General features: G+C 43.0%; 1 protein-coding gene and 1 long non-coding RNA gene across 3 annotated transcripts; both read right to left on the bottom strand.

Annotated features, from left to right (window-relative positions):
* Positions 1–8,097: 8,097 nt before the first annotated feature.
* LOC142922482 (uncharacterized) lies at positions 8,098–10,197 on the bottom strand. The gene is made up of 4 exons (XR_012940072.1): positions 10,143–10,197; positions 9,768–9,836; positions 8,674–8,774; positions 8,098–8,543 (listed from the first exon to the last, which is right to left on the bottom strand). It is a non-coding gene; the product is annotated as an uncharacterized LOC142922482 (long non-coding RNA).
* A 22,372-nt stretch (positions 10,198–32,569) lies between these two features.
* Positions 32,570–69,153, bottom strand: LOC142905302 (uncharacterized). 2 transcript variants are annotated; one of them, XM_076063290.1, is made up of 14 exons: positions 68,781–69,153; positions 66,468–66,508; positions 64,521–64,695; positions 60,900–61,116; positions 55,794–56,025; positions 51,890–51,978; positions 51,068–51,133; positions 44,987–45,332; positions 42,397–42,447; positions 38,934–39,084; positions 38,639–38,760; positions 35,545–38,075; positions 34,933–35,046; positions 32,570–34,065 (listed from the first exon to the last, which is right to left on the bottom strand). In XM_076063290.1, the coding sequence occupies exons 3-14, from the start codon at positions 64,682–64,684 to the stop codon at positions 33,352–33,354; spliced, it is 4,797 nt and encodes a 1,598-aa protein (XP_075919405.1). In that variant the 5' UTR covers positions 64,685–64,695; positions 66,468–66,508; positions 68,781–69,153; the 3' UTR covers positions 32,570–33,351. The 2 variants fall into 2 exon arrangements, with proteins under 2 accessions (XP_075919405.1, XP_075919406.1); XM_076063291.1 differs by lacking the exon at positions 66,468–66,508.
* Between the last annotated feature and the right edge of the window lie 2,936 nt (positions 69,154–72,089).

The raw sequence follows: 72,089 nt of genomic DNA, 5'->3' as shown, positions 1-72,089 counted from the left end.
ATTTTCATGGAGAAATTTGAGACTGACGCCATCCAGACTGCCACTCTGCGCCCAACCTTATGGAAGAGGTACGTGGATGACACTTTTGTCATCTGGCCACATAGCCGGCCTGCTCTAGACCAATTCTTCGACCACATCAATTCCATACACCCAGCCATCAGATTTACCATGGAAGTCGAAATAGATGGCAAGATACCTTTTTTGGATGTCCTAATTAAAAAGAGACCTGATGGTTCAATGAGCCACTCTGTCTACAGGAAAGCTACCCATACGGATGCTTATCTGAAACCGGATTCCCACCACCATCCATCACAGAAGAATTCTCTCATCAAGACTCTGTATCATAGAGCCCAATGCATATCCGACCAGGAACACATAAGCAGTGAACTCAAGCACGTACACCAAGCTCTTAGGGCTAATGGTTACTCCGACTATACAATCCGCAAAGCTATCACTCAAACCATGAAGAAGAACCCTCTTGAGGAGCCTTTCAAAACCATCACTTTACCCTACATTGCTGGGATCACAAAAAAGATCTCCAAAATCTTGAATAAACACAAGATCCAGGTCCGTTTCAACACATTACATAAAATCCGTGATCTGGTTCCGTCTGTAAAAGATGTGATTCCGGACATACAATACCCTGGTGTCTACAAACTAAGTTGCCTCTGTGGTAGTAGTTACATTGGAGAAACCAAACGCCATATCTCGGACCGCATTCGTGAACATAAAGCAGACCTTAAACACGGTAGGACCAACACCTCGGCCGTAGCAGATCATTGTTCTAATTCAGTAGGCTCACATGCCATTGACTTTTCCAAGACGGAGGTTCTTTGTAAGCCATCTGGCTTCCATGAGAGATTCGTTCATGAGGCTATCCACATATACAAGCACAGAGACAATTTCAACCGAGAAGATGGATTCTATCTTAGCAATCATTGGAAAGATTTGATAAATCATTTCAGTTCTTGATTGATTGTTCACGCTTGCAGTGGCTTTCAGACAGCATACATAAAAACAAATTTCGTCTCCCCCCTCCTCTTTTCAAAAAAAATAGATGGACTAGTCCTGGGCAAACTGCCAATCGTTGCACGTGACGCAAACGTTATTTTTTCATATATATATATATATATATAAATAAATAAATATGCCGTTTTCAAAATACATTTATGCAAACCGACACACCTGATGATGACCGTTTGAGTTATGGTCGAAACGTCGTGAGAATTTTTTTATTGTTTTATATATATTTTGTTATTTTGTTGTTTCTCTTCAACGTGACTTTACCGAAAAAACTAAGAATATGAATTACTGCAGTCACGAAAGCTTTAAATCAAAATTTAATCGCCTCTACGGGGAGGGTTTTCACATAACTTTAAGATCCTTCAACAAACTCCGGGATAAGAAAGCTCAGCTGATCGAGTCTCTCACCTTCCTGAAGAGATGCCGCGACTCTGGGGTAATACCAATCGCATTTACACTCACCTCTGCTACTGTAACTTCTTCTAATGCGAATCGAATTCTTTTCAAAACTAGCTTAGCTCTTATCTCAGAAAAAATCAGACTTATACGCACAGAACTAGATCAGTTAGACAAGACACTCTACAAATCACACTTATCATTGACGGCAATAATGTCCACATCGGATTGGGAACATGTAGACAATATGACTGCCTCTTCAGCTGCTACTATGTCGACCAAATGTAAGGAAAACCTGATTTCCAAATTTAACCTCCTCTTCAACAAAAGACCGGACCCACACACCAAAAAGTTAGACGTTAATAAAGTCGTAATTAATCGCAGTAACAGTTCTATTTCCGATGGTCTGAAATCCGTTTTAGCTAAAGGTCTAAACTTTGCAGTCACACCTAAACACATACCAGTTAATGATATAATTGCCCAAGTAGACGTTGCTCTCAGGGGCCTGGGTCACATCGCTGCAGACGTAGCAAGATCTGAAATCGCTGCAACCCTCAAAAACGCTAAGATGCCAGCTAGCAACCTCAGCAAAGATGAGCGTTTTGAATTATATAAATTAAAAAAGAGGAATGATATTGTAGTTCTCTCAGCTGACAAAGGCAATGCTACTGTCATCATGGATAAAATAGAATACAACAACAAAATTAAAGAATTACTCGACGATGGTAGTTATACAAAAATAAAAAGAGATCCCACCAACAGCCTCGTCACACAAACCAACAAAATAATTTCTGATTCAACCGCATTAATTGATCAATCTAAACAGTTTTCGTTGAAACCTTCTGCTGCCAGGCCACCAAGATTATACGGCTTACCAAAAATACATAAAGTTGATACACCTCTTCGTCCCATAGTCTCTACTATCAGCTCCCCCACCTACAAACTAGCTCGTTTTTTGTCTGAAATCCTGCGTCCTTTCACTGGAAAGACCACCTCTGCGGTACAAAATTCTACTCACCTGGTATCAACAATCAAGGGTATTTCCCTGTCCCCAGACGACCTGCTTGTCAGTTTTGATGTAGTTTCCTTATTCACCAAGGTTCCTGTACCTGACACCATTGCAATCATTGAAGACTTGGTTCATCAAGGACTAAACACTGAGGTACCCCCCCTGGTGAGACACTGTTTAACCAATACATACTTCACTTGGAATGGAACTTTCTACAAACAAACTGAGGGCACCCCAATGGGCTCCCCCCTTTCTCCAGTTATAGCTAACATTTTCATGGAGAAATTTGAGACTGACGCCATCCAGACTGCCACTCTGCGCCCAACCTTATGGAAGAGGTACGTGGATGACACTTTTGTCATCTGGCCACATGGCCGGCCTGCTCTAGACCAATTCTTCGACCACATCAATTCCATACACCCAGCCATCAGATTTACCATGGAAGTCGAAATAGATGGCAAGATACCTTTTTTGGATGTCCTAATTAAAAAGAGACCTGATGGTTCAATGAGCCACTCTGTCTACAGGAAAGCTACCCATACGGATGCTTATCTGAAACCGGATTCCCACCACCATCCATCACAGAAGAATTCTCTCATCAAGACTCTGTATCATAGAGCCCAATGCATATCCGACCAGGAACACATAAGCAGTGAACTCAAGCACGTACACCAAGCTCTTAGGGCTAATGGTTACTCCGACTATACAATCCGCAAAGCTATCACTCAAACCATGAAGAAGAACCCTCTTGAGGAGCCTTTCAAAACCATCACTTTACCCTACATTGCTGGGATCACAAAAAAGATCTCCAAAATCTTGAATAAACACAAGATCCAGGTCCGTTTCAACACATTACATAAAATCCGTGATCTGGTTCCGTCTGTAAAAGATGTGATTCCGGACATACAATACCCTGGTGTCTACAAACTAAGTTGCCTCTGTGGTAGTAGTTACATTGGAGAAACCAAACGCCATATCTCGGACCGCATTCGTGAACATAAAGCAGACCTTAAACACGGTAGGACCAACACCTCGGCCGTAGCAGATCATTGTTCTAATTCAGTAGGCTCACATGCCATTGACTTTTTCAAGACGGAGGTTCTCTGTAAGCCATCTGGCTTCCATGAGAGATTCGTTCATGAGGCTATCCACATATACAAGCACAGAGACAATTTCAACCGAGAAGATGGATTCTATCTTAGCAATCATTGGAAAGATTTGATAAATCATTTCAGTTCTTGATTGATTGTTCACGCTTACAGTGGCTTTCAGACAGCATACATAAAAACAAATTTCGTCTCCCCCCTCCTCTTTTCAAAAAATAGATGGACTAGTCCTGGGCAAACTGCCAATCGTTGCGCGTGACGCAAACGTTATTTTTATATATATATAAATAAATAAATATGCCGTTTTCAAAATACATTTATGCAAACCGACACACCTGATGATGACCGTTTGAGTTATGGTCGAAACGTCGTGAGAATTTTTTTATTGTTTTATATATATTTTGTTATTTTGTTGTTTCTCTTCAATGTGACTTTACCGAAAAAACTAAGAATATGAATAAATTATGTTAACGAGCCCGGGCCATATGTCGAGGGATGAGGGCTTGGGTGCTGAACCCGTCGCAATCAACTCGCGACGGCTTTCACGAACTCATTATGTTAATGACCCGCCAGTCACTGGGCGTAGCTTTGCCCAAATAAGGATTGTACCGGAACAGATATCGGCAGTGACCAAGCAGAGATGACGTCACGCTCAAGGGTGCGGTGGCCGAGGGTGGGAATACATTGGTGACATGACGTCACTAGCGAGGCACACCTCCCCCTGGCGTTTCACACCGATGAAGTAATGCTGAGTGGTGACGTCACAGAGCGGAGTTGGAGTTTAAGTTGATTTAGATTCATTTTACATTGCTCCATCTCTTGAACAGAGACCCCTTGCGTGCGTGAGCTCAGCAACTACAACATGGACATTTCTGTGTGTACACACTGTTTCTGTGTGTACACACTGTTTCTGTGTGTACACTGTGTATACACTGTGTGTGTGTACACTGTGTATACACACTGTGTATACACTGTGTGTGTACACTGTGTGTATACACTGTGTGTACACTGTGTGTGTGTACACTGTGTGTACACTGTGTGTGTACACTGTGTGCCTGTATCTCTGTGTGTGCCTGAGTCTCTGTGTGTGTGCCTGTGTGACACCTGATGATGATTGCTTGTGTTGCAGTCGAAATGTCGTGAGAATGTAATTGTTTTATATTTTTGTTATTTTATTGTTTCCCTTCTACGTGACTTTACCGAAAGAACAAGAATAAATATCAGCTCTATGTTTTCAAGTCAATACAGTTTGGGTAGTGAATAAATTATAGTCTAAATAAGCTACACATGACGAATTATAGGCAATTATAGTTATAATCAAAGACATTTTTAAACAATCACGTGGTCCCTGTAGTCGCCGTTTGAGACAAAATCTGCTTGAAAACAGTTTATCAACATATATGAATACATTGATTCGAATAAGCAGTGTTAATTTCCTATTTATGGCATGCCAGTTATGTGCCAGTTTTCGATATCAACATCACCTTATAAAAGAATAACATTTAAAAAATAAGCGCACAACCTTATCCGTGATGAACGCTGCACTTTGTCGTTTTCATGCAGGGGGCGCTGTAAACCTACACGCACCCCCTGCATGCGAACGACGGACGCGCAGGGACAGACGCTCGATTACGTTGGAATCGATCTGCAGACGGCCAGCAGCTCCGTGTCGCCTCATCTCGATCCCGCGATCCCCTACCAGGTGAAAGTCCGCATCGAACTGAACCCCCGGCAAGGCCGTCTACTTAACGACGAGAGAAAATTCACACAAAATGTCCTTCTCAACGAAGTCTTCCAGATGTAAAATGAACTTTTAATGAAGAAATAATGTAAATCAAAACACAACACAATTCAAAGATGTTTCATTTTAAAACTTCAAAACGGAGCATGGGGTACTTGCGTGAATGCGTCCTTCGTGTGCAAATGTAGTGACTTTCCTGGCCTGAAGGCCGTCAATGTATTGGACCCTTATTGGTGCACAGCGTCTCAACAAGAGCAGTGGGGTTTGCTTCAACCGATAGGTACGAACATCCAGACGTGAATCAGCAAGGAGCATTTCTAGTCCCAGTTAGACAAAATCTACGTCAACACGTAAGACAAAACTACAATTCGTGTTGTAGAGAATGTACCTCCTCCTATACGTGTAACTTTTAAGTGGTATGCCTTGTAACTGATGAATGATCCGAGCGTGCTCACTATTTCAAAGATGATGAGTTGCTCCAGAGGCAGACGCTTCGGGAAACACAAAAATACCCTTTGACCTGTATCACAAGAACAACGGGTCTCACCTGAGTTCTCTGTACAGGTTACTTCCAAAACACACACACTTTGTCCTAACATCACTTAATCAATGTGTGACCCTCAGACAAAATATTACATGTATGCGCACAATAAGACAAGTATTCATTCTAACTTATTGACGGGCATATTAACATTGAATTACTGCAGCGAAATTGACTGCATCACGTTACATCGTATTAACAAGAAGTTATTTTACAAATACACACCGTCTGCTTAACAGTGTATGTACAACGTACTATTGTTGCGTCATTCAAAACGAGTAGGCCGTTGCATGCTGGCGTCTGGGTCAAAATGTATCAAATTCTAAACATTACGCTACAAATAATAGATCACGGCACTTCGATGGCAACACAAGCAATCGTCATCAGGTGGGACAAGCACAGCAGCAAGAAGAAGAAACTGCTGGAGTAGACGCCTACTACTTCAGCAGTTTCTCTTGCTGTGGTTGTCCCACCTGATGACGATTGCTTGTGTTGTGATCTAAACGCCGTGACCTGTTATGTTTCTACCCACGTGGTGACTTTACCGAAAGAACTCAAGAGTGTGGAATCCTGCAGTCACGAAAGCTTCGAATCAAGATTGCCTACAAACTACATAACTGAGATGACGCATCAATCATCACCCCCTACTGACAGGCTCTTGTCCACATGCAGGCTGGTGCAGGGCCACCACCTTGTGCCACACAGGGGCAGCTGCTACTTGGGGATGCTCTTCGAGTGTTTCAGACGTGGTACGACACAAAACTCCGAGTTGCCGAGGCGATAAAGCAAGCACCATGTAAAAGCAATTATCATAACATAGTGAATGCTTGGGGGCTTGTCTCTCGCTCCTGGTTAGAGATCTACCCAACCCAAAGGTCCACAAACACTGGCCACCCTTACTCTGCAGGTTGAACCTAGGAGCTGAGTGTTCAACTTCACGTTCTTGTCATTAAAGGCCTATGACAAAGGTGCATCTATTGGAGCGACATCATCTCAAGCTTACACATCTACCGGGTCTCCAATTGACTTTGTATTGTCTCGGAGGAAGTCCACCCACACCTCCACTTCCACAAACTGCTGGGAGTTGCCTCGCTCTGCCTCACAGTCAGAATTCTCCTCCTGCTTTACGTTGCCTCCATCGATGTGAAGGTCCCATTTTGGAGTTGAATCTTCATCTTCACATTTCACCTTCACTTCTTCCCTCTTCACTATCGCTTCTTCGCTCTTCACCATCACTTCTTCCCTCTTCACCATCACTTCTTCACATTTCACCATCACCTCTTCACATTTCACCTCGATACCTTTAAAAGTGTCCAAGCTGGGATTTTCTTCCGGTTCGTGTTTCATGAGGGATGGGCTCATTGCGGCACTTTGACTTTCACAAGCTGATTTCAGACTCTGACTCCGCTCCTTGTGGATCTTCTGATGCTTTTGTGTTCTCTGGTGTACTTGAAGATTTGATGACTGTGAAAATGCCTTCCCACACGCACTGCACCTGAAGGGTTTCTCTCCCGTGTGTGTTCTCTGGTGTTTTTTAAGAGTAGATGAATCTGAAAATGTCTTCCCACACACACTGCACCTGAAGGGTTTCTCTCCCGTGTGTGTTCTCTGGTGTATTTTAAGAGTAAATGACTGTACAAATGCCTTCCCACATACAGTGCACTTGAAAGGTTTCTCTCCTGTGTGTGTTCTCTGGTGTGTTTTAAGAGCAGATGAATCTGAAAATGTCTTCCCACACACACTGCACTTGAAGGGTTTCTCTCCCGTGTGTGTTCTCTGGTGATTTTAAGAGCAGATGACTGTGCAAATGCCTTCCCACACACAGTGCACTTGAAGGGTTTCTCTCCCGTGTGTGTTCTATGGTGTTTTTTAAGAGTAGATGAAACTGAAAATGCCTTTCCACACACAGTACACTTGAAGGGTTTCTCTCCCGTGTGTGTTCTCTGGTGTCTTTGAAGATGAGATGAATCTGAAAATGCCTTTCCACACACACTGCACTTGAAGGGTTTGTCTCCTGTGTGTGTTCTCTGGTGTGTTTTAAGAGTAGATGAATCTGAAAATGTCTTCCCACACACACTGCACCTGAAGGGTTTCTCTCCCGTGTGTGTTCTCTGGTGTGTTTTAAGAGTAGATGAATCTGAAAATGTCTTCCCACACACACTGCACCTGAAGGGTTTCTCTCCCGTGTGTTCTCTGGTGTGTTTTAAGAGTAGATAAATCTGAAAATGTCTTCCCACACACACTGCACCTGAAGGGTTTCTCTCCCGTGTGTGTTCTCTGGTGTGTTTTAAGAGTAGATGAATCTGAAAATGTCTTCCCACACACACTGCACCTGAAGGGTTTCTCTCCCGTGTGTGTTCTCTGGTGTTTTAAGAGTAGATGAATCTGAAAATGTCTTCCCACACACAGTGCATTTAAAGGGTTTCTCTCCCGTGTGTGTTCTCTGGTGTCTTTGAAGATGAGATGAATCTGAAAATGCCTTCCCACACACACTGCACTTGAAGGGTTTCTCTCCCGTGTGTGTTCTCTGGTGTGTTTTAAGAGCAAATGAACCTGAAAATGTCTTCCCACACACAGTGCACTTGAAGGGTTTCTCTCCTGTGCGAGTTCTCTGGTGCTGTGTCAAATTTCCAGGCTGATCCATGCTGTATGCACGCTGGTCGCATTGTTGACTTGTCGTACAGAGCTGCTGTGCTGACTGCCTTTGCTCCATTAGACCAGTCTCAGCTGCAGACAGAAAATAAGAATATCCACACCATCTACACGTCAGTATCGAGCCATGGAGGAATGAATATATACAGTCACACGTGACTTACACGTCTATATTCATTCATGTATTCACGACTAGCTGTACTACCTGGCTTCGCCCGGGACTTGGATCCACCACGTCCGGCCGCCTTTGTCTCCCCAGTGGCGATGTTCACACCACAGCAGTTACTCGTTTGAGGCTGAGTCGACCTAGGGGAGGCCCAGGACCGGTTCAAACAATTATCACCGGTGGTGGCCGTGAGCGGGAATCGAACTCGGGTCGCCGGGTTCGTAGCGCAGCGTAGCGCTAACCGCTACACTACAATGCGTTACGCTTCCACACACACACAGACACAAAGACACACATAGACACACACAGACACACACACAGACACACACAGACACACACACAGACACACACACAGACACACACAGACACACACACAGACACACACAGACACACAAACACACACACAGACACACACAGACAACGCTAACCGCTACACTACAGTGAGTTACGCTTCCACATGCGAGGGTCACGTGACAGATTTGACGTCACAGCTCACTTGCCGTGCAAAAAACTCTATACATTATTGAGCTCCCCTCTACCCCCCAAAAATAAACTAAAAGTGTATTTGTATAATGTTTGTATGGTGTACAGTCTGGAAAGTACCCACATGGCAAATTTCCAGTTTGTTGCATGTCGGGAAGTACGCTAAACATTTTGAACAGACAACACACACAATCACAACTTTGCCTTTCATATATATTTGGAGATGCAGTGAAAAACTTTCCCAAATTCATCACGCGGTTTCAGTTTTTTGATTTTCAGTTTGATTTATTTTGGTTATAGTCCCGTGAGCCATTCGGCTCTTGAATCGGGTGCAACCACAACAAGCAACAAAACAAAAACACGACCAAGAAAATCATCTTACAGTGACTATGTGTGACTGTGCAAACAGCCTGTCATGGCATGCAATGAGAAGGCAAATGTCATAAATATTCCTGTAAGCCCTCGCATCTTCAACATTAATGTTGCCATAGAAACGTTGTGGGGTTTTTTGCTTCATTGTAAAAAAATATATCTGTTATTTTAATTTTATTTTCTATCTACGTGACTTTACCGAAAGAACCAAGAATATTAATTCCTGCAGTCACCAAAGTTTTAAGTCAAAACATTCACACACGTTGACAAAGCCTCACCTTGTGTTGTTGTGGGCAGGTCGCTTCTGATAACAAGAGCGGTATAGCAGCCCAAGCGGGCTTGGCCTGCTAACAAAAGAAAATAAAAACTGCGTGAATATTTACAATAAAACAAAGTTACAAAGTGGCGAGCCGGGTGAAGACAAATTAAACTTAAGCGAGATAATTAAAGTGAATGCAATCAGGCGAGGGCAGGAGGCAAGGCCCCGCGTGGCTAGGCCCCGCGTTGTAAAGTTCCAACCTGGACATCGATTCCCATGCTCGCTGCTACTCAACTGACATCCCTACGAGAGAGAGGCTCTACCTTGGTAAACAACAACAATCACCACCACAACCACCACAACAACAACCACAATCGCAATGAGAATTTCTCACCTCGGATTTCAGTGCTGTTACCTCCAGACGTCACGCAGCAGCAGGTGACATGACGTCACATCCGGGGAACGATACACGCTCCTCCCACAATGAGCGGCTCCGTAACTAAATAGAGAATAAATATATTATGTTAATGTACTCGTCCCATGTGTCGTGGGCAATGAACTCGCCGGCTTTAACGAATAAATTATGTTAATGAGTTGCCGTCACTGGGCGTAGCTTTGCCCAAATAAGGATTGGCACTGGAACTCAATCGGCAGTGACCCAAGCGGAGGTGACGTCACGCTCAAGAGCGCGGTGGAATACCATGGTGACATGACGTCACTAGCGAGGTACACCTCACCCTGGCGTTTCACGCCGATGAAGTAATGCTGAGTGGTGACGTCACAGAGCGGGATTGGAGTTTAAGTTGATTTAGATTCATTTTCATTGCTCCCTCCCTTGGGTGCGTGGGCTCAGCTACAACAACAACGTGGACATTATTGTGTATACACTGTGTGTGTACGTACACTGTGTGTGTGTACACTTTGTGTGTACAGTGTGTGTGTGTACACTGTGTGTGGGTGTACACTGTGTGTGTGTACAGTATGTGTGTACACTGTGTGTGTGTACACTGTGTGTGTGTACACTGTGTGTGTACACTGTGTGTGTACAATATGTGTGTGTGTACACTGTGTGTGTACACTGTGTGTGTGTGTACACTGTGTGTGTGTGTGTGTACACTGTGTGTGTACAGTGTGTGTGTGTACACTGTGTGTGTGTGGACAGTGTGTGTGTGGACTGTGTGTGTGTACACTGTGTGTGTGTGTGTACACTGTGTGTGTGTGTGTACACTGTGTGTACACTGTGTGTGTACACTGTGTGTGTGTACACTGTGTGTGTGTGTACACTGTGTGTATGTACACAATATGTGTGTGTACACTGTGTGTGTACACTGTGTGTGTACACTGTGTGTACACTGTGTGTGTGTACACTGTGTGTACACTGTGTGTACACTGTATGTGTGTGTACACTGTGTGTGTGTACACTGTGTGTACACTGTATGTGTGTGTACACTGTGTGTGTGTGTACACTGTGTGTGTGTACACAGTGTGTGTACACTGTGTGTGTGTACACTGTGTGTGTGTGTACACTGTGTGTGTGTACACAATGTGTGTGTGTACACTGTGTGTGTGTGTACACTGTGTGTGTGTGTGTACACTGTGTGTGTATACACTGTGTGTGTACGCAATGTGTCTGTGTGTACACTGTGTGTGTACGCAATGTGTCTGTGTGTACACTGTGTGTGTACACTGTGTGTGTGTACACTGTGTGTGCACAGTGTGTACACTGTGTGTGTGTACACTGTGTGTGTACACAATGTGTGTGTGTGTACATAATGTGTGTGTGTGTACACAATGTGTGTGTACACTGTTTGTGTGTGTACACAATGCGTGTGTGTAGACTCTGTGTGTGTACACTGTGTGTGTGTTTACACTGTGTGTTTTCTCTGTGTGTTTACACTGTGTGTGTACACTCTGTGTGTTTACACTGTGTGTGTGTACACTCTGTGTGTGGTTATACTGTGTTTACACTGTGTGTGTACACTGTGTGTACAGTGTGTGTACACTGTCTGTGTACACTGTTGTATATATAGGTGTTATGAAAATTGATGAAAATAATGAAAATTAAATGAAATTAAAAATTTGCATAATTTATCCGAATTTATGTTAATTGATGTAATTATGCATATAAATTATGCTGATTCGAGAGATAATCGTATTAATTTATGTGAGTGGGCGTGGTTATGATAATGAAGGGCGTTATGGATTATCAGGTCGAGCCTCGGTGACTAGGATTGTGTTATGAATTGGAATAACGCAAATAATCGTATGCAGTGACGCAGGCATTGTGAGCGTGAATGAGAGAGAGTCGATTCGACTCTGCTCTTTAATTCCGTATTATCGATAAGGATACGATTACTCTTGATTGAACATTATGAATTACGTGTGTTATGGATTATGTGGTGATAGTGTGCTTATGATACGTCCCCAGGATTCAGATCTCATACGCAGAACAATATTACGCAGAATTTCAGGAAGAATCACACACAAACCTGCTTTAATCAATTTTATTTTCTAGCTAACTTTAATTTTTGGATAATATGAAAACTCAATCTCGGGATTTTGGAATTTCAACACAGTGTTAACATGATACCATCACAATTGCATTGTTTCACCTCGATAGCTGCACCTGTGGTTAATTCCCGACGCGTAACGCAATCGATCGGTTGTTGAGAGAGAGATTAAAAACATGCGAACTATTCTATCAAACCTTAACTTTATAATATGCAAACTCGTATACTTGAATTGTTACATAACACGGCACTCGGTCTTTGATTCGTATCCAATCCTTAACACATTCTGATATGCGAAGTTATTATGCTTGAAATCGTCAGCACAGTACCACGTCGATGTTCGTTCATTGATTCATAACGATTATGAAATTAAAGCGTTCGACTGAAATACTTCTAATTGCCTTATCAATACCACTCAATGGCCGCAATGCTTCGTTACTTGAATTGTCACACAACACAGTATTCGGTCATTGATCATGCGCGGCCCTTAATGCAATTATTGTCACGTTGTTAACAATAGGATGACTGATTATTATGCAACGCTACTCGTTGAAAGGGCACTCCAACCAGTATTATTCTTGAAGGCACAAATAGACATTTTTTTTCTTCTAGATTTTAAGCTTTCGTGACTGCAAGGATTCATACTTTTTGGTTTTGTTCGGTAAAGTCACGTAGGTGAAAAATAAAGAAAAATAAACGAGAAAGTCGACAGGTGGTTTGGAGGTGTAATGCTGCGTCAAATGACTGAGCCCAGCACCTCCGATCCTGGATTCAAACCCAGGCGAGCGTGCAAAATTAAACCAGATTCTCAAGTGTAGCCAAGTTGAAGATCTTAGCCAAATCACCAACAAGAGCTCAAACAAAGTCTTGTAAAACATTTATTTCTGCATTTACATATATGGTAGTTTACCTTTGAGCGATCAAAATACATTGCTGAATTATTGAAATGTGAAGAACTGTTTAACACGTCGGCTTTCGCAACCAATATCATCCTTATTCTTGGTTTTATTGTTTCGCTTCTACGTGGTGGTGACTTTACCAAAAGAGCCAAGAATATGAATCCCTGCAGTCATGAAAGCTTTAAATCAAAATATCATCCTCGTAGGTTTTATTGGGTTAGATCGCGTGAACACGTAATTGTGTCGTGAAACCTGCCACAATCCGACACAGCCAATTTGTAAGGTTCGTCACAAACGGAACATGCCAAGTCGTACTCAGATTGTTAATGTTGTGGCTTCGCTCCCCAACACACCGGCGTGAGCTGTACTAGTGACGAATTGGAGTCTTCTGTTTACGTGACAAACCTTACTAGTTGGCTGCGCCGGGTGGTGGCAGATTTAACGGCACAACATTTATATATAACCTACAAAAATAACCCCCTGTGTTATGGTGAAGAACTGTCTATTGGGTAAGAATGGCTCTTTCAAGCAACTCCAGAAGTGGCTGTGCAAGTGTAGTGGCCTTATTGACGACGGATACATTCTTCGGAGGCAACACGTATTTATTACAGACACTTCACTCTGCAGTGGCTAATCTGATACTTGAAGAGGTAACGGCCTCTTCACCCGTACTCTATAGAGGGAAACGTTCCCCGAGCTTTAGCCCACGCCAGCTCCCTGGTTCCCTCTATCCTGGTCCTCTCCCGGGAGGCTGTCTGACCTGGCCCAGCTTCGGCGCAGGTCCCGATCACCAGCCACACGAGTCCGGCCCTCGGAAGGACATCGGCCCTTGTGGCTCTGGTGTCACACCCTGGCTTGCTTTGCCCGGCCCTCAGAAGGGCAGCGGGCCAAAGGAGTTCCAGGGTCTGGCTAGTCGATCTTCGTTCTTCACTGGCTCTTCATCTTGCTTGAGTCGAACTAAACCTCAGCTCCCCGGGTCCCACCTTTTATACTGTCCCTCACTGAGGGGCGGGGCTGGGAGTGATCACAGCATCCCCCAGTCCCCCAGGGTGGTGGCCGTAGCGGACGTGTTTGTGGCCACCGTTACACAACCGCGTGTCACCCTCCCGTAACACCTCTACACGTGTTTGTGGCCACCGTTACACAACCGCGTGTCACCCTCCCGTAACACCTCTACACGTGTTTGTGGCCACCATTACACAACCGCGTGTCACCCTCCCGTAACGCCTCTACACGTGTTTGTGGCCACCGTTACACAACCGCGTGTCACCCTCCCGTAACACCTCTACAAGTGTTTGTGTGGCCACCGTTACACAACCGCGTGTCACCCTCCCGTAACACCTCTACACGTACAACACTCTTCATGTGCAAGGCAAGGTGGTCTGACCCGGAGAAAGACCTGCAAAGATCACAAGCTCGCATTACAATTGTGGACTGTGGGGATGAGAATGTGTTTTTCTGTCTCCACCACCATAACCACAACCTTAGTAACGTGTGAACAACAGATCAATGTTGGTGAACCGATATACATGGGTTATCTCCACTGTAATGAAGGTGAGCGGTGCTGTTCAACAAAGCTGTAAATATATTTGTACAGCCACTATAATGCAGTCTTTTTTTGGAAAGACTGGTTCCCATTAAGTGAAAAATGGATCTCCCCTTCTCACGCATCAAATTAGAGCAGAAATGTAAATATATATACACACACAGCAGATTGAGCAGTTGCTAACATTCATCATCCATATTTCATTAGAATATTTACCCAGGAAAGCACCACCGAGACTGAAGACTACGTGCATAGATCAAAATGAACGCTCTTACAGACACCACAGTGCTGCCCTGCAAGTCGGGCGTGCAGAGTTTTACGATCTCTGCGTGATCCATAAACTCAAAGAGTTGCTGTGTAAGAGGAGTGTGGCACCGTACTCCGCTGATGAAAAAAGAGCTCCATCCTCTGCTTTCACAGATACCATTAAAACATTAACCTTGTTTATATAAAGTGTTTTAGAAATGCTTGACAAGTTTCTTCACTTGCTGGGAAGACTGTTATAAAGTTCACAGACCTTCAATAATGCACACCATAAATTTCATCAATGTGGTATACTTTCATAAAACGTATATTTGAGCTTATTTCCATTCACATTAATGAATGGCATCTCGGCTTAAATAAAATGAACGTTATGCACACTTGAAGGTCAGAAGCTGTATTCCTGTATAGTCATCTGTTTGAATGCAAAATGCAACCTATATGTTAACCTTATCCAGAAACACAAAGCAAAGTGTCACCATTGTCAAATATACATTTGACGGCTCTTATCTGAGCTCGAGGGTGGAAGTTACACATTTATTGGCAGGCACCGGTCTCTGCATAGGATGACTATTCTAGTCTTTTTAGGATGTATAGCAAGGTTGGCTACGTACTGTGCGAAAGGAGTTCAACATACACACATGAGGATTACAATAATCATGAGAATAACGCGAATGATTTTTATCCAGAATAGCCTTCTTGAGTCAAGATGATATTCGTGTCGAGAATACTGCCATTGGGATGCTGTGATGACGTTGATAGGCGCCTGCAAACGTGGGAGGAGGAGCGCCCGGAGAAGATTCCTGACCTTCACGCTTCAAGGTCGCCCCTTCTTCATATTTCACCGTCACTCGTGGCCACGTAGCGAAGCGTTTTTATGGATTTTGTTGTTGTTGTTCTGTCTCTCACTGTTCAAATAAACGTATCATTAAAATTATAGACTGATCATTTCTTTGTCATGGGGCTAACGTACAAAACCAGCAGGGGATCAAATACTTTTTTCCCTCACTGTAGACTCAACACTACCATAGACACAACACTACCATAGACTCAACACTACCATAGACTCAACACTACCATAGACTCAACACTACCACAGACTCAACACTACCATAGACTCAACACTACCACCCATAGACTCAACGCTACCACCCACAGACTCAACACTACCATAGACACAACACTACCATAGACTCAACACTACCACCCATAGACTCAACACTACCACCCATAGACTCAACACTACCATAGACACAACACTACCATAGACACAACACTACCACCCATAGACTCAACACTACCATAGACTCAACACTACCATAGACACAACACTACCATAGACACAACACTACCACCCATAGACTCAACTCTACCATAGACTCAACACTACTATAGACTCAACACTACCATAGACTCAACACTACCACCCATAGACTCAACACTACTATAGACACAACACTATTATAGACTCAATACTGCACATACAATCAGCACTGCCCATAGACTCAGCACTACCCATGGACTCAACACTACCACCCATAGACTCAACACTACTATAGACTCAACACTGCCCATACACGCAGCACTGCCCATAGACTCAACACTGCCCATAGACTCAACACTACCCATAGACTCAACACTACCCATAGACTCAGCACTGCACCATAGACTCAGCACTACCCATAGACTCAACACTTCCATAGACTCAACACTGCCATAGACTCAACACTGCCCATAGACTTATGGACCACAACGCCTTTGTCACCAGACTTATGGACCACAACGCCTCTGTGTCACCAGACTTATGGACCACAACGCCTCTGTCACCAGACTTATGGACCACAACGCCTGTGTCACCAGACTTATGGACCACAATGCCTCTGTCACCAGACTTATGGACCACAACGCCTCTGTGTCACCAGACTTATGGACCACAACGCCTCTGTGTCACCAGACTTATGGACCACAACGCCTGTACGTGTACAAATATTTTTTTACCAATTCCACTTAACGTATAAATAAAAAAGACTGCTTACAAATATCAGCTCTATGTTTTCAAGTAAATACAGTTTGGGTAGTGAATAAATTATAGTCTAAATAAGCTAAACATGACGAATTGTAGGCAATTATAGTTATAATCAAAGACATTCTTAAACAATCACGTGGTCCCTGTAGTCGCCATTAGAGACAATCTGCTTGAAAACAGTTTATCAACATATATGAATACATTGATTCGAATAAGCAGAGTTAATTTCCTATTTATGGCATGCCAGTTATGTGTCAGTTTTCGATATCAACATCACCTGACACGTGGAGCGATTTCATTGTTTCTGCTCCCCACTGGGCATCCTCTCGGATGACCCCCTCGCCGCCCATCGGCATCACTCGCGCCCTCCACCGTCACCCTCAACTCCACCCGCGGTGGTTTCAACAGCCTGGTTGGCCACTGGAATGGTATCCCGGACAGTGCCGGATTAAGCTCGTGCGGGTCCTGTGGCATGTATTATAAAGGTGCCCAAAATAAAATTAAAAAACACAATTATTAAAACGCAAAGTTTACACATCTACCGGGTCTGGTAGGACCCTCCAGCGCTGTCCTACCAGACAGTCTCGCCCCCTTCACCTGATGAAGGCCGCTTGTGTTGTGGCCGAAACGTCGTGAGAATATTATTGTGTTATTTTATTTTATCAATTTATTATTTTATTCTCATTCTACGTGACTTTACCGAAAGAACCAAAGAAGATTAAAACGCAAAGTTTACACATCTACCGGGTCTCCATTTGACTTTGTATTGTCTAGGAAGTCCACCCACACCTCCACTTCCACAAACTGCTGGGAGTTGCCTCGCTCTGCCTCAGTCAGAATTCTCCTCCTGCTTCACGTTGCCTCCATCGATGTGAAGGTCCCATTTTGGAGTTGAATCTTCATCTTCACATTTCACCTTCACTTCTTCCCTCTTCACCATCACTTCTTCACATTTCACCTTCACTTCTTCACATTTCACCATCACCTCTTCATATTTCACCTCGATACCTTTAAAAGTGTCCAAGCTGGGATTTTCCTCCGGTTCGTGTTTCATGAGGGATGGGCTCATTGCGGCACTTTGACTTTCACAAGCTGATTTCAGACTGCACTCCTTGTGGATCTTCTGATGCTTGTGTGTTCTCTGGTGTACTTGAAGATTTGATGAATTTGCAAATGCCTTCCCACACACACTGCACTTGAAGGGTTTCTCTCCCATGTGTGTCCTCTGGTGTATTACAAGAGCAGATGACTGTGCAAACGCCTTTCCACACACACTGCACTTGAAGGGTTTCTCTCCCGTGTGTGTTCTCTGGTGTATTACAAGAGTACATGAATGTGCAAACGCCCTCCCACACACACTGCACTTGAAGGGTTTCTCTCCCGTGTGTGTTCTGTGGTGTGCTACAAGATTTGATGAACGTGCAAACGCTTTCCCACACACACTGCACCTGAAGGGTTTATCTCCCGTGTGTGTTCTCTGGTGTTCTACAAGATTAGATGAACGTGCAAACGCCTTCGCGCACACACTGCACCTGAAGGGTTTCTCTCCTGTGTGTGTCCTCTGGTGTATTACAAGAGTAGATGACTGTGCAAACGCCTTTCCACACACACTGCACTTGAAGGGTTTCTCTCCCGTGTGTGTTCTCTGGTGTACTTCAAGATTTGATGAACGTGCAAACGCCTTCCCACACACACTGCACCTGAAGGGTTTATCTCCCGTGTGTGTCCTCTGGTGTGCTACAAGAGTAGATGGATGTGCAAACGCCTTCCCACACACACTGCACTTGAAGGGTTTCTCTCCCGTGTGTGTTCTCTGGTGTGCTACAAGAGTAGATGAATGTGCAAACGCCTTCCCACACACACTGCACCTGAAGGGTTTCTCTCCCGTGTGAGTTCTCTCGTGCCGTGTCAAATTTCCAGTCCGATCCGTGCTGTATGCACACCGGTCGCATGGTTGACTTGTCCTACCGAGCTGCGCTGAGTGCATTTGCTCCATCAGACCAATTCTGCGGAGGAAGCGTCAGAGGAAGTGTCAGCTGCAGACAGAAAAAAATAATATCCACACCATCTACACGTCAGTATCGATGCACAGAGGAAAGCATATATACACAGTAACACGTGACTTACACGTCTATACTTATTCATATATTCATGATATAGTGGAAAAGTGTCCCAAATTCATCACACGGGCTGTTATGGCACACACTGAGAGGGCAAATGGTCATAAACATGCCTGGAAGCCCTCGAATCTTCAAAATGAATGTTCACCCAAAACTCCGAGCACACAATTTCGGCTGTCTGGCTACAAAAGAAATATTTATGAGAGCTAAATTCAGCTGACATAGCAAAGGGTGTTGAAAACAATACCATTTGTGTTATGCATAAATTAATGTTCAATCGCAACTTAGAGGTGTGAATCCAGGCTCAGATGTCCTTAAATGCTGGGATGAACAGTTCAAACTTCAGCTGAATGTGTGTGCTGTGTTCACCTCCTGTTTCCATTCTTATAAAGCGTTCCAGAGGAAAACAAAAGTAAACTACTGTTATGATATAACCTCCGTGTTCAACAGAGTTAATAGACGTTACTGCAAACACAAACTGTACACTGTCACTGGGTAAACAGGCGGTGGCGTGTCTAGAATCATGCCTGGCCACCTTCATCTGCTTGGCATGAATGCTTCCTCACTCCACCAAGTAATTGAGGATCAACGAACATAGCCGAGGCTAACTGGAGTTTGCGTGTCTCTCTGCGTGGTGAGATGTTAACTACCTCACCTGGTATACAGGAAGTCGTGGGTTCGATCCCGACCGTGACGCCTGCTGTATATTTGGAGTTTGCGCGTCACTCCGTTTAGCGTCTTTGACCGATAGACATTGACACACGTATTCTTGTTGATTTCGGTAAAGTTACGTAGATAGAAAATAACAATAACAGATAATACAATTACATTAAATAGACTACTTCTTCTTTGGTTCTTTCGGTAAAGTCACGTAGAATGAGAATAAAATAATAAATTGATAAAATAAAATAACACAATCATATTCTCACGACGTTTCGGCCACAACACAAGCGGCCTTCATCGTTGTGGCCGAAACGTCGTGAGAATATTATTGTGTTATTCTATTTTATCAATTTATTATTTTATTCTCATTCTACATGACTTTACCGAAAGAACCAAAGAAGATGAATCCTTGCAGTCACAAAAGCTTTAAATCGAAAATTAAAGACTACTTGTGTTGCGATCAAAACGACGTGAGTTGTTTTGCTCTATTTACAATTTATTTTTATTTATTTTCATTGTTATTTTTATTTAACTTTCTATCTGCGTGACTTTACCGAAAGAACCAAGAATATTAATTCCTGCAGTCACCAAAGTTTTAAGTCAAAACATTCACACACGTTGACAAAGCCTCACCTTGTGATGTTGTGGGCAGGTCGCTTCTGATAACAAGAGCGGTATAGCAGCTCAAGCGGGCTTGGCCTGCTAACAAAAGAAAATGAAAACTGTGTGAATATTTACAATAAAACAAAGTTACAAAGTGGCGAGCCGGGTGAAGACAAATTAAACTTAAGTGAGATAATTAAAGTGAACGCAATCAGGCGAGGGCAGGAGGCAAGGCCCCGCGTGGCTAGGCCCCGCGTTGTAAAGTTCCAACCTGGACATCGATTCCCATGCTCGCTGCTACTCAATTGACATCCCTACGAGAGAGAGGCTCTACCTTGGTAAACAACAACAACCACCACCACAACGACCACCACCACCACAACGATGAGAATTTCTCACCTCGGATTTCAGTGCAAGCGCGCACACGGCAGCTTCCTGTTGCCTCGCGACAGCAGGAAGTAGTATGACGTCACTTCCCTCCCACCAGCGGCTCACTAACTGAATAAATTATGTTAATGAGACCGGCCCATATGTCGAGGGGTAGGGGCTGGGCGCTGAACCCGTCGCAATAAACTCGCGACGGCTTTAACGGATACATTATGTTAATGAGCCACCAGTCACTGGGCGTAGCTTTGCCCAAATAAGGATTGCCACTGGACCGATATCGGCAGTGACACAAGCGGAGGTCACGTCACGCTCAAGAGCGCTGTGGACGGGGGAGGGGTGAATACCTTGGTGACATGATGTCACTAGCGAGGTACACCTCACCCTGGCGTTTCACGCCGATGAGGTATTGCAGAGTGGTGACGTCATAGAGTTGGAGTTTAAGTTGATTTAGATTCATTTTTCATTGCTCCCTCCCTTGGGTGTGTGAGCCCAGCTAAAACAACGTGGACATTATTGTGTATACACTGTGTGTGTACACTGTGCGTGTACACTGTGTATACACTGTGTGTGTACACTGTGTGTATACACTGTGTGTGTGTACACTATGTCTGTATACACTGTGTGTATACTGTGTGTGTGTACACTGTGTATACACTGTGTGTCACTGTGTGTCGCTCTGTGTCACTGTGTGTCACTGTGTGTGTGTCACTGTGTGTGTGTACACTGTGTGTGTGTACACTGTGTACACTGTGTGTACATTGTGTGTACACTGTATAAAATGTGTGTATACACTGTGTGTACATTGTGTGGGTGTACATTGTGTGTGTACACTGTGTGTGTGTACACTGTGTGTGTGTACTGTGTGTGTGTACACTGTGTGTACACTGTGTGTGTGTACACTGTGTGTGTACACTGTGTGTGTATACTGTGTGTGTGTACACTGTGTATGTACACTGTGTATGTACACTATGTGTGTATACACTGTGTGTGTGTACACTGTGTGTGTACACTGTGTGTGTGTACACTGTGTGTGTGTGTACACTGTTTGCGTCCGCATTGAACCGAACCCCCGGCAAGGCCATCTACTTAACGTTGAGAGAAAATTCACACGAAATCTCCTTTTCAATGAAGTCTTCCAGATGTAAATTGATACAAGCTTTTAATGAGTAAATAAAATAATCTAATTCAAAACACAACACAAGTCAAAGATGTTTCATTTTAAAACTTCAAAACGGAGCATGGGGTACTTGCGTGAATGCGTCCTTCGTGTGCAAATGTTGTGACTTTCCTGGCCTGAAGGCCGTCAATGTGTTGGACCATTAAATGGTGCACAGTGTCTCAACAACAGCAGTGGGGTTTGCTTCAACCGATGGTTACGAACATCCAGACGTGAATCAGCAAGGAGCATTTCTAGTCCCAGTTAGACAAAATCTACGTCAACACGTAAGGCAAATTCATAATAAAGGTTTTTGGGTTAGATCGCGTTTATTTATAAATGTGTCGTAACCCTCCACCACCCGACACGGCCAATCAGCAAAAAAAGTGTCACGTTGACAAAAGACAAATAATTCACTCTTCAACACACCGGTGGGCTAAAGTAGTGAATTATTTGTCTTTTGTCAACGTGACACTTTTTTGGCTGATTGGCCGTGTCGGGTGGTGGAGGGTTACGACACATTTATAAATAAACGCGATCTAACCCAAAAACCTTTATTATGAATAATATTGGTCGCGAAAGCCTACGTGTTAAACGTAAGACAAAACTACAATTCGTGTTGTAGAGAATGTACCTCCTCCTATACGTGTCACTTTTAAGTGGTACGCCTTGTAACTGATGAATGATCCGAGCGTGCTCCCTATTTCAAAGATGATGAGTTGCTCCAGAGGGAGACGCTTCGTGAAACACAAAAGTACCCTTTGACCTGCATCACAAGAATAACGGGTCTCACCCGAGTTCTCTGTACAGGTTACTTCCAAACGCACACACACACTTTGTCCTAACATCACTTATTCAATGTTTGTTCCTCATACAAAATGTTACACGTACGCACACAATCAGACAAGTATTCATTCTAAATCATTGACGGGCATATTAACATTGAATTACTGCAGCGAAATTGACTGCATCACGTTACATCGTATTAACAAGAAGTTATTTAACAAACACGCACCGTCTGCTTAACAGTGTATGTACAACGTACTATTGTTGCGTCATTCAAAACGAGTAGGCCGTTGCATGCTGGCGTCTGGGTCAAAATGTAGCAAATTTAAAACATTACGCTACAAATAGATCACGGCGTTTCGATGGCAACACAAGCAATCGTCATCAGGTGGGACAAGCACAGCAGCTAGAAGAAGAAACTACTGGAGTAGGCGCCTACTACTTCAGCAGTTTCTCTTGCTGTGGTTGTCCCACCTGATGACGATTGTTCCTGCTGTGATCTAAACGCCGTGATCTGTTATGTTTCTACCCACGTGGTGACTTTACCGAAAGAACTCAAGAGTGTGGATTCCTGCAGTCACGAAAGCTTCGAATCAAGTTTGCCTACAAACTACACAACTGAGATGACGCATCAATCATCTCCCCCTACTGACAGGCTCTTGTCCACATGCAAGCTGGTGCAGGGCCACCACCTGGTGCCACACAGGGGCAGCTGCTACTTAGGGATGCTCTTCGAGTGTTTCAGACGAGGTACGACACAAAACTCCGAGTTGCTGAGGCGGTTAAGCAAGCACCGTGTAAATGCAATTATTATAACATAGTGAATGCTTGGGGGCTTATTGTCTCTCGCTCCTGGTTAAAGTTCTACCCAACCCACAGGTCCACAAAGACTGGCCGCTCTTACCCTGCAGGTTGAACCAAGGAACTGAGTGTCCAACTTCACGTTCTTGTCATTAAATGCCTGTGACAAAGATGCATCTATTGTAGCGACATCATCTCTGGCTTACACATCTACCGGGTCTCCACTTGACTTTGTATTATCTAGGAGCAAGTCCACCCACACCTCCACTTCCACAAACTGCTGGGAGTTGCCTCGCTCTGCCTCAGTCAGAATTCACCTTCTGCTTCACGTTGCCTCCATCGATATGAAGGTCCCATTTTGGAGTTGAATCTTCATTTTAACATTTTACCTTCACTTCTTCGCTATTCACCATCACTTCTTCACATTTCACCATCACCTCTTCATATTTCACCTCGGTTCCTTTACAGTGTCAAAGCTGGGAATTTCTTCTGGTTCGTGTTTCATGAGGGATGGGCTCATTGCAGCACTTTGACTTTCACAAGCTGATTTCAGACTCCGACTCCTTGAGGATCTTCTGATGCTTCTGTGTTCTCTGGTGTACTTGAAGATTTTATGAATGTGCAAATGTCTTCCCGCACACACTGCACTTGAAGGGTTTCTCTCCCGTGTGTGTTCTCTGGTGTGTTTTAAGAGCAGACGACCATGAAAATGCCGTCCCACACACACTGCACTTGAAGGGTTTCTCTCCCGTGTGTGTTCTCTGGTGCGTTTTAATATTAGATGAATCTGGAAATGCCTTCCCACACACACTGCACATGAAGGGTTTCTCTCCCGTGTGTGTTCTCTGGTGTTTTTTTATATTAGATGAATCTGGAAATGCCTTCCCACACACACTGCACATGAAGGGTTTCTCTCCTGTGTGTGTTCTCTGGTGGGTCTCAAGAACTGATGGCCATGCAAATGCCTTGTCACACACAGTGCACTTGAAGGGTTTCTCTCCTGTGCGAGTTCTCTGGTGCTGTGTCAAATTTCCAGTCCGATCCGTGCTGTATGCACGCTGGTCGCATTGTTGAATTGTCGTACCGCGCTGGTGTGCTGAGGGCCGTTGCTCCATCAGACCAGCGTCAGCTGCAGACAGAAAATAAGAATATCCACACCATCTACACGTCAGTATCGAGCCATGGAGGAATGAATATATACAGTCACACGTGACTTACATGTCTATATTCATTCATATATTCACGACTAGCTGTACTACCCGGCTTCGCCCGGGACTTGGATTCACCACGTTCGGCCGCCTTTGTCTCCCCAGTGGCGATGTTCACACCACAACAGTTACTCGTTTGAGGCTGAGTCGACCAGGGGAGGCCCAGAAGCGGTTGAAATAATCGTCACCGGTGGTGGCCGTGAGCGGGAATCCAACTCGGGTCGCCGGGTTCGTAGCGTAGCGCTAACCACTACACTACAATGCGTTACGCTTCCACACACACACAGACACACACATACACACACAGACGCAAACACAGACACACACAGACACACACACACAGACACACACACAGACAACGCTAACCGCTACACTACAATGAGTGACGCTTCCACATGCGAGGGTCACGTGACAGATTTGACGTCACAGCTCACTTGCCGTGTAAAAAATAAATGCATTATTGAGCTCCCCTCCCCCCCCCTTAACAAAACACAAAAGTGTATTTGTATGTTTGCACGGTGTACAGTCTGGAAAGTACCCACATGGCAAATTTCCAGTTTGTTGCATGTCGGGAAGTACGCTAAACATTTTGAACAGACAACACACACAATCACAACTTTGCCTTTTATATATATTTGGAGATGCAGTGAAAAACTTTCCCAAAATTCATCACGCGGTTTCAGTTTTTTTGATTTTCAGTTTGATTTATTTTGGTTATAGTCCCGTGAGCCATTCGGCTCTTGAATCGGGTGCAACCACAACAAGCAACAAAACAAAAACACGACCAAGAAAAACATCTTACAGTGACTATGTGTGACTGTGCAAACAGCACTGTCATGGCACGCAATGAGAGGGCAAATGTCAAACATTCCTGTAAGCCCTCGCATCTTCAACATTAATGTTGCCGTAGAAACGTTGTGGGGTGTTTTGCTTCATTTAAAAAAAAGATAAATTATTATCTGTTATTTTTATTTTATTTTCTATCTACGTGACTTTACCGAAAGAACCAAGAATATTAATTCCTGCAGTCACCAAAGTTTTAAGTCAAAACATTCACACACGTTGACAAAGCCTCACCTTGTGTTGTTGTGGGCAGGTCGCTTCTGATAACAAGAGCGGTATAGCAGCTCAAGCGGGCTTGGCCTGGTGAAAAAAATGAAAATGAAAACTGCGTGAATATTTACAATAAAACAAAGTTACAAAGTGGCGAGCCGGGTGAAGACAAATTAAACTTAAGTGAGATAATTAAAGTGAACGCAATCAGGCGAGGGCAGGAGGCAAGGCCCCGCGTGGCTAGGCCCCGCGTTGTAAAGTTCCAACCTGGACATCGATTCCCATGCTCGCTGCTACTCAACTGACATCCCTACGAGAGAGAGGCTCTACCTTGGTAAACAACAACGACCACCACCACCACAACGATGAGAATTTCTCACCTCGGATTTCAGTGCGAGCGCGCACACGGCAGCTTCCTGTTGCCTCGCGACAGCAGGAAGTAGTATGACGTCACTTCCCTCCCACGAGCGGCTCTGTAACTAAATAAATTATGTTAATGAGGCCGGCCCATATGTCGAGCGATGGGGGCGTGGGCGCTGAACCCGTCGCAATAAACTCGCGACGGCTTTAACGAACACATTATGTTAATGAGCCACCAGTCACTGGGCGTAGCTTTGCCCAAATAAGGATTGCCACTGGAACGATATCGGCAGTGACCCGAGCGGAGGTGACGTCACGCTCAAGAGCGCGGTGGACGGGGGAGGGGTGAATACCTTGGTGACATGACGTCACGAGCGAGGTAGACCTCCCCCTGGCGTTTCACGCCGATGAGGTAATGCAAAGTGGTGACGTCACAGAGTTGAAGTTTATTTAGATTCATTTTCCATTGCTCCCTTGGGTGTGTGAGCTCAGCAACAACATGGACATTATTGTGTATACACTGTGTGTGTGTACACTGTGTGTATACACAGTGTGTACCCTATATGTACACTGTGTGTGCACTCTATGTACACTGTATGTGTGTACACTGTGTGTACACTGTGTGTGTGTACACTGTGTTTGTGTATACTGTTTGTACATTGTATACACTGGGTGTGTACACTGTTTGTACACCATGTGTATACAGTGTGTACACTGTGTGTGTACACTCTGTGTACATTGTGTGTGTACACTGTCTGTGTACACTGTGTGTACATTGTGTGTACACTGTGTGTGTGTACACTGTGTATACACTGTGTGTGTACACTGTGTACACTGTGTGTATACACTTTGTGTGTACACTGTGTGTGTGTACACTGTGTGTGTGTGTACACCGTGTGTGTGTACACTGTGTATGTACACTGTGTGTGTACACCGTGTGTGTGTACAGTGTATGTGTAGTGATGGTAGCATCACTGTGTACACACGCACAAGCGTGACGTCACTATGCGGGGAAGCGTCATGTCCACGCGGGTCTACACACATGCATGACGTCATCCCGGCTGGAGGCGGGAATGACGTCAGGGCCGGTTCTGGGCTCGGGAGGCCACGAGGGTGGTGTGAGGCCGTGGCACTCTCTGTGACCCCGGCTGGACACATGACTGGACCCCAGTGGGGGCCGGGGGGGCCTAGGGGGCACCTCGGAGGGCACGTGGACAGCAGGGGGGCTTCGAGAGGGTTCTCGAAGGGAGGCGTGGCCGGGGCGGGGCCCGGGCACGCCGAGGCCCATATAAGCAGCCTCCTCACGAGGTTCGAGGCTGCCCGTATCAAGAGCGAAGATGCATCGTGTCAGGTACCGGGACTTTGGTGAACAAGGACACCACATCAAACCTGACAAGCAGGTCGTCTGGGGACAGGGAAATGCCTTTGATTGTCCCGGTACCTGACACCATCGCTATCATTGCAGATCTGGTTCATCAAGGACTGCATACTGATGTACCCCCCCTGGTGAGACACTGCTTAACCAACACATACTTCACCTGGAATGGAACTTTCTACAAACAAACTGAGGGCACCCCAATGGGCTCCCCCCTATCTCCGGTTGTAGCCAACGTATTCATGGAAAAATTTGAAACTGACGCCATCCAGACTGCCACTCTACGCCCGACCTTATGGAAGAGGTACGTTGATGACACCTTTGTCATCTGGCCACATGGCCAGCCTGCTCTAGACCAATTCCGCGACCACATCAATTCCATACACCCAGCCATCAGATTTACCATGGAGGTCGAAAAAGATGGCAAACTACCCTTTTTGGATGTCTTAATTAAAAGGAGACATGATGGTTCAATGAGCCACTCTGTCTACAGGAAAGCTACCCATACACATGCTTACTTGAAACCGGATTCCCACCACCATCCATCCCAGAAGAACTCCCTCATCAAGACTCTATACCATAGAGCCCAATGCATTTCCGACCAGGAACACATTACCAGTGAACTCAAGCACGTACACCAGGCTCTCAGGGCTAATGGTTACTCCGACTACACAATCCGCAAAGCCATCACTCCAGTCATGAAGAAGGATCCTCTTGTGGAGCCACTCAAAACCATCACCTTACCCTACATTGCAGGGGTCACTAAAAAGATCTCCAAAATCCTGAATAAACACAAGATCCAGGTCCGATTCAACACAGTACATAAAATCCGTGATTTAGTTCCATCTGTAAAAGATGCTGTTCCAGACATACAGTACCCGGGCGTTTACAAACTAAAGTGCCTCTGTGGTAGTAGCTACATTGGAGAAACCGAACGACATATCTCGGACCGCATCCGCGAACATAAAGCAGACTTGAAACACGGTAGGACGAACTCCTCTGCCGTGGCAGATCACTGTTATAATTCAGTGGGCTCACATGACATTGACTTCTCCAAGACGGAGGTTCTTTGCAAACCAACCGGCTACCATGAGAGATTCGTTCATGAGGCCATTCACATATACAAGCACAGAGACAATTTCAACCGAGAAGATGGATTCTGGCTTAGTAACCACTGGAAAGATGTTTTAAATCATTTCTGTTCTTAATTAATTGTATTTTTACGATGACCTTCAGACCGCAGCTCTTTCACCAGCATTGACTCTTAATACTTCTCACACCACGGTTAATGGTATGGTTTACAAAATGGAGTATAATAGCGCCTCGCAGCTGTCTCTCACCCCTCCTCTGTTCCGACCATGGATGAACTCGTCCGTCTGAACGGGGCCCGTAGCTATCCGTGGTGCTAAAGTTGAGGGTAAGAATCCACCCATTTTTTCGCCATATAGCATTGTGATATATAACGACTTATTGTTGGTAGCTTAGCTGATTGGAGAATATAGAGTTTATTGATAACATTAAGGTAATTTATATTTTAGTTTTTTATTGGTTCACTATATAGTACTGTGAATAGCTCGGATGTATAGGCCTTGACTTCAACATAGTCATTTCTGTGACCAGTCACTAGCTAATCACTCAGTTATTTCAATGCTAAATTCGCCTAGTTATTTCAATGCTAAATTCTCCTGTTTGATTTGTACTAAGTGCCTCGGTGAATGTGTATGCTCTGACTTTAACGTAGCTATTTCTGTGACCAGTTACAAGCTAATCACTCAGCTATTTCAATGCTAAATTCTATGCTAATTCCTTTGTCAAGGGGTGCCTCTGCGGATGTGTATGCTTTAACTTTTAACATAGCTATTTCTGTGACCAGTCACAAGCTAATCATTCAGCCATTTCAATGCTAAATTCTATGCTAATTCCTTTGTCAAGGCGCTTTGTTTCCTCTCACACAGCTTAAAGGTCGTGATCTGAACGTGGCTCTTTCACTCCAGCGCTGTCCTACCAGACAGTCTCGTCCCTTCACCTGATGAAGGCCGCTTGTGTTGTGGCCGAAACGTCGTGAGAATATTATTGTTATTTTATTTTATCAATTTATTATTTTATTCTCATTCTACGTGACTTTACCGAAAGAACCAAAGAAGAAGTATGTGTTAGCTAGAGTAGGTCGGTGGTCACCACCTTATGTGCAGTGTTATATTACTTACCGTTCTAATAAATCAGCGTTGCCTCCCAAGGAGTCGTGTGTGCACCTAATTCGAACCCACTACAAATGCAATACTACTGTAGAATTCAGTGGTAAATGCAATACTACTGTAGAATTCAGTGGTAAATGCAATACTACTGTAGAATTCAGTGGTAAATGCAATACTACTGTAGAATTCAGTGGTAAATGCAATGCAACTGTAGAATTCAGTGGTAAATGCAATAATACTGTAGAATTCAGTGGTAAATGCAATACTATTGTAGAATTAAGTGGTAAATGCAATAATACTGTAGAATTCAGTGGTAAATGCAATAAAACTGTAGAATTCAGTGGTAAATGCAATACTACTGTAGAATTCAGTGGTAAATGCAATACTACTGTAGAATTCAGTGGTAAATGCAATACTACTGTAGAATTCAGTGGTAAATGCAATACTACTGTAGAATTCAGTGGTAAATGCAATACAAATGTAGATTTCAGTGGTAAATGCAATACAACTGTAGAATTCAGTGGTAAATACAATAAAACTGTAGAATTCAGTGGTAAATACAATACTACTGTAGAATTCAGTGGTAAATACAATAAAACTGTAGAATTCAGCGGTAAATGTAATAAAACTGTAGAATTCAGTGGTAAATGTAATACTACTGTAGAATTCAGTGGTAAATACAATAAAACTGTAGAATTCAGTTGTAAATACAATACTACTGTAGAATTCAGTGGTAAATACAATAAAACTGTAGAATTCAGTGGTAAATGCAATAAAACTGTAGAATTCAGTGGTAAATGTAATACTACTGTATAATTCAGTGGTAAATGCAATACCACTGTAGAATTCAGTGGTAAATGTAATACTACTGTAGAATTCAGTGGTAAATGCAATAAAACTGTAGAATTCAGTGGTAAATGCAATACTATTGTGGATTTCAGTGGTAAATGCAATACTACTGTAGAATTCAGTGGTAAATGCAATACTATTGTAGAATTCAGTGGTAAATGCAATAAAACTGTAGAATTCAGTGGTAAATGCAATACTACTGTAGAATTCAGTGGTAAATGCAATACTGTAGAATTCAGTGGTAAATGCAATAAAACTGTAGAATTCAGTGGTAAATGTAATACTACTGTAGAATTCAGTGGTAAATGCAATACCACTGTAGAATTCAGTGGTAAATGTAATACTACTGTAGAATTCAGTGGTAAATGCAATAAAACTGTAGAATTCAGTGGTAAATGCAATACTACTGTAGAATTCAGTGGTAAATACAATACTAATGTAGAATTCAGTGGTAAATACAATACTATTGTAGAATTCAGTGGTAAATGCAATACTACTGTAGAATTCAGTGGTAAATGCAATACTGTAGAATTCAGTGGTAAATGCAATACTATAGAATTCAGTGGTAAATGCAATACTACTGTAGAATTCAGTGGTAAATGCAATAATACTGTAGACTTCAGTGGTAAATGCAATACTATTGTAGAATTCAGTGGTAAATGCAATACTATTGTAGAATTCAGTGGTAAATGCAATACTGTAGAATTCAGTGGTAAATGCAATACTACTGTAGAATTCAGTGGTAAATGCAACACTACTGTAGAATTCAGTGGTAAATGCAATACTGTAGAATTCAGTGGTAAATGCAATACTACTGTAGAATTCAGTGGTAAATGCAATACTATTGTAGATTTCAGTGGTAAATGCAATAATACTGTAGAATTCAGTGGTAAATGCAATACTACTGTAGAATTCAGTGGTAAATGCAATACTACTGTAGAATTCAGTGGTAAATACAATAATACTGTAGAATTCAGTGGTAAATGCAATACTACTGTAGAATTCAGTGGTAAATGCAATACTACTGTACAATTCAGTGGTAAATGCAATACTACTGTAGAATACAGTGGTAAATGCAATACAACTGTAGAATTCAGTGGTAAATGCAATAAAACTGTAGAATTCAGTGGTGAATGTAATACCACTTTAGAATTCAGTGGTAAATGTAATACTACTGTAGAATTCAGTGGTAAATGCAATACAACTGTAGAATTCAATGGTAAATACAATAAAACTGTAGAATTCAGTGGTAAATGCAATACTACTGTAGAATTCAGTGGTAAATGCAATACTACTGTAGAATTCAGTGGTAAATGCAATAATACTGTATAATTCAGTGGTAAATGCAATAATACTGTATAATTCAGTGGTAAATGCAATAATACTGTAGAATTCAGTGGTAAATGCAATACTACTGTAGAATTCAGTGGTAAATGCAATAATACTGTATCATTCAGTGGTAAATGCAATAATACTGTATAATTCAGTGGTAAATGCAATAATACTGTATAATTCAGTGGTAAATGCAATAATACTGTAGAATTCAGTGGTAAATGCAATACTACTGTAGAATTCAGTGGTAAATGCAATAATACTGTATAATTCAGTGGTAAATGCAATAATACTGTATAATTCAGTGGTAAATGCAATAATACTGTATAATTCAGTGGTAAATGCAATAATACTGTAGAATTCAGTGGTAAATGCAATACTACTGTAGAATTCAGTGGTAAATGCAATAAAACTGTATAATTCAGTGGTAAATACAATACTACTGTAGAATTCAGTGGTAAATACAATAAACCTGTAGAACTGCACACGCTCTTGTGTGCCGGTTACCTAACATTTACAAACGGAAGCACAGTTAAATAAACATCCCCAATATCTGCATTACCGTATATGTTCAACAGTATGAACATGCAACTCTTTGTCGCTTAATGCAGATACTCTGCAATGGGTATACGGCACAGCGCTCGTACGTGCTGGTTTCTGTATGCACCGACACACAGGGCATAAAACGAAACAGGCTGCATCAAGTGTTTATTCGTATATCAACACGAAACGCATCATTAAACCTCCAAAATGTAAAAAGGGACAAACGCTCCCAACATTTTCTATTGAACACATGAGTACAGTATAACGTAATGGACACATCTTCCATTTTCTTTGGTTCTTTCGGTAAAGTCACCACCACGTAGAATGAGAATAATAAATAATAAAATAACACGATAAAATTCTCACGACGTTTCGGCCACAACGCAAGCGGCCGTCTTCAGGTGAAAGGAACAGACCCGTCGGGACGACAGAGCTTCAATGAACGTTGTTAAGATTCGAAGCGACTTTTTAGCTGGTTGGGGGAAGTGAGGCACCTTGACAAAGGGGTTTACATATCAAACAGGAGAATTTAGCATTGATATGTAAACCCCTTTGTCAAGGTGCCTCTCTTCTCTAAACCAGCTTAAAAGACGCCTCGAATCTTAACAACGTTCGTTGAAGCTCTGTCGTCCCGACAGGTCTGTTCCTTTCACCTGAAGAAGGCCACTTGTGTTGTGGCCGAAACGTCGTGAGAATTTATTTTATTTTGTTAATTTATTATTTTATTCTCATTCTACGTGGTGGTGACTTTACCGAAAGAACCAAAGAAGATGAATCCTTGCAGTCACGAAAGCTTTAAATAGAAACATCTTCCATTCTTTCTTAGCTTTCTTCTTTTATATACGCGAGGGATTTGCCTCTCGAACGGTGGGGTTCACGTCGAAAAATATTTGACGCCTGGCACGCCCTAAGCCCCGCGGTGGGAATAGGCTATTCCTTTTTCACGTCCGTCACATTAAACTTTGGTTTTTGCACCACAGGTTTTGACTTCAGCATCGGTCCAAACGGACAGCTGTCTTCACCTGATGGTTTCCTCTGCTCGTGAATGAGACTGGGACTTCCCGGTGCAGTTCCAGTGGTATTTGAAACTGTGGGAGGCTGATGGAAAGGACTTGCGACCGCGGATTTTGGAGAACTGAGAACGGACTGAATTTGAGACGAGTTAGACGCTGATTTTACATTAAAAGGGTTTCCACTACTTGGTTTAGGACTCACCGGAGGTGGTGACTTGACAGGAAAAACGGCGTTCTTAGTCTCTGAATGACTCGACGCCACACTCACGCTAGATGGCTCGTCATCTTTGAACAAGACGCTTGGGAAACTGACTGGTCTGAATGGTTTCGGCTTCCACTGGTGAACTCGTGGTGGCTCAGTTACAATCACCTTCTTAGGCATGCCAGCACAACTGCCGGATCGGATGGCATCAAGCATGGCCAGACGTGCATCCTCGGGCTTACGCTCTGTACCTGTGGCCCCGTTACCCACAAGGATGACAGGAGGTGGTGGGGCTATGGGGACTGGAGGAGAATGCACAGGTGCAAGCCGTGGCCGCACTGTGGCTGAGTCGCCCGAGTCGGCTTCTCTCAACTGCTGAGACACCAGTTCTTCGTCTTCTGCTGCTGCCGCTGCTGCTGCAGATGGGGTCTATGGAAACCAGAAGACAGTAGAACACAGCAGTCAACGAGACACCAAGACTTGTGCTACCTGGGGTAACAACACTTCAAGTTCAGACAAATCACGCCATTGTTCGATGCCGTGCAAACGTACATCCTCAAGCTCAAAGAAAATTATGTTGAAGGACGTTTTTGTTAATGTATTAATGGGAGCAAGACAAATAGGCCCTAATATGCGTGATTCGTGTAATTTGCAACAGCTGTCAGGTTCACAAAAGTTCCATTATCCACGGCCCTATTCTTCCTATTATCCTCGATTATCCCCGACTTTCTCATTAGTCATTGCGGAATGGCTTCCTATGATCTGAGATTTTTGAAGGTAAGTGTCCCACGCGGGCACATACATCCCTATCGTACAGAAACTTTTAATTAAAAAAATCACTTTGGCCAAAGCAAATGAACGGATGGCACTTGCTTTGTTTATACACTGCATGGGAAATCAAAGACACAAAGACGAGACACACACACACACGAGACACAAATATCCCCACCCTCCCCCACCCTGTACAGCTGTCACTGACTCTTGGAGCAAGTGATGTTAGCACGTGCTAATGTTTACACACCGCACCGGGTACTCATTTGAGGCCGAGTCACGTAGAAGGGAAACAATAAAATAATAAAAAACAAAACAATAAAATTCTCACGACGTGAAAACCACACCTGATGATGATTGCTTGTGTTGCAGTCGAAACGTCGTGAGAATTTTATTGTTATTATTCATTGTTTCCCTTCTACGTGGTGGTGACTTTACCGAAAGAACCACGAATGTGAATCCCTGCAGTCACGAAAGCTTTAAATCAAAATTAAATACACAGCTGTCACTTGCATTCCCACTTACTTTTCTCAGTCGTTTCCCTCCTGCGCCTGATGGAACAGCGGCAGAAATGCGAGCATCTCTCTCTGCCTCACTGTCTACAGCTGCCAGCATTGCCTGCAGATGTTCACCCGAAACCTAGAATATAACGGAACAGCGACCAGAACATTTACGGAAATGTTGTACAACGTTTCACGTTAGCAAGGTAAATGTTTAATATAATATTGTTAGCTCTTTCGGTAAAGTCACGTTGAAGGGAAACAATAAAATAATAAAAAATATATATAAAACAATAAAAATTCTCACGACGTTTCGACCATAACACGACCGTTTGTGTTATGGTCGAAACGTCGTGAGAATTTTTATTGTTTTATATATATTTTATTATTTTATTGTTTCCCTTCAACGTGACTTTACCGAAAGAGCTAAGAATATGAATTACTGCAGTCACGAAAGCTTTAAATCAAAATGTTTAAAATAACTTTAATTATACATGTGCAATCATGGTTAACAATGCAGGTTCTACAAATACTTTTTTTTTAAATAAACGAATCACATTTAATTTAGGCTAAACACAACATTTTCCATATTTATTACAATATTTTAAATGTGACGATGTAGACGAAGCAGGCTGACCTTTCTCAATGTGCCCACGTTGTCTGTAGACTGAAGCGCTTCCATTAGGGAACCATGTGCATTGTTATCCTTCACAATTGGTGTTTGCACCACAGGTTTTAACTTCAGCATCGGTCCAAACGGACCGCTGTCTTCACCTGATGGTTTCCTCTGCCCGTGAATAAGACTGAAACTTTCCAGTGCAGTTCCAGTGGTATTTAAAACTGTGGGAGGCTGATGGAAAGGACTTGCGTCGGTGGATTTTGGAGAACTGAGAACGGACTGAATTTGAGATGAGTTAGTGGCTGATTTTCCATTAAAAGGGTTTCCACTACTTGGTTTAGGACTCACCGGAGGTGGTGACTTGACAGGAAAAACGGCGTTCTTAGACTCTGAATGACTCGACGCTACACTCACGCTAGATGGTTTGTCATTTTTGAACATGACGCTTGGGAAACTGACTGGTCTGAATAGTTTTGGCTTCCATTGATGGACTCGTGGTGCCTCGGTTATAATAATCACCTTCCCCGGGTCACCTGGAGCATTTGGAATGTTGGCATTTTCTTCCGTAGAAAACTGTGGTGGTGGTGGAATCGTGAGCTCATCCTGTTCCCAATTTACCTGAATTGGTGGCAAAGCATGTACAGGTGTTGTATTTGTTGTGGTTGTGCCACTGTAAGTTTCATTCGGAGCATCAATGGCCTTGTAGGCTGTTCTCTTGGCAATGGCAGATGCCACGTAGATGCTGGAGGCCCTCCTGCCGGGACGGAAAAATGCATCTTGCTTTGAGCTCGATGGTGGTGGTGGTAGTGGTGGTGGAGATGTGGCAGTGCTGGCAAGTGGCTCGGTGGCAGAGTGTTGCTGAGATATTGCCTCCGTAGTACACTGGAGGGAATGGGACCTCTGGAATGGGCGAGCCACAATTGAGAGCCCTGATAAATGAGGAATCATTGGTGGAGGAATCACTGGTGGGGGAATTAATGGTGGAGGAATCACTGGTGGAGGACTTAATTGTGGAGGAATCACTGGTGGGGGAATCAATGGTGGAGGAATCACTGGTGGGGGAATTAATGGTGGAGGAATCACTGGTGGGGCAATTAATGGTGGAGGAATCACTGGTGGGGGAATCAATGGTGGAGGAATCACTGGTGGGGGAATTAATGGTAGAGGAATCACCGGTGACTGATGTGCTGTATGCTGTTGTGGATTGGTTGTAATGTCACCGATCTTCGCTGTTGAGTAGTATTTCAACGTTTCTTTGATTTCTTTTGTAGCATTGGTTGCAGTAGCATTTTCAGTCTTGCCGGGTTCTGTTTTATAAGCTGGTAGAAGGAATGGGACATCAGCTGTTCCAGGTTTTGGTCTTATGACTGGCTTGGAAGGAACAATTCTGTAAGTGGTCAATCCCACTTTAGGAAGGTAATCTCTGGTGATTTCATTTGTGGACCTCCACCGATCTGAAGGCTGCTTACAGACAGGAAAAACTGGAGATGTTTCAGCAGAATGATTTTGACATTCAACTTCAGGTGCACGTCGCTCTTTTGAAATTGATCGAGTCTTGTGAAAAATTCTGTTTTGCATCGAAGCCCCAGGCTCATTTGACTGGTCCATTACTGGCTGTGAAGTTTCATTTATTTCGGATACTTTTTCACTTTTAGTTAGCCTTGCTTCTGCAATAACCTTGCAAACTTTGTCTGGCTCAACTATTTCTTCTCTAGCGCCGGCAATTTCTTGACGGATTTCCACTGGCTGGATCAATACAGACTCTTCCACGTGCGTCTTGTGTTGGCGTGTTACCAGTTGTTCCGTATGCTGTTCGGATGATGCATCCTGTCGCTCCACAGGTATACTCTTTACTTGCTTGTCCACAGATTTGGCATGCACTACGGGGATTTTCTCCACGTGCGCATTTAGACAGGTTTCGTTTTTAACGGGCATTTTATCCAGGCACTTTAGACTTCCTCCACCACGCCTTCCTGCCCTGCTTAACTCACTATTGGGTTTGGTGGACGTGTCAGGGAAAGCCACGGGTAACCTTTTACGTCCGGGGTCTTGTTCACCCACGACACAACCAGACGCTTCTGCGGTGGCCCCAGTAAAAGACCCACAAAGGGCAGGTTTGGATTTACGGTCAAGTTGCTGGGCCAAGGCAGATTCCCGAACCTTGGCAAGGAAGTCGACTTTCGCTTCATTACCATTCTTTGTCTGAGTAACGGGTGGCTCGGCAGAAACCTGCGGCGCGTTTCCAGCCTCGTTTCCATCGGCTGCTTCCATTCTTTGCACATCATCGCGAGCTTTGAGAAACTGCAAAGGTTTTTCTGAAGGTCCTCTGTTGACATCTGTTGCCACATTGGCATTTGTCTCATCGTTCACGTCGACTTTATCAGTTTTATCGGAGCTGCTGTCCGCAGTGGCTTTCATCACTGTTGAATCTGGAAAGGCTGATTCTGGCTTTTTAACCGGCTCTACAGTAGAATCAACGTCAGCCTCTGTTTTATTTATTTTTACAGTTTCCACGTTGCGGGGACCACTCTTAGACCTCGAGTCATCATCTGCAAACAAGACAAAAGCATATTTTGTACATAATGTTTAAATCACAAATGCCACACCCCAATTATTCCACGTATTTTTTTTTAATGGTGATATTATCACTCATTTGCTTTTCGCTCATTGCACGCTTTATGAAACAACACTGAATTTTATCACACGTTAAGTAGTCTTCTTTGGCTCTTTCGGTAAAGTCACCATGTAGAATGAGAATAAAATAATAAAATAAAATAACACAAAAAATTCTCACGACGTTTCGGCCACAACACAAGTGGCCTTCTTCAGGTGAAAGGAACAGGTTTGTTTTGTTCCTTTCACCTGAACAGGTCTGTTCCTTTCACCTGAAGAAGGCCACTTGTGTTGTGGCCGAAACGTCGTGAGATATTTTATTGTGTTATTTTATTTTATCATTTTATTATTTTATTCTCATTCTACATGGTGACTTTACCGAAAGACCCAAAGAAGATGAATCCTTGCAGTCACGAAAGCTTTAAATCGAAATTGTTAAGTATTGTGCTACGTTATTCTTATTTCCGCGACTAACCGTTTTGTGTGTGAAAGCGCTCACCCGTCGTCAGCCCCATTTCAAGTTCATCAATTAACTCGTCCAATTCAGCCGTTGCTGCGGCACCGGCGTCAGCCTGCGCCAGGTCTGACGGGCCTCCTTGCACCGCGTTATCAGCTACGGCCCTGCGCCGACATTAACAGACGGCACAGACCGACGTGGGGAACGTGTTCTTTTAGCGTGACAGGACGCGTGACGTGGCAGCGTTTTCAACGCATCTAAATTAAAATGAAAGGAGTGTGTCGCGTGTAAAAAAAGAGCAAATCTGCCCGAAGAGGAATGGGTTGCGACGCCTTACCCAGCTTGTTGAGATGTGACGCAGAAAGTCTTCTGCGTCTCAGACTTGGCGGTGGGTCCTTGTTCGAGCGTACGGGGCGACGACGCTTCGGGCTGTTGCCTTGTGACATCGGGATCGCCGCCCATTCCAGCACCCTCGTTCAAAGATGTTTCTGCGGCGGTAATCAACGTCCAACGACGTAGATGAACGAGGTCCGTTAAACATTGCGGATATGAACACCGTGACGTACTTCAGAACGTTGAGCAATGTTTTTTATATTCTTGGTTCTTTCGGTAAAGTCACGTTGAAGGGAAACAATAAAATAATAATATATATATAAAAAATAAAAAAATGTTTTTATAAATACACCGTTTAAAAATAAATAAATTTATGCAAACCGACACACCTGATGACGACCGTTTGTGTTATGGTCGAAACGTCGTGAGAATTGTTTTTATTGTTTTATATATATTTTATTATTTTATTGTTTCACTTCAACGTGACTTTACCAAAAGAACTAAGAATATGAATTACTGCAGTCACGAAAGCTTTAAATCTAAATTTAATGTTTTTTTATTTTTTTCAACGAGTGACGTGAATCCATTTTCTCTGACAAAATCGTTAAAGTTCGCGCAAACTATCACGCTGTGTAAGAGCACTTGGGGGGTGAAAAAAAAATCGGGTTCTTTTCATTTACATCTTCAACACCACAAAGATGTCTTATTAAAATCCACAAAACGCAAAGCGTAGAGTAATTTTTGAACGCGGACGAATGGCACTCTTTCGCCGTGCTGTTCGGCATCTCCACGAGCAAGCAATTTGCAAACCAACGGATTTTCTCCGACGTGAACGTGTCATCAGTGCGCGGGTTGCTTCGAATAAAGGCAAACAGCGGGGCAGCGTTTACACTATGAGACCTCCTTTGCCAGGAACAAGATATAGCAATAGGTTTTACCCTTTTAACTGGCACAAAAAACTGACACCTGTATTCAAGGCATCGTGTCTGCAATAACCACAACACAAGCAGTCAAAATGCAAACAAAAAAGACAACTCTGAAAATAATATTGGCACTGTCCTTGAAGTTGATTGGTCCACACCCGAGACGGCTTTCTTTAGAGCCTAGTCTCCACTGGTATTGTACGCCTTTTGGCGTCTTCTGGTCCAACACCAGTGGAGACTAGGCTCTAAGAAAAGCCGTCTCAGGTGTGGACCAATCAAATTCAAGGACAGTGCCAATATTATTATCAGAGTTGTCTTTTTGTTTGCATTTTGACTGCTTGTGTTGTGGTTATTGTAAACATGATGCCTTGAATAAAGGTGTCAGTTTTTTGTGCCCGTTAAAAGGGTAAAACCTATTTCTATAGCGAGGCAGTATTTATACTGCGAGGCCGTGGGGCTCCATGAATGAGGAGGCATAAAAGGCGTTCCCATCGTGATCTCAGGGCATCTGCTCTGGGGGTTTCGTGTGAAGTTTTTGTTCAACAAAAAGAGCTTTTGGCCAAGTGTGCTGTACAACAACCAGAATAAACACCGTGGCCAATGATGACATCTGGTCACCGTTACATTGCATTTATGGCTTTTATTTTGGTGATTTCGAAAAGTTTTTTTTTGTTTTGGCCATGTTTTTGTTTATTGTAGTACGGAGTTAGACTGATGGCCTTAATCTAAGTTGTCTTGTGGTTGTTGTTGTTGTTTGACTTGCATCCCACTGGGATTTTTGCACACAGCGTTGGTGGTGTACGGTGCTATTTCAGGAATATTTTGATGTTTTTTTCCTGGATTTTCTGTTTGCAAAGTCACACACAAAGTCACTTTAAGATGTTTTCTTGTTCATGTTTTTGTTTGTTGCGGTTGCACCCGATTCAAGAGCCGGATGGCTCACAGGGCTATACCACATAAATTAAACTATGGAACTAAATGAACTATGGAGAACAGACTTGCTGAAATGTACAAATTGTGCATGAAAAGAGTCAACTTACACGAACGGTAAGCAAAAGTACGAGTCCAACATTGGCAGAAGAAATTGCTTGTGAGTTTTTTTGACATAATAAACATCAACTTGTATGCGCATTTGAAATTTAAATTTGTGCAAGCTTTCAGAATTTACGTGTATTTTAAATCAATAATGCTTCCATCAAAAGCGCAATTGATTAGCACCTCACATTATCACGTCTGGCTACGTACGGTGCGAAATAATTGCAACATACATACATTAAATATTGTTTGGATTCAAACAGAACGTCACGTTAATGTCAATCACGTATGGCTACGTACGGTGTGAAATAATTTCAACATACATAGATTAAATATTGTTTGGATTCAAACAGAACGTCACGTTAATGTCAATCACGTCTGGCTACGTACAGTGTGAAATAATTGCAACATACATACATTAAATATTGTTTGGATTCAAACAGAACGTCACGTTAATGTCAATCACGTCTGGCTACGTACGGTGTGAAATAATTTCTACATACATACGTTAAATATTGTTTGGATTCAAACAGAACGTCACGTTAATGTCAAACATACAATGCTTGACCTGTTTGTCCATTGGAAATCCAAATTCCAGTTTTACAAAACATCATCAACAACCAAACAATAAGGTAATGGTGTCGTTTAGAACATAGGTAGCCAATGAAATAAAAAATAGAGCACTTGGTGGAGTATCCAAGAGCTTTCATTCCGAAATCTATAACGTACACTCACACTACCACTTTAAACGAGTTGAATATGTTACGTTACAAGCACCACAACTGCCCTTTAAACAAAGATTCACAGCTCAAACACAGGTTGAAAACATAACATACGTACGTGTTCAACATATGTATGAGCAGTTGTGTAAGATGATATATCTTATGAGATTCCACAAGAGATGTTTGACAGCCAGTTATATGTGCCAGCCAAATAAAAGATTTTAAAAAAATCCAATTGGTTGTCCTTGTTAAAGAGCCGCTGAGCTCAATTGGCTTTGCCAGCTGGAATAAAGTTAGTCTGAAATTGCATGGAACATATGTAAATTAACAATATGTAAATCACTAATTCGAATGTTTTTTTTTGTTGGTATTTTGGCAGGCTGTTTGCTCCACAGCCTGTCAACATTTTCGTGGAAAAATGAGGACCGGGAAGGTTAAAGGACTTTCAAAAGATCCTTCAATTAATCCACACACTTTCAAAGGAAATGGTGCCCCTGCTGCAAGGTTATGCAGTTGTTTTACCTTGTAAGCATTATTCTGCAGTATGAAAGTCAATTTTATATCTGAATTAACATGCCCTAAAAAAACTCTTAATAAATTACATATTTTATCAAAGTAGCGTAATAATTAGCCAATTGTCGGAACACGATTACAATTTTGATCACAAGATATCTAAATGAACAACCATTTAAAGAAACAGTTTATTGGATTAAAATTACTTCTGGCCTCCATACTGCTTATACAGAGCCATCTATTCCAATGAAGCCGTGCATTTTACAATATTTACCTTCTTCATTTTCATCCTTTAACGGTAAGCGCCCAGAACTTTGAGCGGAGGCTGAGAAACACAAAACAACATTTCCATACATGTGAATGCCATTCATTAGCATCAGCACATTTGACTTACCCATAACCGGTCAAGTGAATTCTTTAAGGTTCAAACAGCAGCTGGCTGTTAATATAAAACATGTTCGTCACATGCATGCACGCACACACACATACACATAAGTACTCACATACACTCACTCACAATCAAATATATACATATACACACTATGTACATGCTCACTGGACCAACTTGCTCACTGATTCGATGACTGTTGGATTGTGATGCCACCTGACTAACAAGAACACAACTGACAGCATGCAACTCCCATCACAACACATTGCACGGTACGATGCCATAGTGCGGCACATTTCTGTGTAATCTATCACAACAAGACAAGATTTCATCCATATAGTAATAGGTTTTACCCTTTTAACTGGCACAAAAAACTGACACCTTTATTCAAGGCATCATGTTTGCAATAACCACAACACAAGCAGTCAAAATGCAAACAAAAAGACAACTCTGATAATAATATCAGAGTTGTCTTTTTGTTTGTTGTGGTTATTGCAAACAAGATGCCTTGAATAAAGGTTTCAGTTTTTTGTGCCAGTTAAAAGGGTAAAACCTATTACTATATCTTGTTACTGGCAAAGGAGGTCTCATAATGTAAAATATTTCATCCCTTTTACTGGTCATCTGTGAAAATGAGCTTCACAGTTCATCAGATTTCTCCAGTCTAAATAAAGATTCTGATGGCACCCCAAAATTGCAAAATGTCTCTCTTCACAATAATAAAAAAAATAATTTCGTTTGGTCGATGAACAATTCATCCCGGCCAAATCTCTTAAACATAATTCACTATTGCTTCGCGAGGACATTAAACCCCGGAAACATTACTGGGTTAGGCACTTTAACATTCCACGACTTCAACCCTTCATTAAGCGTAACAATGATGATACATTCTGTGTTGATGTCCTCAAAAATAAGTCGCCAATTAAATATTTCACCTTGTCATCATATTACAAACGGTGCTTTGACTGACGACACACATCGTGGGGCTCATAGACTCTTTGTGTTTCTTCGGTAAAGTCACGACGTAGGTAAAATAAAATAAATAAAACAACTACATTAAATCACGACGTTTCGGGGGCAACACCAAGCTTCCGTCTTCATGGGGAAACCGTCACGGCAAAATTGCTGCATCAACTCGATACATAAATTCAGGTGGAAACCGTCACGGCAACATTGCCGCATCAACTTGATACAGAAATTCAGGTGGACACAGGTCACGGCAAAATTGCTGCATCAACTCGATACAGAAATTCAGGTGGAAATCGTCACGGCAACATTGCTGCATCAACTCGATACAGAAATTTAGGTGGAAACCGTCACGGTAAAATTGCTGCATCAACTTGATACAGAAATTCAGGTGGAAACCATCACGGTAAAATTTCTGCCTCAACTTCATACAGAAATTCAGGTGGAAATCGTCACGGTAAAATTGCTTGATACAGCTGTGACGGTTTCCACCTGAAGAAGGGAGCTTGGTGTTGCCTCCGAAACGTCGTGATTTAATTTAGTTGTTTTATCATTTATTTGTTTTTTAACTACGTCGTTACTTTGCTGAAAAAAAACACAGAGTGTGGTGAATCCTTGCAGTCACGAAAGCTTCAAATCTGGAAATAGTGGGGCTCACAAGGTAAATGTGTAGCAGCAGAGGTCTTGTTGAAAGAAGACAGTTGAAGCCAAACAAAACCGCATGCACGATTGGAACGTGTTCGCTTACCGTCTCCCCTGTGTAAACATGATGTTGACAAATCGGCTAGGTGATGATACTGTGTAGGAACCTCCTGGTTACTACACCACCAGCCCACAGGAGATTATTATTGTGTCAGTCTGTCGTGCATCCAAACATGGGAGGGGTGGGGCTGGGTGGGGAGGGGAGGGTGGGGAGGGGCTGGTGGGGAGGGGCTGGGTGGGGAGGGGAGGGTGGGGAGGGGCTGGGTGGGGAGGGGCTGCGTGGGGGGTGGGGCTGGCTGGGGAGGGGCTGGTCACCCCGTGGTGCCCTTATAAAACTCAACGTTTAACCTACTCACGCTGGCTTGTGCCTGCCCTCACAGTCGGGCATATTTACGGAACACACCACGTGGTGGTGCCGCCGTTGACCCTGGCCATTGACCGAGCAACCCAACAACGTTCCTACCAGCTCCTCCCTCCGCAGGAGAATGTGTTTAAGTTTAGGTATTGTGCCTAAGCAGTTCACTGCACTAAAAGCAATGGAATTTCACTTTTTGCTCCCCGAGATGCTTGCAGGTTGTTACCAAGACGAAACGAACAGAAGCTTTTTTTAGACATACTTTTTCGCTTAAATCAAAACGTTTGCCCGATGGCACAGCTTAAATTCCCGCATTTTGAACAGGGCCAAAAAGCGCCGCTCCGTCGTAAAAAAAAAAAAATCGGCCTTGAATCGATAGAACTATAAAGGGCACTTGATAAAAATAAAAAAAATGGAAAATGTGAGCACGTGAGAGCCCTCTCTCTCTCTCACGTGCGGAGCTGCTCCGCCTTCGACGCTCGTTCTCCACGCCGGGCTGCACAGGAGGAGTGGATCCAGGCTGCGACAACAACAACAACGCCGCCGGCCGCGCCTGTTCTGGGGCAGATCTCGGAAGCGGAGGCGGCGGCTCGGGGCCGGCAGCCTGCGTACCCCAGGCGGTGGTGCATGGGGGGGGAGGAGGAGGAGGAGGAGGCGCACGGGGCTTGGTGCGACGCCGCAGCGTGCCGAGCGGCGACGTGGCTCCAGCGGCCCGGGTCGAAGGCGAGGCCAACGGTGCGGGAGGGGGTGACCGGCTTCTTCCGGTCTCCTGTGCGAGGCGCGGCTGGCCTGGAGGGCTCTGAGCAGGAGACACAAGGTTTACATCGTTAGACCTCCTTTGCCAGTAGCCAAAATGTAATAATAGGGGGTTTTTCAACCTTTTTTCTGGCAACAAAACTGAAACCTTTTACATTATGAGACCTCCTTTGCCAGAAACAAGATATAGGAATAGGTTTTACCCTTTTAGTACGCCTTTTGGCGTCTTCTGGTCCAACACCAGTGGAGACTAGGCTCTAAGAAAAGCCGTCTCGCGTGTGGACCAATCAAATTCAAGGACAGTGCATATTATTATCAGAGTTGTCTCTTTTGTTTGCATTTTGACTGCTTGTGTTGTGGTTATTGCAAACATGATGCCTTGAATAAAGGTGTCAGTTTTTGTGCCAGTCAAAAGGGTAAAACCTATTCCTAAAACTGAAACCTTTTTACGAGGATTCATGTCGCTGCATTAACCACAATGCACGCCTTTTGGCGTCATCTGGTCGAGCACCAATTTGGGTCGAGGCTCAAAAGAAAGCCGTCCCTTGGCGTGGACCAATCAGTTTCAAGGACAATGCTACATATTATCATAGTATTTTTTTCGTTTGCATTTTGACTGCAAGTATTGTGGTTAATGCAGTAGACATGAATCCTTGTTAAAAGGTTTCAGTTTTGTTGCCAGAAAAAAGGGGAAAAACCCCTATTAAAACACAAAGTTGTTATGAGATATCCACCAAAGCCAAACCTATCTCCGGCACAATGCTGTACAACTATTTAATACATTTTGATTTAAAGCTTTCGTGACTGCAGTAATTCATATTCTTAGCTTTCGGTAAAGTCACGTTGAAGGGAAACAATAAAATAATAATATATACAAAACAACGTGACTTTACCGAAAGAGCTAAGAATATAACTATTTACTAATGGTGGTGTGTTATGTAACAAAGAACTTTATTGAAATCCAAAAACTAATTCGTTGAAATTTTTTTTTTTTACAGCTATTGGCCAAACATCCCTGTGCAGGACCCTCTTGAATAGGAGTCTTCAGACTCAGTGCAACTTTCCTGAACATGTAATTATTCTTACGGGTGTAACACATTGCCATGCTGGTCAGTGGGAGATTGTTGAAGTATGATTAACTTAAGTGCAATTTTAATTTTTGAATGACGTGAAATATTAGGTAAAGAGGTATATAAGAAATAATCGATTTCAAGGAGCATCTTCATGATACTCAGCTCGAGTATCATGCCAATAATGGAAACTATTTATATTCCAGACGCTACGTCATTGGTTGGCTATGCACGATGTGAAAGACGTTCAACATACTGCCAATGCATTAAACATATGCAGTATCACAATAAAACAGCATGTAAATGCCACAAAAAACTTTGAAGGAGCCTGAAAAGGCTTCATAATTTTGTTTTTGAAGTGTGGTTGCTATAACAATTTTGTTAACAAAGAGATTAAGTAACCAAAGCCTTAGGTTTATTTTATCTCCATATATGTAAAAGACAAAAAGGTGTGAGTATGTGTCTGTTCAAAATGTTTAGCGAACTTCCCGACATGCAACAAACTTTAAATTTGCCATGTGGGTACTTTACAGACTGTACACCGTGCAAACCTTATACAAATACACTTTTGTTTTAGTTTTTTGGTGGGGGGGGGGGGAGCTCAATAATGTATTTGTTTTTGCACGGCAAAACATAAATGCTGTGACGTCAAATCTGTCACGTGACCCGCGCATGTGGAAGCCTAACGCATTGTAGTGTAGCATAGCCTGGCACAAGCGTCGTGGTGACGTCACCGCCACTTAGTGGCGAATGGCGGTTGTTGTTGTTGTGTATGTGTGTGTATGTGTGTGTGTATGTGTCTGTGTCTATGTGGAAGCGTAAAGCATTGTTGTGTAGTGGTTAGCGCGCTGTGTATGTGTCTGTGTGTATCTGTGTATGTGTGTGTGTCTGTGTGTATGTATGTTTGTGTGTGTGACTGTGTGTCTGTGTGTGTATGTGTGTGTGTCTGTGTGTCTGCGTATGTGTGTGTGTATCTGTGTGTATGTGTGTGTATCTGTGTGTGTCTATGTGTGTGTGTGTGTAAGCCTAACGCATTGTAGTGTAGTGGTTAGCGCTACGCCGCGCTACGAACCCGGCGACCCCCAGTTCGATTCCCGCTCACTGCCACCGCCGGCGACGATTATTTCAACCGCTCCTGGGCCTCCCCTAGGTCGACTCAGCCTCAAACGAGTAACTGCCGTGTTGTGTGTGAACATCGCCACCGGGGAGACAAAGGCGGCCGGGCGTGGTGGACCCAAGTCCCGGGCGAAGCCGGCTAGTGACAGCTCAGCCCGTGACGTGTATATCCATGCTGTGACCGTACAGCTCATGCAGGCCAACGATGCCATTACCCTCTCATATCCCGACCTGCATAGCGTTGGCACAACGGTGCACAGTAAAGTTCACGCCAAAGGCCCCTCGTGACGCGGTGCTGCCCAACGGGCGTTTGCCGATGTGCTGCTCCACCCATTCAGTCGCCTGCACGTGTTCACCTACACGTGTTCACCTACACGTGTTCGCCTACACGTGTTCGCCTACACGTGTCCGCCTACACGTGTTCACCTACACGTGTTCTCCTACACGTGTTCACCTACACGTGTTCACCTACACGTGTCCGCCTACACGTGTTCACCTACACGTGTCCGCCTACACGTGTCCGCGCAGCATCAGTAGGCTCCGAACGTTACTGAGCACGACATAGGTTGCAGTATTGAGAGGGGGGATATTGTTGAAACAGCACAATAAGTTGTGTCACGCTTTCTACAGGGTTGGGTGTGGGTGGGGTTGCACGTTCCTCCAGGGATTCAAGCGCTGTTCGTTCGGCCAATGCACACGGTGAAAGCAGACAAAGATACTGCTGCGCACTGCACTTCCATTTACTTCCTTTAGGTCACCGTCGAAAAAGTCTTGCTGGAGGGCAAATAAATAAAGAGGTTTCGATTTTAACTGAACATTAAACTAATTTTCAATGGTACAGTATCTTTTTTCCAAGTAGTGGTATCCCAAACGTTTCGCGGCTGCTTAAATTCCCTTTTCACACCATCGATATGTAAACTCCCCCTCGCCCCCTCGCCGGTCTGCACATGTTCACCCTCTCTACACCGTTCATCGTGCTAAGTCTGCCAATTAAATGCTAAATTCTATGCTAATTCCTTTGTCAAGGCGCTCTGTTTCTTCTCACACAGCTTAAAGGTCGCGGTCTGAGCTTGGCTTTTTCACTCCAGCGCTGTCCTCCAGACAGTCTCGTCCCTTCACCTGATGAAGGCCGCTTGCGTCGTGGCCGAAACGTCGTGAGAATTTTATCGTGTTATTTTAATTGATCAATTTATTATTTTATTCTCATTCTACGTGGTGGTGACTTTACCGAAAGAACCAAAGAAAATAAATGAGAGGCGTTTTTATTAACGGCTCGCAGCATTTAACAAAAGTCAGCTCACAACTCATCTATGGGATGTAGGGAAATAAAGATTCCTTTTCTGCTGGTGGACCCGTGCACGTTTTTTGTTTACAACCTTACTTTTAAGAGCAGCGCAACTGTAGCGTAAGGTTATTAATAATTTCTGGAAAAAAAAAAACAGCAAAGGGCTATCACTTAAAACGGTTCACCACAATGGATGGTACAAAAAAAACCTTGATTGAAAGCTTTCGTGACTGCAGTAATTCATATTCTTAGCTCTTTCGGTAAAGTCACGTTGAAGGGAAACAATAAAAAAATAAAATATATATAAAACAATAAAAATTCTCACGACGTTTTGACCATAACACAAACGGTCGTCATCAGGTGTGAAAAAACCGTTTGTGTTATGGTCGAAACGTCGTGAGAATTTTTATTGTTTTATATATATTTTATTATTTTATTGTTTCCCTTCAACGTGACTTTACCGAAAGAGCTAAGAATATGAATAAAGAAAACCCTCATTAAACAAACACTTAACGTCATATAAATCGACAACAAAAAGCTTTAAGAACAGGATTTGCCAGTGGTCAGCGATAACATCGACAAAAATATTACTCACCAGCTCACTTTATTTTCCGATGGGTGTGGAGGGCAAGCGGCACCTGGCCACGTGGTCCCTACCCTACAACTCAAGTGCCAAGGCCTACGTGCTATGGTGTAGCGCGCAGGGAGACGTGCCGCTAACAAGTCTCCTGCTTTTGAACTAAATACGAGAGAGTAAGTTCTAAGAGGGGCAGAGTAACGGCAAATTCAAACGTGTGCTCAAATTTGGACCTAAAACCGCACCGGTCTCAGTCTGTGGCACGTCCTGTAAATCACAAACTGGAGAAGCCACGTTGATCTTGGCATTAAGCCTGCACACGCTTCGAATTGAAATGTACATTGCACTGTATGCACACAACATTACACCTGATGATGACCGTTTGTGTTATGGTCGAAACGTCGTGAGAATTTTTATTGTTTTATATATACATTATTATTTTATTGTTTCCCTTCAACGTGACTTTACCGAAAGAGCCAAGAATATGAATTACTGCAGTCACAAAAGCTTTAAATCAAAATTATTGGTGTTTTGTTGCTGCAAATATGGCGATGGGGTTCCTCCCCTTGCACATGATAAATGTATCACGCACGGTATTCATGCCACAGCCTGCACCCCGCTTGAAAGTTTTTTGTGCTTCCCATAGAGGGGCATACTTCCCACCCCCCGGGTTGAGAACCACTGTATTAACCTTTTAAATAGTACATTGTAATAACTGTTAACATATATACGCAAAAAACATGTCGCACCAACAATTTAAATGTGTATTGAGTGACACCTACAGCAACCACGATACATCTGCATTAAAATAAACTGATACATTTGAATTTAAATATTTCAAAAGTAAATCAAGGTATGTGATAAATATAAACTTAAAATCGGCTGTAATTTAATCATTCAACAATCCAGTTGTACAGTGATCACTGAATTAACAGTACTTACCCTGAATTTGATGATTCTCAACATCAATGGAATCAGCATGAATCATACTATACAGCTAAATAAATCGCTAATGCTTCCAAAAGGGTGCACTGTCAGCTAAATTGGTCTAAAACATGTTTTACCAGTGAATAATTTCTGGAAAGTTGTTGTTTTGCAGTTTACACCTACACCTGTACAACTTATTCCACCAAGATAACTTACACAAATTCTCAAAATGGCATTAACTGATTTAGTTGATAGCTAAAATTATTTTCCAATACGATTCTAACAATAAAGTGAACCAGAAAACAAAGATAACGAACTATAGGACTACACTGCATAACACATTGATATTTTTGTGGGGACCTTATAAGCTCCCCACAAAATATCAATGCCACATTTTAAAATGTAAAAAGGGTAATTACGAGTGTTGTATTATATTTAAAAAAATGTCTTTCACGTTGAATTATAAGGTCGGCATGACGGAAAATTATCTTTTTCAACAGTTTGATGTGCAAAAAAATGCGTAACATTTTAATGACACAGTCTGCTTTAGCTTTGAAGCTATGAATCATGTTGACAGGTTTCAAGGTTTTTTTGCCAAAGGCAAGCTTTAATTTGAATCATAGCACCATAATTCAAGACAGTTCTTCAAGGGCAACTGAGTATTAAAAGGGAACGGGGTTAGCGCTAAAAAGTGATGGGCCTGTGCGACATTTACCGCTGTGAGCACAAGCATGAGGAATTATTTTCTGTTTAGCACTGCCGTTAGTATCGTTAGCGGGGCTGTAAACAGAGTTAGTACTTACGTCTCTGCTACTGTCACCATGCATTGAGCTGTTGGAACCACGCTCGGAAACATCATCATCATCACTCTGGGAAAGCCACAGCAGCAGAATGAGGACATGACACGCGGGTAAGCAAAGACAGCAAATACTCAACAATGCGCACGGGGGGAAGTTGTTAGAATAACCAAAACAGCTAGAAGTAGCTGGTTGCGTGTGTTAGTATCAACAGCAAGAACATGTCCCAACAGCGTTCAAAGCAAGCTTCTGCACGCAATGTGTTAGTATATTCAAATATAAGCGGAAATATAAAAATAAAAAGCAAATGCCTCCAGAATACATTTGAACTATAAACACACCGACTTGTTACAAATATATATTTTGTTACTGGCAAAGGAGATCTCATAATGTAAATGCTCACCCCGAGCCCTCAATACTCTGATGGTGCGCTGTTTTTGAGTTGTACGCCTTTTGGCGTCTTCTGGTCCAACACCAGTGGAGACTAGGCTCTAAGAAAAGCCGTCTCGGGTGTGGACCAATCAAATTCAAGGACAGTGCCAATATTATTATTATCAGAGTTGTCTTTTTTGTTTGCATTTTGACTGCTTGTGTTGTGGTTATTGCAAACATGATGCCTTGAATAAAGGTGGCAGTTTTTGTGCCAGTCAAAAGGGTAAAACCTATTACTATATCTTGTTACAAACATGTCTCCGTGTATCTACACATGACACTCCTCTCGACAAGAGAATAACACACCGTTTAATGAAGTCACAAGAGAACACCACGGCAAGAAAAAACACCGCTCAATTTCAAATACGCAGGGGTGCAAGTGTGTCACGTACTGACCTTCTTTATCTTTGGCCGCAAAAAGCTCCAAAGCCCTTTGTGTTTTTTCTCCGGGAGGTCTGCGTTGTCGTTCAGGCCATGGCCCAGCTCTGTAACGCAAAGAGAGCCACTCAATACATCCACAGGGTACTCTTTGGTTCTATTCGCTAAAGTCACGTAACAAGCAAAAAAAAAATTCTCACAACGTTTCGGCCACAACGCAAGCGGCCTTCATCAGGTGAAGGGACCGTGCTGTCATGAGGACAGCGTTGGAGTGAAAACAGCCAAGCCCAGGTCGCGTACTTTAAGCTGTGTGGGAGGCTGTTTTCACTCCAATGCTGTCCTCATGACAGCACGGTCCCTTCACCTGATGAAGGCCACTTGTGTTGTGGCCGAAACGTCGTGAGAATTTTTCAATTTTTATTTTGTTGTTGTTTAAACCTTTTTACAAGGATTCATGTCTACTGCATTAACCACAATACCTGTGCACCAATCAGTTTCAAGGACAATGCACCATATATTATCATAGTATGTTTTTTGTTTGCATTTTGACTGCAGGTATTGTGGTTAATGCAGTAGGCATGAATCCTTGTTAAAAAGGTTTCAGTTTTGTTGCCAGAAAAAAGGGGAAAAACCCAACTATTATTAAAGTTAAATTAATTAAGCCTTTCAGTACATGGTCTATTTTTTTATTAATTGTACGACGCTTGAAACCCAAGAAACTTCAAATTGCAAAAGGTGTACTATTTTCACGCACGTACCAAAATTATCAAGGTGTTTATTAAATGTTGATATAAACATGCATATTACACCATACTTGTGTATATATTTTTTTTAGGTACACCTCTACGGAGCGTTCACATTGTTCATTGTAACAATACTTCTCCACTAGATGGCAGGATTGTAAAAAAAAAATATTTTACACTTAAATTTCGATTTAAAGCTTTCGTGACTGCAGTGATTCATATTCTTGGCTCTTTCGGTAAAGTCACGTTGAAGGGAAACAATAAAATAATAAAAAAATATATAAAACAATAAAAATTCTCACGACGTTTTCACACCTGAAGATGACCGTTTGTGTTATGGTCGAAACGTTGTGAGAATTTTTATTGTTTTATATATATTTTATTATTTTATTGTTTCCCTTCAACGTGACTTTACCGAAAGAGCTAAGCTTATATATTTTACACTTCTTCAATTTCCCACCGGGTGGCGCTGGTGGCACACAAAATGCAGCAAAGCGCGCAGCAGAGAACGGCGCTGATTGTGCCAAGGGGTTGAAACTTGCAGCCCGTCACGGTAACCATGGAGCTGTCCAAGCACGGACATTCTAAGCCTCCCAAGCCATTATTAATGCGGCCAAGAAGTCAGTTCACCCACATGGTGGCCGCACACGGGACGTGTGAACATTCCGTGCTCGATTCCAGCAGCCAGCAAGCCCAAACATGCAGCTCATAAACTCGCACGCACGCACAAACAAATAACACGAACAATCCTCTGCATTAGTAATAGGTTTTACCCTTTTGACTGGCACAAAAACTGACACCTTTATTCAAGGCATCGTGTTTGCAATAACCACAGCACAAGCAGTCAAAATGCAAACAAAAAGACAACTCTGATAATAATATTGGCACTGTCCTTGAATTTGATTGGTCCACACGTGAGACGGCTTTTCTTTAGAGCCTAGTCTCCATTGGTGTTGGACCAGAAGACGCCAAAAGGCGTGCAACTCAAAAACAGCGCACCATCAGAGTATCGAGGGCTCGGGGTGAGCATTTACATTATGAGACCTCCTTTGCTATGCATGGGTAGCCAAAGGAACGACAGAGAAATCCAATCACGGCGGCTTTAGGTTCGAAGCCAATTCATGCGCTTTGCCTACTGACACAAATTAGCACGAGGCAGAGGCGACTAAATTTCGATTTGAAGCCTTCGTGACTGCAAGGATTCATCTTCTTTGGTTCTTTCGGTAAAGTCACCATCAATAAAATTCTCACGACGTTTCGGCCATTCTACGTGGTGTTGGTGACTTTACCGAAGGAACCAAAGAAGATGAATCCTTGCAGTCACGAAAGCTTTAAATCGAAATTTAACCTCTACGGGGAGGGATTTCACACAACCTTAAGCACCTGAAGACGGCCTCTTGCGTTGTGGCCGAAACGTCGTGAGAATTTTATCGTGTTATTTTATTATCTTATTATTCTCATTCTACGTGGTGGTGACTTTACCGAAAGAACCAGAGGCGACTAGACCGAGAGTGAGCAGACTGAGAGAGTTTGCCGGGCGGACTGATTTCAAGCAATGCTCACATCAGCATCTAACTAGAGATATTTGAGCAGATACCACGTGCACTATTTACTTTTAAAATGCTAGCAGTTATGAACACTGTCACAAAAGTAGGCACAGCAACTAGAATATACTTGTAAGAGACCTCTACGTGGATAGCAAGGCTATTTATTATAGTGGAGGGGGGGGGGGGGGTATCAAAACTGAAAGTCAGATGACCAGGGCATATTTCCAGGATGCTGACAAGTAAAATACCTTGAAACCCAAAAGATATACCGATGTCTGAAAACTTTAGAGGTGAAACAAATGAGTAGAATATCAAAAAATTAAAACTTCAGAAGGTGCACACGGTTTAAAGCATCACCACATGGGGGTCCGCGATTCCAAATGAACTATAATAATGATAAAAGTACGTGAAAGGAAGACAAGTGTCATTGCATTTGGAATCTCAGAAAAAAAACCATAAACAGACCATAGACTATTCTTAGCTCTTTCGGTAAAGTCACGTTGAAGGGAAACAATAAAATAATAAAATATATTTTGTTTAAAATATATTTTATTGTTTCCCTTCAACGTGACTTTACCGAAAGAGCTAAGAATATGAATTACTGCAGTCACGAAAGCTTTAAATCAAAATTTAGACAATAGACTGTACATCAGAACGATTGAAATGAGAACAGAATTATTTCCAGGTATATCAGGGTAGTGTGGAAGGCATCAAAATGAAATATAAAAAAATGTATTGCATGATGATATAAGAAACATTTTTACGCGTTATATATAGGCCTGTAATGTACAAAATATAGTCGCACATGAACACATACACACATATATACAGACGTCTAAAACAAATTGTTATCTTAAAAGTCATACCGATAAAATAAACAATTCTAGGTCAAATTTCGATTTAAAGCTTTCGTGACTGCAAGGATTCATCTTCTTTGGTTCTTTCGGTAAAGTCACCACGTAGAATGAGAATAAAATAATAAATTAATAAAACACAGTAAAATTCTTACGACGTTTCGGCCACAACACAAGTGGCCCTCTTCAGGTGAAAGGAACAGACCTGTCGTCTGACCTTTATTGTGTTATTTTATTTTATTAATTTATTATTTTATTCTCATTCTACGTGGTGACTTTACCGAAAGAACCAAAGAAGATGAATTCTAGGTCAATAACCAGGAGGTTCTATTGACAAGTCTAAAAGAAACTGCAAGGAAGGTAGGCTTTAAGCCAGCCTTATAAAGGACCGCCATGATAAAACTAATTTTTTATTCTTTGGTTCTTTCGGTAAAGTCACCACCACGTAGAATGAGAATAAAATAATAAATTGATAAAATAAAATAACAAAATAAAATTCTCACGACGTTTCGGCCACAACACAAGCGGCTCCAGCGCTGTCCTCCAGACAGTCTCGTCCCTTCACCTGATGAAGGCCGCTTGTGTTGTGGCCGAAACGTCGTGAGAATTTTATTGTGTTATTTAATTTTATTAATTTATTATTTTATTCTCATTCTACGTGGCGGTGACTTTACCAAAAGAACCAAAGAAGGATGAATCCTTGCAGTCACGAAAGCTTCAAATCGAAACGAATTTTTTGTTCTTTTCCATCAGCTCAAAAGTAACGTTAAAACAAAACCTCTGCTCCTGTCGACAGCGTACACCTCCTTGACGCCGAGCTCGGACAGCGAGCACGACGTATCGAGCAGCTCCGTCTCGCTGGCGTCCCCGAACAGCGCGGTGTGGTGGACGTTAAGCTCGCACTCGTTGCAGATGTCGGGCAGCAGCGCTTGCAGGGCCGCGCGCGGGCTCGCCAGAACCACGGTCTTCTTACGCGCTCGCGAGTAGTTCACCGTCAGCCGCACCGTTTGCTGAAAAACAAATTAAGTGATGTAATACTCTTTGCTTCTATTCGGTAAAGTCACGTAGGTAAAAAAATCACGACGTTTCGGCCACAACAACACAAGTGACCTTCATCAGGTGAAGGGACCGTGCTGTCACGAGGACAGCGTTGGAGTGAAAACAGCCAAGCCCAGGTCGCGTCCTTTAAGCTGTGTGGGAGGAAGCAACAGGCTTTGACAAAGGAATTAGTATAAACATGAGCACGATGTACGTAGGAGGTGCATGGGCCATGACCTGAGCTTGGCTGTTTTCACTCCAACGCTATCCTCATGACAGCACGGTCCCTTCACCTGATGAAGGCCGCTTGTGTTGTGGCCGAAACGTCGTGATTTTTGTTATTTTATTTTTTACCTACGTGACTTTACCCAATAGAACCAAAGAGTATGGATCCTTGCAGTCACGAAAGCTTTAAATCTAGAATTAAGAGATTTAAGTAGAGGATCGACGAATTGAATGCTGTAGTTAAAAAATCCCGTCTTTGTTTACCCTCTTAGGATCCAGCTGTCAACGTTCATTAAATTTCTCCATTTAAAAATGAAATACTGGGCTAGGCTGTGGATTAAGGGGGACTAAAACTGGGTTACACTTGGTCTGAATTACAGTCTAAAACCTCACGATGTGCTGTAGTGGAGGTTCAATGGGACAGGAAGCCCACCTCTTCACACAAATAACAATGTTATTGTATTTGTCTCTCACCCAATGGGGCCTTTGCCTTTGCAGGAAAACTCTGCACCAGTTTCGACCTTGTGAATTGCCCTTTTAAACAAATGCTGTTTCCAGCTGTTTAGAACAGCAGCACCATTAAAGCTATGGTGGATTCAGCAGCAGAAAACAGAAAAACTATACACAAACTCAAGTTTGTGGTGGAGGATCATGGGTAATGAATACATAATAAACAGACTGTAAAATTATGTTTTGTCTTTCTGTTCCCCCCCTTGTACTGTGACTCTGTACTGGGCTCATGCTCAGTCCCAACAAAAACCTTTTTGTAATGATGTTTCATCCATTCTGCCTATGGACCTTCCAGACCAATATTTTCCAGCAGTGCAGACAAAGCATGATTTCAGAAAGTAAGCTGGTTTCGAATTTCTGGGTCACATCACCAGTATATAACCTGCTTAACAAATGCTGCTGTGTAATATTCCATATATCCTGGATGACAGGATGCATGCATTTGTACCCCTGGGGAGAGCCTCTAACTAAGCAAATTCATCGTGTAACTTGTATGATTCACGATAAAGGTTTTTGGGTGAGATCGCATTATTTATAAATGTGTCGTAAAACCCTCCACCACCCGACATGGCCAAAGCAGTAAACATGTGTCACGTTCACAAAAGACAAAATATTCTAGATTTGAAGCTTTCGTGACTGCAAGGATCCATACTCTTTGGTTCTATTCGGTAAAGTCACGTAGTAGGTAAAAAAATAAAACAAAAATCACGACGTTTTGGCCACAACACAAGCGGCCTTCATCAGGTCAAGGGACCAGCCCATCTAGAGGACAGCGCTGGAGTGAAACACAGCCAAACTTAAAGGTCGTAGTCTGAGCGTGGCTGTGTTTCACTCCAGCGCTGTCCTCGAGACAGCCTGATCCCTTCACCTGATGAAGGCCGCTTGTGTTGTGGCCGAAACGTCGTGAGAATTTTATTGTTTTATTTTTTTACCTACGTGGTGACTTTACCGAATAGAACCAAAGAGTAAAAGACAATTAGTTCACTACTTTAGCCCATTTGCGCGTTGAAGAGTGAATCCACAACATAATTTACAACATTGTGAATACGACGTTTCGCTGGTGATTAGATCCAGCATCATCGGGCAATTCGCCAGAATGGTGAAGCCCTCTCTGCTTGCTCCCGGTCTTAAATAGAGCAGCAGTAGGGTGACGTCATCATTTAACTCATATCAGGCACAGCGATTAGAGGTGGATAGGGGGAGGGTATTGTAATTATATAATAGATTGGTAATTATTCAATTGTTATTAATTACTAATAGTTTCCCCTATAAGGAATTGTAGTTGCAATATAATTAATTTAACAATAAGGGTTACGACACGTTTATAAATAACGCGATCCAACCCAAAAGCCTTTATTATGAATAATATTGGTCACGAAAGCCTACGTGTTAAACTTGTAAGATGAAAATAAATGCACCAAAGGTTATCGGTCTGTATCCAGCTATATGCCTCTGTGTCTAGTATACAATAAACAACCATCACAAGATAAAATCTAAGACGTTTTGTCATTTGGTAGAATATCAACTAATGTACCATGGCCTCTGGTAAAATTGGGCTTTCACAACATTTACATACTCGCTAAACATTCTAAACTAGCCCCTGATCCTGGTGTACAATGCAAAGCCACCACCGGAGAGAAGATCAAGGCCTTGTTCACTGATCCCCAGGATTAAAGCACCTGCAGTTGCTAAGCATGCTTAAATTACATTTCAGACTAAACAATGCAGAGTAGAATTGGAAATACGTAATAGATTTGGATATCATGGAAAACACATGTCTCTAATTACCAATATGTATCCATATCTCTGTTTAAGAGCATTTCATTATTGTAATTTAATTGTACTTGTGTTGGTGTCAATAAAGTAGGAAATATGGAAACAGTTGCATAAAACTATGACAGTATAGGCTGACCTGGCTATAAATCAAAAGTAAACGCATCTACGCCTCCTTGTAAGGAACGAGACAGGAAGACTTCTCCACAACTCTGGATGTCGCCTGATGAAGCTGGTTGTAATTACTGGCAAAACGTCGTACTCAGATTGTAAATGTTGTGGCTTGGCTCCCCAACACACCGGTGTGCTGTACTAGTACACTACACTATACACTACACTACTATACACTACACTATACACTACTAGACACTACACTATACACTACTATACACTACACTACACTATACACTACTATACACTACACTATACACTACTATACACTACACTATACACTACTATACACTACACTATACACTACACACGAGTGCTGTACTAGTGACGAATCGTCCACGTTCTGTTTACGCGACAGCCCTTACTAGTTGGCTGTGTCGGGTGGTGGCGGGTTTTCACGACACAACATTTATATATTTATACGCGGTCTAACCCAAAAACCTCTATGATGGATGATATTGGTCGCGAAAGCCTGCTACGTGTTAAACTGACCAACTCCAACTCTGCCTGACCACCACAGTCCCACTCAAATAGTCACACAAAGTGGCTGCATCTTAGCCCTTCGTATTATTCATAAGACTGCCGGTCTCCTTTTACCAATTGAAATCTTACTCCAACCATTCACATATTTCCAAGAGGAAATTTGACTTCCTCATTACTACCAAGTAACGAGGCAGTCAAATTTAAAAGATTTAACAACAAAAAGCATCGTACGCTTTTCGAAGCAGACTTCAACTTTGCACAGAAGAACGGAACGGTCCAACTCTCTCTTCTCAATAAAGCCAAGTATGGCGCGTAAATACTTTGATCTAAAAGCAATCCATCCTTTTCACTGAATGCAAGTGATAAATATAATCACAGCCGGTGAAGTGACGAGAGGGAAATATTTTCCTTTAAAATTAATTAGGTTGCAATGTTTATACAAGATGCTTAAAAGTAAAAAAAAATATTTAAATAAGAATGTTTGCATAGCATATTCCACCCATGGATAAGTATTATCATCATCATCCGCATCATCATTCAGTATAAATTTTCTACTGGATGAATGCTAAGTATAGCCTGGTAAAAACATGATCTGCAGGCGAACTGAGCCAAAGCAAAATGTAGTTACTCTTTGTTTTTTTGTCGGCAAAGTCACGTATAAATAAGAAATAATAAAATAACATAATAGCGTACGACGTTTCGGTTGCAACACAAGCAGCCATCATCAGGTACAGAAGAGCTAAATTTACGAGAGAGGGGAGACACATAACCTCAGATGTATACACAGACACCCAAGTACTGGGGAACTAACACAGATACAACAGGGGACACAGAGAGAGAAGCATACCAGACAAACAGGGTTTATAAACATTTGGAAACCATATAAAGCAACACAGTCGGTCGGTCAAAACACAATCAACGCGTAGTCCGGTTGATCACGCTATTTCAAAGATTGATAAATTGCAAGTTGTAAACTGGCGGGTAACACCAACCGGTGCATCCAGTGAGGCATGATGTGATAATGGCATTTCATCATGTTTCATTAGTCAAGATACCAAAATCCAACCAAATCCAGTCTCACAAATATTTCCATTCATAAGTAGATTTGACCCGAAGGGTCAAGGTTTCCCGATGATACTCATCGCGTGACGGTGTAGTCGGCAGCATGCGTGCAAGGTTCAGAAATGAATCCGGCACACTGTCACAAAGGTCAAATCGGAGAGCCATGTATATAACACGGTAATCCACAGATGGACCCTAATACAAAACTGTACAACATCCTTTTACCTGTAACAACACGCGAGACTTTCTACAAAGTGTCAACAAGCACGACACGGCCGAGGAAATGTGTGAAAGACGCCTAATGTAGAAGCTAACCAATTGAAGGCAATGACGTCTAAAATGTACTTAAGGAGAATTTAACTAAAATTGTGTACTGACAACGTACACACATGCTGTGTTAACACACACCCATAGCCACATCTAGCTCAAAGTGTAGTTTCAAACTCTTATAATTCATCTAATAATAGTTATTTGCATGTACGCATGAACCGGGCCACTTTGCTTACACGTCCATTTTGCTAATCAGCTTTGTCACTCCGAGATCTCTACGCAGGTTTCAGCGCGTTTCGACTGTACAAAGTCTTGTCTACGACGAGGCCGCGTCAGCGAATCAACGCTTTACCTCCGGGACAACGGGCTGCATCGGCTTCTCCAGTCGGTCATCGCCGGCGGGCCGAGGTTTGAGGAGGGCCGTCCCAGCACCGAGGGCCCCCAGCGGTGTGCTGGGCCCGTACTGTAGAGGCGATGCATCGTCCCTCGATAGCAGCTCCAGGGTGTGGCCGTCAGGGCTCAACCAGTAGGAACCGCAGAGTTCAATCAGGAGGTCCATCACCGTCCTGCTGCTCACACAGCAACACGTGGGCAGCAGCAGCAGCAGCACAGACCGCAGCTCCAAGTCAACGTCAAACTGTGAGCAATGCGCAGGACATTTGTTGTTCCCGACTGAGGCCCGACTCGTAATTTAGAAACCAGAAAATTGTTCAAAAGATGCAGCGTGATATTCTTACAGTCTGGCTATGAACGCTCGCGAATGCGTTTGTGTCATGTTTACATTCGATGTGTGGAGTGTAATTTAAATTACTGTTTACGGGCCATAGCAATGAGTATGGAATGTAAGTAAAAAATTGTACACAATGCATCTTCAAAACACTCACCATCCTAACGTATTACGAGGAGGGGGATCAATCATACGTCTTGTTCACACTCATGGATTTCAAACACGGCTTAACAAGTTAAAACGTGTTGCATGGATACAAAATATATTTTTAATGTTGTATTCAAAATGACCGTAAATGTTTTCCAAGAAATAAAATGGCGTGTTTATTATATCCATAGCGATTATTTGCGCATTTAACAAATCCCCAAAAAAATAACACGCCGGCAGATGCAATCACCCAAAAGATGACCACATTACAGACAACTGGAAATAGCTCGTTATAAAATTGCTTGCAAAGAGGGCAATTTGACCTCGCGGCCATGAAGATTTATGCTTCGTGAAAATAACACATTTATTTTAATGCATTTAAAACCCGCTGTGTGAGCACAGAAACATTCCACGTGGAGCCAGTTTTACCGTGGATCATTCGCCCACCCACGCAGCACGTCCACCACTCTCATTAAACTCCACTCACCACTCTTATTAAACTCCACTCACCACTCTTATTAAACTCCACTCACCACTCTTATTAAACTCCACTCACCACTCTTATTAAACTCCACTCACCACTCTTATTAAACTCCACTCACCACTCTTATTAAACTCCACTCACCACTCTCATTAAACTCCACTCACCACTCTTATTAAACTCCACTCACCACTCTCATTAAACTCCACTCACCACTCTTATTAAACTCCACTCACCACTCTTATTAAACTCCACTCACCACTCTTATTAAACTCCACTCACCACTCTTATTAAACTCCACTCACCACTCTCATTAAACTCCACTCACCACTCTTATTAAACTCCACTCACCACTCTTATTAAACTCCACTCACCACTCTAATTAAACTCCACTCACCACTCTTATTAAACTCCACTCACCACTCTCATTAAACTCTACTCACCACTCTTATTAAACTCCACTCACCACTCTTATTAAACTCCACTCACCACTCTTATTAAACTCCACTCACCACTCTTATTAAACTCCACTCACCACTCTTATTAAACTCCACTCACCACTCTTATTAAGCTCCACTCACCACTCTTATTAAACTCCACTCACCACTCTCATTAAACTCCACTCACCACTCTTATTAAACTCCACTCACCACTCTTATTAAACTCCACTCACCACTCTTATTAAACTCCACTCACCACTCTTATTAAGCTCCACTTTTATTAAGCTCCACTCACCACTCTTATTAAACTCCACTCACCACTCTCATTAAACTCCACTCACCACTCTCATTAAACTCCACTCACCACAATATTAAACTCCACTCACCACTCTTATTAAACCCACTCACCACTCTCATTAAACTCCACTCACCACTCTCATTAAACTCCACTCACCACTCTTATTAAACTCCACTCACCACTCTCATTAAACTCCACTCACCACTCTTATTAAACTCCACTCACCACTCTCATTAAACTCCACTCACCACTCTTATTAAACTCCACTCACCACTCTCATTAAACTCCACTCACCACTCTTATTAAACTCCACTCACCACTCTTATTAAACTCCACTCACCACTCTTATTAAACTCCACTCACCACTCTTATTAAACTCCACTCACAACTCTCATTAAACTCCACTCACCACTCTTATTAAACTCCACTTACCACTCTCATTAAACTCCACTCACCACTCTTATTAAACTCCACTCACCACTCTTATTAAACTCTACTCACCACTCTCATTAAACACCACTCTTATTAAACTCCACTAACCACTCTCATTAAACTCCACTCACCACTCTTATTAAACTCCACTCACCACTCTTATTAAACTCCACTCACCACTCTTATTAAACTCCACTCACCACTCTCATTAAACTACTCACCACTCTTATTAAACTCCACTCACCACTCTCATTAAACTCCACTCACCACTCTTATTAAACTCCACTCACCACTCTCATTAAACTCCACTCAGGGACTCCCCGGCCCTACGCCCTTATAAGGGCGAGGTCAGAGGAAACCAGAGTGTAGACCCTGGGCCGGGGTCAGTGGTCAGCCCCCCCTAGGGTGATCACAGCGGAGGAGCCGAGAGCGTTGCCAGCGTCACGGCACGCTGGGAGTAGGCCGTGTCCCTAGGGCTGTAGCAGCGCATCAGGACTGTCGGGGAGCGCTGTGTTGTAATAAAGGAGTTGTCTATACGAAGGTGTGTCTACGGAACCCATTACGCCTGTGCCAAACTTGGGCGGCCATAAAATGCTTACCCATCCATCGCTTGATCCCCGCAGGAATGGAATGAGTGTGCGTGTGTGTGTAGCGGTTAGCGCTACGCTGCGCTATGAACCTGGCGACCCGGGTTCGATTCCCGCTCACGGCCAACACCGGTGACGATTATCTGAACGGGTCCCGGGCCTCCCCTAGGTCGACTCAGCCTCAAATGAGTACCTGGTGCGGTGGATAAAAACATTGCCACTGGGGAGACAAAGGCGGTCGGGCGTGGTGCTGGCCACCCACCCCCTCGTGTACCGTTCCGGCCTTCATAAGTGCTCGCTAACAGCACTTGCCCCAACTGTCTGTTAAGGCTACACGGGGGATCTTTGTGTTTGTGTGTGCTCGCTAACAGCACTTGCCCCTACAGTCTGTTACAGGCTACACGGGGGATCTTTGTCTTTGTGTGCTGCTCGCTAACAGCACTTGCCCCTACAGCCTGTCACAGGCTACACGGGGGATCTTTGTCTTTGTGTGTGCTCGCTAACAGCACTTGCCCCTACAGTCTGTTACAGGCTACACGGGGGATCTTTGTCTTTGTGTGTGCTCGCTAACAGCACTTGCCCCTACAACTCTGTTACAGGCTACACGGGGGATCTTTGTCTGTGCTCGCTAACAGCACTTGCCCCTACAGTCTGTTACAGGCTACACGGGGGATCTTTGTCTTTGTGTGCTGCTCGCTAACAGCACCACTTGCCCCTACAGTCTGTTACAGGCTACACGGGGGATCTTTGTCTTTGTGTGCTGCTCACTAGCAGCACTTGCCCCTACAGTCTGTTACAGGCTACACGGGGGATCTTTGTCTGTTTATCTTTGTGTAAATAATCCAAGTGCACGACACGCACCTCCCGTCGACTCGGGCCACGTGGTGCGCCCCGCCCGGCAGGATGACGTTGAGCTCCACGTTGTCCACTGGGGGGCCGTCGCCACCGTCCGGTGGGTCTAAGTTGGGGGTCCCAGTCTGGGACTGGGACCGCGTCAGCGGTGGTACCGGCGCACGGGGCTTCATCTTCCGGGCTGCTGCGGAACGACAACAAAATAAAGAGCAGTGGGACGTTGCGCTGCTAGGCCGTTTTAAGGATTTATATTGTTACATCAACAAGGGGGGTGGGGTGTGCAGTCAGGGTTGATGCAGGTACATTCGTTAGGTCAAGGCGAAGCCACTCATTCTCCAACGTCGGTGGACTGGCGATTTGTTAGGAACAACGAATGATCGGCCACTTAAGAGATCACAAGGCAATGGGGATCAATGCGTCAACATTCAACCCTGACTTAAAACTGCAATTAATCAAGTGATAGGCGTGTGACCGCCCTTACACACATCACTTTCAGATCTCGCATGGCCACGTGCACCTATATTCACAAATTGAAAGGAAATTAATGTATTCATTTAGTGGTTAGCAGCAGTAATGTATGATCATGATGCTTTAAATAAATAAAACATTTCATAAAAACGAAGCAGATGGAACCATTATATTACAAACACAGTAGCTCCATGTGATGCTTATGTAAAACGCAATATCTACGTAAATGCAATTGCCAGTTCAACGTAACACGTTTGCTACTTTGTTGCATGCAATTTCACGTTCACTTAAAATTGGGCAGTGCTCTTTGAATACATCTTGCACTGACTGTGCAAGCCCTGTACCGCCATGAAATTACTACACAGAGAAGTGATATTAAATCACTCTTGACAACAGGATGTTGATGAGTGATTAGCACGTGATGAGTCATTCATTGATCCGTTCGTTTTTTTAAAAATCATCTATCAGTATGGTGGGGGGGGGGGTGTGGTCACTCCGTCAAGTAACCAGTTAACATTATCAAGACACACCTTAGTACATGACTTAAGTGAGTTTAGGGGTGTGATCAGTACGTACGATATAATTTTTGTTTGGGTGAATAATTATCCCGAATGTTTACGATCTGACCACTTACTGCATTCTTGGCGTAATGCAGTAAGAGTGTGAGTGTGTGTATGTGTGTGTATGTGAGTGTGTATGTGTGTATGTGAGTGTGTATGTGAGTGTGTGTATGTGTGTGAGTATGTATATGAGTGTGTATGTGAGTGTGTGTGTGAGTGTGTATGTGAGTGTGTATGTGAGTGTGTATGTGAGTGTGTATGTGTGTATACAGTCTGTTAAGGTAATATGGGGGATCTTTGTCGTTGTTGTGTATATGAGTGTGTATGTGTATGTATGTGAGTGTGTATGTGTATGTGAGTGTGTGTGTATGTATATGAGTGTGTATATGAGTGTGTATGTGAGTGTGTATGTGTGTATGTATGTGAGTGTGTATGAGTGTGTATGTGAGTGAGTGTGTATGTGAGTGTGTATGTGAGTGTGTATATTAGTGTGTATATGAGTGTGTATGTGTGTATGTATGTGAGTGTGTATGTGTGTATGTATATGTGTGTATGTGAGTGTGTATATGAGTGTGTATGTGAGTGTGTATATGAGTGTGTATATGAGTGTGAATGTGAGTGTGTATGTGAGTGTGTATGTGAGTGTGTGTGTATATGAGTGTGAATGTGAGTGTGTATGTGAGTGTGTATGTGTGTGTGTATATGAGTGTGAATGTGAGTGTGTATATGAGTGTGTATATGAGTGTGTATGTGTGTGTGTATGTGAGTGTGTATGTGAGTGTGTATATGAGTGTATATGAGTGTGTATATGAGTGTGTATGAGTGTATGTGAGTGTGTATATGAGTGTGTGAGTGTGTGTGTGTTTGTACAAGGATGTTGCAACCTGCTGTGTATGGTGTACACTGAAGTTCTTCTATGTGTAAGCACCTTGGCAGGAGTTTCAAAGGGGGAGGAACAACAACAACAACCTGCTTGCACACACACGGACACACACACGGACACACACACAGACATACACACACAGACACACACACACGGACACACACACACGGACACACACACACGGACACACACACACAGACACAATACAACAATGAGTACACACGTGTCAGCCAGAGTGAGCGGACACTGCTCAGATGGATCAACGTTTTCCATCATTAGACCTCCTTTGCCAGTACCAAAATATAATAATAGTGTTTTTTCCCCTTTTTTCTGGCAACAAAACTGACACCTTTTTAACAAGGATTCATGTTACTGCATTAACCACAATACCTGCAGTCAAAATGCAAACAAAACACATACTATGATCATATATGATGCATTGTCCTTGAAACTGATTGGTCCACACCAAGAAAGCCATCCCTTGGTGTGGACCAATCAGTTTCAAGGACAATGCATCATATATTATCATAGTATGTTTTTTTTTATTATCATAGTATGTGGTTAATGCAGTAACATGAATCCTTGTTAAAAGGTTTCAGTTTTGTTTTGCCGAATCGATTGTTAAAAAGCCACTCGCCATAACAATTACGTCATCCATTGTGATTCACAGCATCTCAATACTACATTGTTCAAGCGTTATGTAACATGCCCGTATTTGTATTCAGCAAAAGTTATTTAAACATGCGCTTGAGTGTCATAGATTTTACACGTATGTAGAAAATGCAAAGAAATGTGTCAGGCATATTATCACACGTCCTATTAAACCGCTCCCACCGTCTGTACACACACACGGTGGTGGTGGTACTTTATACTGTAAAACACAGCACTTATAATACACCTTTATAAATGACCGCAGTCGTAAATCGGCCACGTGTATTAACCACGTGGAGCTCATTAACACAGCCACGTTAGCCACGAAAAATCAGACACAGTCGTTCACTCGTAACTTAGAACTTGTAAAATCTATACACGTTACTTTTAAACTACGAATAAGAGTACCGTAATTACGGCAAAAATACATTAGAGGTGCTGTATATCAGAACAATAAATCAAACAATAACACAGCCACGTAAACCACAAACGCCAAAGGCCCCGTTCACCACCACAACTTGTGCTAAAATATTCTTGGTTCGTTCGGTAAAGTCACCACGTAGAAGGGAAACAATAAAACAATAAAAATATAAAACAATAAAATAATAAAAATATAAAACAATAAAATTATTATTCTTGGTTCTTTCGGTAAAGTCACATAGAAGGGAAACAATAAAATAATACAAATATAAAATAATACAATTCTCACGACGTATCGACTGCAACACAAGCAATCATCATCAGGTGTGAAAACCACAACAAAATATTCTTGCTGTGGTTTTCACACCTGATGATGATTGCTTGTGTTGCAGTCGAAACGTCGTGAGAATTTTGTGTTATATTTTTATTATTTTATAGTTTCCCTTCTACGTGGTGACTTTACCAAAAAGAACCAAGAATAAGAATCCCTGCAGTCACGAAAGCATAAAAATCAAAATGTAACTTGTGCCAAGTTATCAGAGTTACTCATCAATCCGACTTGTTCAACGTATAGCTGCTACGGCTTCAAAGATTATCACAAACAACAATCATTAAACATAAATAAGGGAGCCCAGAACACCCCACCACCAACAACCACAACAACCACGCCATCATCAACGTATAGCTGCTACGGCTTCAAAGATTATCACAAACAACAATCATTAAACATAAATAAGGGAGCCCAGAACACCCCACCACCACCAACAACCACACCACCATCAACGTATAGCTGCTACGGCTTCAAAGATCGTCACAAACAACAATCATTAAACATAAATAAGGGAGCCCAGAACACCCCACCACCAACAACAACCACACCATCATCAACGTATAGCTGCTACGGCTTCAAAGATTGTCACAAACAACAATCATTAAACATAAATAAGGGAGCCCAGAACACCCCACCACCACCACCAACAACCACAACAACCACACCATCATCACGGACGACATAAACTTGTTTACTTCACACCACGCAACAACTTTACAAAGTGTTGTTGTTTACGAATGCGACCTCGCAGAACCGCAAGAGTTTGTGACGCTGTGCAAGCAAGCAGCAGCATCACCATCTATTTATAATTAATATCGTGAACAAAACAAGTACAAACTTCTCCGTCTCTCTCCACTTCCACACTTGCAACCAACCCCACTTCCTCCACGTGCTGCTGCTGCTGCTCACACAGACAGCGACAACAGCAGCAGCGTGCGACAAAAGGTAGCCATTACCACGTGCTGGTGATCACGTGCTGGTGGTGGTGGTGCTGGTCACGTGGTTGTTTGTAGTCGTGGATTTTGTCTTAACGGGGTCTCCAGACAAAACCTTGTAACTCCACAGGCTGCTGGCTGCTGCTGCTGGCTGCTTGCCGTCTCTCACTCCTCCCTGGAAGCCGGGAGGCGGGCGGGCGGGGCGGGCGGGAGCGTGAACAGAACTCGACGGCAGTGTGGCCGGGACCTCGGTTACGGTCGGTCTCAGACGGGCCCCGTCACCGCTGCGTAGTCCCGTCGTCGTGTGCGCGAAGGGGCCCACGGAGCGGATGAGCGAGAGAAGGGGAGAGAGAGAGGAGAGAGAGATTATGGGAGCTGTGAGAGAGAGAGCGAAGTGGAGTTGATGAGAGCGGCAGGAGGAGGGGGAGGGGAGGGACGAGGAGGGGGCGGTGCCGTAGTGGGCGGGGTCACACTACGGCACCGCCACCTCCTCGTCCCTAGTGTGACCCCGCCCACTACGGCACCGCCCCCTCCTCGTCCCTAGTGTGACCCCGCCTACTACAGCACCGCCCCCTCCTCGTCCCTAGTGTGACCCCGCCCACTACGGCTGAGACTTGAAGCCAACTCGGTGTGTGGGGGTGGGTGGTTACTAAAACAAACATTCAGATTTATTAGTGCAGCAAAGCGCTTCATAAACTCAAGCCGTGTTTAATTTTACCAGGGTAAGGCTCACTGGGCTCTGTTAGATCTGCTTTAATTTATTTGTCTTTCCAGAAGAGATCTGCATATCGTCGCAAATGATGGGTCAACCAAATTGGCTTATCGTGGGTAAATTTGTAAGACGCTAATGCAGGGTGGTTTAAAAAAATGTGGACCCAATTTCAAAGCGGTATATTTCACGATGGCAACAACACGTTACAATTACACAACAAGTTACAAACGTAACAGTAGGGGTCTTCCCCCTTTTTTCTGACAACAAAACTGAAACCTTTTTAACAAGGATTCATGTCTACTGCATTAACCACAATACCTGCGGTCAAAATGCAAACAAAAAACATACTATGATCATATATGATGCATTGTCATTGGTGTGGACCAATCAGTTTCAAGGACAATGCCACATATATTATCATAGTATGTTTTTGTTTGCATTTTGACTGTAGGTATTGTGGTTATGCAGTAGACATGAATCCTTGTTAAAAAGGTTTCAGTTTTGTTGCCAGAAAAAAGGGGGAAAACCCCTATTGTTACATTTTGGTACTGGCAAAGGAGGTCTAATGAAGTTACAAACGCTTTAATGAGTTATCAAGATTTACTAACCATTTTATAAATTCTCTATGTGCCCTCCACCAACATCGAGACGATAGTTGAATTCGTCCCAAACGCCTCTCAAAGCGAAGTCTTCTCTTCCACTGAAGTCACCGCTTGCCGTGATTCTGTTTTTGAGGTCATCCAGATGAGTCGCTGATGGTAGCACCAAAATCACTCTACGGGTCTTTGACGTATCACCACAAGGACAAGTCGCAGGGTGTGGCCGGTGAATGACTGAGGCTAGGGGATGTTTGTGCGCTGGCAGAAGCATCTAGCGGTTATCATTTTAAACTCTATGCCCCGCCGTTTCAAGTGGTATTGCCCGATGACGTTGGATGTAATTACCAGCGTAACGTCACAGTACTAATCAAACTGTAAATGTTGTGGATTCACTCTTCAACCACCACCGGTGTGGGGCTAAAGTAGTGAACTAATTGTCTTTTTTCAACGTGACGCTTTTTTTTGCTGATTGGCCGTGTCGGGTGGTGGAGGGTTACGACACAGTTATAAATAACACCATCTAACCCAGAAAACCTTTATTGTGGATTATTATGAAGAGTTCGTGGTTTGCAGAGATGTAGCGATTTCAAATCGGGTCAATGTATTTGAAACACCCTGCTCTAAAATCCTGACCCGAACCTTAATAACAATACGATTATATTAAAACATTATAGCAATGCATTGATAAAAATTACATATTTACAGTGGTGGTAAATATTCAACATGCAAAAATAATGTGCGGTGCTTCTAAAAGTATTACATTTGCATCTTCCGGCATAATTATGAAGACAACCTAGACTGGATCAGCCCATCATCTGTCGGGGGTAGATACAATAGGTAACACACTGTGGAGGAGAAGTCAACAGTGGTTGCCTTTATGTGTTTACTTGCCCCCGCCATAGTAACGTCGAATTTCCACCACGTGGCTCAGAGCTCTTAAACAGGAGATGAGCACCGCCTAAATGCTCACTTTGTAAAAAAAATATTTTTGAGATCAGAACGCATCAGTACAAATACAATATTACAGTAGAGTTCACATTGCAGCAGTACACAGACAAGTCACAATCATTCATTGTTATTATTTTATCCAGGCGAGATTGCAGGATTCAATCCATGCAACCTATCTTGGCCACGGATCAGTAACAAAGGGATGGGGAACCTTACGACTTCGGCTGATTGTTGATCCTTCAACAACAGCCTTGTGCCATTGTAATGTTTTTTATTTAACGTAAAGGCATTTATGTTTTTTAACTTTATATTTTGAAAAGTAATGTCCGTTTGTGTTGACCCTGCAACCACAGCCTTCCGATTAATTATTAGACGGTTGGCTATTTTATCATTCGTTATTTTACAATAATTAACTTTACTTCTGAACAATCACTTCGCTGTCTCCTGTAAATCGTTCATTGAATGTTTTTGATCTTTTTATTCTGAATCTGCTCGTGTAAAATCGATGTTTTCATTTTATTAAAAAATTTGAGCGATGCATCAATGCGTTTGTTTTTGTCAATTTCCCCGTGTCTAATCGGCACCAGTGATTCTGTCAAATTCGCTTCAGAACGATGGACCCACAAATCAACTTTGGTTACAGCCTGCTTTGTCGAGTCTTAGAAGATGTGCAGTTTGTGGATTAACGCTCCACGATTAATTGGTGATGTACAGTGGGATGATGTATGAAGAAATATTTCATACTGTGGGAATTGCAGGTTAAACTTCACAGACTGTACCCAGTCTTTGGGGGGTAGGGGAGGGAAAATGTCCTTCCTTGTTATAGTAATAGGTTTTACCCTTTTAATTGGCACAAAAACTGACACCTTTATTCAAGGCATCATGTTTGCAATAACCACAACACAAGCAGTCAAAATGCAAACAAAAGCGACAACTCTGATAATAATATGCACTGTCCTTGAATTTGATTGGGTAAAACCTATTACTATATCTTGTTACTGGCAAAGGAGGTCTCATAATGTAAATCTTTCCATGTTGTTAAACTCCAACCCTCGCTGTGACCCTGTTGAA

This window comes from Petromyzon marinus, unplaced genomic scaffold (assembly GCF_048934315.1).
Source record: "Petromyzon marinus isolate PM22_M1 ecotype Great Lakes invasive population unplaced genomic scaffold, UKy_Petmar_22M1.pri1.0 PM_G_Scaffold_99, whole genome shotgun sequence".
Classification (NCBI taxonomy): Eukaryota; Metazoa; Chordata; class Hyperoartia; order Petromyzontiformes; family Petromyzontidae; genus Petromyzon; species Petromyzon marinus.
Note: the sequence above shows the minus strand (reverse complement) of the source record. Positions and strands in the feature narration are given on the sequence as shown.

What these genes read in the sequence shown, in the direction of transcription:
- LOC142905302 (XM_076063290.1), bottom strand. Translation starts at nt 64,684, where the DNA reads ATGAAGCCCCGTGCGCCGGTACCACCGCTGACGCGGTCCCAGTCCCAG. An exon ending in ATGGTGACAGTAGCAGAGAC is followed by an intron (nt 45,333 to 51,067) that starts GTAAGTACTAAC and finishes TCTCCTGCTCAG; the next exon opens with AGCCCTCCAGGCCAGCCGCG. An exon ending in GTCACATCTCAACAAGCTGG is followed by an intron (nt 38,761 to 38,933) that starts GTAAGGCGTCGC and finishes ATGTCGGCGCAG; the next exon opens with GGCCGTAGCTGATAACGCGG.